The sequence below is a fragment of the Staurois parvus genome, unplaced genomic scaffold, assembly GCF_062004578.1.
Source record: "Staurois parvus isolate SC_StPar_1 unplaced genomic scaffold, SC_StPar_1.0 ptg000610l, whole genome shotgun sequence".
NCBI lineage: Eukaryota > Metazoa > Chordata > Amphibia > Anura > Ranidae > Staurois > Staurois parvus.
In genome coordinates, this window is record NW_028318406.1 from 610,112 (window position 1) to 682,200 (window position 72,089).

Genomic DNA, 72,089 nt, shown 5'->3' on the forward strand with positions numbered 1-72,089 from the left:
TGTTAATTGTTGACCTGAAAAGACTTTTAAAGCACTGCCTATATACAATTTTTGGTACTGTGTTTTTTTGCCATTTCACAGTCAGGTACAATTTTAACGATATGTTTGGCATCTGTTTACTCAACAAAACCCCATCTTTTATATTTTACAAAAAAATTGGTATTATATTGTGTTTGTGTGCAGTAATATCTATTTTAGTGTATTTTTACTGAAAATATGATCTTGATAAACATTTGCCCAAATATCATGCAGCTGCCAGCATTTTATTGTATAGCCCCTCAAAAATACAATTTTTGCTTTTTTTTTATTTTTATTGAAAATTTTCAACAAATAGAAAGGAGACAGTAAAAAGTAAGACAGTCAATCAAAAAATCAATAAGAATAAACAGTATAGAAAAAGTGCTATTACAAGTCCTGGTTCCAGTCCCATAATATACAATAATATACAGCATTTTAACCATTATTTCTAGCAAAAAAATGCATATTTTAAATTGTAAGTGAAAAATGAAAACAAATGCCCTGGTTGTGAAGAGGTTAATTCTCATGACAAGGAAATAGGTTCTAATGAATAGACTGATGAGTCCTAGCATTAGCACAAAGCATGGCTGAGACTGATAAAAGCTACAATCAGCTAATGGTATATATAGATACTTTAATAAAAATATGACTAATTCAGTCACTAAGTGCGTTAGACACAAGCAGAGCCTCTCGCTTTCCCTGGTACATGTCAAGCCACGTCTCTTTCTTCATAAACAGTGTTCTCACAGACTGGTTTGGCGAGCTCTAGTGAGTATCAGGCCTGTTATGCTGAGTCATTAGTGCCAGTGTCACAGAGACAAAAACATTCATTATTTAGAGCCATGACGTATGTAGCCAGGTATGAACATTCCCTGTGTATGGACTCACTTCATTTAGATGTGCTTTGTCCCACTTTGTTTGATGGATGAATACTATGGAGGTTTGTTGGATAAACTAAGTAACTTGCCATTCACTAGATCTTATCCTGTGCCAGCAGAAATCAGACATTTCCTGTACAAGACGTCCGATTCTCAGGAGGGAAGGATATTACTTATTGCTCAGGAATTACATTTTGATTATAAACAATGTTATGGCAACAACATTTCCTAAAGTTGCAATTTTTTGTTTAATTTTTGCTTTGGAAAAGTGTCAGATTTTTATTGCTCTTTCTTGGGAAATTTACTCTCGCTTTCTGTGTGGTCACCAGGAGGGATGAGCTTGGGCATATTCGGATCTTAATCAGAACCCATATCCCGCCTAGAAGCTATCACTGTACTGGGCCAATCTTAAGCGATATAGTCGTGCGCTGGAGCGAATGTGGCGTAAAACCAAATCACACCAAGCATTCACCCTATATAAATCTACTTTCTTAACATACAATTCCTCCCTCCATGCTGCCAAACAAGCCTACTTTGTCACTCTCATCAATAGCTTGTCATTCAGTCCTCGTCGTCTCTTCTCTACTTTTAACTCTCTACTTTCTCCACCACCTCCCAGTACCTCACTCACTGCTTATGAGATTGCAAATCATTTAAAAAACAAGATTGATGCAATTCGTAGGGGCATCTCCACTGCACAGACATCCATCCCACTTAGCATACCTTATACTAAACCTCCCTCAACACTTTCCATTTTTGACCTTGCTACTCCTGAAGAGGTCACTAAGGTTTTCTCAGAAGCCCATCTAACTACCTGCCCCCTGGATCCTGTCCCCTCACAACTACTACGGTCACCCTCTTCTTCTATCCTATGCTCCCTCACTCACATCTTCAATCTCTTCCTCTCTAATGGTGTCTTCCCCACCCCTCTAAAGCATGCACACATCACTCCCATACTTAAAAAGCCCTCCCTGGACCCCACCAACCTGAACAACTTAAGACCCATCTCCTTGCTCCCGTTTACCTCTAAACGCTTAGTCTACAATCTCCTGAGCTCCTACCTCACTGATAACAACCTTCTTGGCCGTTTACAGTCTGGCTTTTGCTCACCCCACTCCACTGAACCTTCCCTACTAAAACTCACTAATGATCTACTAACTGCTAAAACCAATGGCCACTACTCCCTACTCTTTATTACTTGACCTCTCTGCGGCTTTTGATACTTTTGACTATCCCCTCCTCCTCAAAAACCTCCACTCTCTTGGCCTCCGAGACTCTGCTCTCTCCTGGCTCTCCTCCTACCTATCACAGCACTCCTTCAGCATTACCTATAACTCTGGCTCCTCCTCTCCACTCCCTCTTTCTGTAGGGGTCCCTCAAGGTTCTTTTCTTGGACCCCTACTCTTCTCCATCTACATCTCTTCCCTTGGTCACTTGATAAACTCCCATGGCCCCCTTTAAGTACCATCTCTATGCTGATGACACACAAATCTATCTTTCTACTCCTCTCCTCACCCCTTCAGTCTCCTCTCGCATGACTAACCTACTAAGTGACATATCGGCATGGATGTCACTCCACTTCCTCAAACTCAATCTTTCCAAAACTGAGCTCTTAGTATTCCCTCCAGCCCGTGCCCCCTCCCCTGACTTCTCCATCAAGATCAATAATACAATCATCAGTTCCTCCCCTCATGCCAGGGTGCTAGGTGTAATCCTAGACTCCCATCTGTCCTTTCAGCCCCAAATCCAATCACTGTCCAAATCTTGTAGACTTCACCTCCACAATATCTCCAAGATATGGCCGTTCCTAACCACGGAAACCACTAAACAACTTATTCACTCCCTGGTTATCTCTCGCCTTGACTATTGTAACTCCCTCCTCATTGGCCTACCTCATCGTAGGCTATCCCCTCATCAGTCTATCATGAATGCTGCTGCCAGACTCATCCACCTTACTTAACGTTCCATATCTGCCATCCCTCTCTGCCAATCCCTCCACTGGATTCCACTTGCCCAACGAATAAAATTCAAAAGATTAACAATAACATATAAAGCCATTTATAACTCTGCCCCAAATTACATCATCAATCTTGTCTCCAAATATCACCCAAACTGTACTCTCCGCTCCTCGCATGACCTCCTGCTCTCTAGCTCCCTTGTCTCCTCCTCCCATGCTAGTCTCCAGGACTTCTCCAGAGCTTCCCCCATGCTCTGGAATTCTGTACCCCAATTTATCAGACTATCGCCTACTCTGATCACTTTTAGGCGATCTCTGAAAACCTATCTCTTCAGGGAAGCCTATCCTGCCCTCAGCTAATAATGGAATCTTCTACTCCTCCTACCAGTCCATCCCTCACTGTTACTACCTTTTGTACCATTAGCCCCTCCCTCTTAGATTGTAAGCTCCAAGGAGCAGGGCCCTCCTAACCCTCTTGAAATGAACTGTATTGTTGCTGTATTGTCTCCTGTTATATTGTAAAATGCTGAGCAAACTGTTGGCACTATATAAATAATATAATAATAATAATCAGCTGAGGCATGCCCATCCACGAGGTGCATGTGTACATGCCCCTTGTATAAGTGTGGCTGTGGGCAGGAAATACCCCAGCCACAGATGATTGGTCCAATACAGATGGCAGCTTCCTGGTAGCCTCTTTTAGGTGGATTTGGACAAGGATCTTTACAAGCAGGAGCTCATCACTAATCATGAGAACAGGAAGTGAACAGAAACTCTTTTCCCAAACTACAGAAAACAACTTGGTAAATATTTTTGGAAAGGGTCAGAACCTCTGAAAGGTTTATATGGCTGCCTGTTGTATCCCCAGCTGGGAAATGTACTTCACTTGCTGTTCACTGTTGGTACCCTTACTTTTTAATATATTTATAAACGATATAGGGTCTGAGATTAAGAATCCCATTTCAGTCTTTGCAGATGAGACCAAGCTGTGCAGTGGAATAACGTCCTTACAGGATGACTTCAATTAACAAGCCAACCTCAATGCACTGCTTAATTGGGCAACTATGTGGCAAATGAGGGGGGGGGGGGTACATCTGGGGGAATCAATGGTGGAGAAGGATCTGGGAGTTCTGGTAGATTACAAGCTTAATAATGGCATGCAATGCCAAGCTGCGGCTTCTAAAGCGAGCAAAATCCTCTCTTGTATTAAAAGAGGTATAGACTCCAGAGAGAGATATCATATTACCTCAGTACAAATCATTAGTAAGACCTCATCTGGAATATGCAGTTCAGTTTTGGGCACCAATTCACAAAAAGAACATTGGGGAACTTGAGAAAGTACAGAGAAGGGCAACTAAACTGATACGAGGCATGGAGGAGCTCAGATATGAGGAAAGATTAGAGGAACTGAATTTATTCTCTCTTGAGAAGAGGAGATTAAGGGGGATATGATCAACATGTATAAATACATCAGTGGTTCATATAGTGAACTCGGTGTAGAGCTATTCACCCTGAGGTCATCACAGAGGACAAGGGGGCACGCTTTACGTCTGGAGGAAAAGAACTTTAATCTCCAAACACGGAAAGGTTTCTTCACAGTGAAAGCTGGGAAAATGTGGAATAGACTCCCTCAAGAGTTGGTTCTGGCCAGCTCAGTGGATTGCTTCAAAAAAGGCCTGGATTATTTCTTAGATACACAGAATATAACTGGATACTAACATTTATAGGTAAAGTTGATCCAGAGAATATCCGATTGCCTTTCAGGGGATAAGGAAGGAACTTTTTTCCCTGCAGGAGCAAATTGGATCATGCTTTGCTGGGGTTTTTTTGCCTTCCTCTGGATCAACTGTGGATATAGGATTATAACTTTTTTTTTTTTAATGGTTGAACTGCATGGACTTTTGTCTTTTCTCAGCCAGACTATGTAACTATGTATGGTCACTGGGACAGTAAAGCCATGTGTACACTTGCATTGACTAGTAACGCACATTAAAGCTCCAACACTTTAACATGCACTTGTTATGTGTTTTTGATGCTTTTGTGATGCTTTATAAAGCTTGGCAAATGCCCTGTGTGTTTGTTTTCTACCGCTACAGGGTGTCAGGGCTGCGCAAATTCACGTATATATATATATATATATATATATATATATATATATATGCGATTTGCATTTCCGGGTAGGGGCCGCCACCGGCACCCGGCGATCACAGAGAAACACACACAGCGCAAGTTGTAAAACAGCACACATTTAACACTGATCGCCCCAGATGTTAACCCCTTCCTGCCCAGTGTCATTAGTACAGTGTCAGTGCTTTTCACTAGCACTGGTTACTGTATTAGTGTCATTGGGATGGCAGTTAGTTCCCACCTAGTGTCAAAATGCCCGCCACAGTCCGCCAGTCCTGCTATAAGTCTCTGATCACCGCCATCACTAGTATAAAAAAAAATTAAAATTCCAGTATATATCCCATCATTTGAAGACGCTATAGCAGGGGTGGGCAAACTTTTTGACTTGAGGGCCGCAATGGGTTCATATATTGGACCCGGGGGCCGGACCAAGAGTAGATGAATGATGTGTATGTGTCATCCATAGTAAGTATAGTAATATTCCCCCATAGTAAGCATAGTAATTAATCCCCCATATAGTAATTCATCCCCCATAGTAATTCATCCCCCCATAGTAATTCATCCCCCATAGTAATTCATCCCCCATATAGTAATTCATCCCCCATAGTAATTCATCCCCCATATAGTAATTCATCTCCCATAGTAATTCATCCCCCATATAGTAATTCATCCCCCATAGTAATTCATCCCCCATATAGTAATTCATCCCCCATAGTAATTCATCCCCCATATAGTAATTAATCCCCCATATAGTAATTCATCCCCCATAGTAATTCATCCCCCATATAGTAATTCATCCCATATAGTAATTCATCCCCCATATAGTAATTCATCCCCCATAGTAATTCATCCCCCATAGTAATTCATCCCCCCTATAGTAATTCATCCCCCATAGTAATTCATCCCCCATATAGTAATGCATCCCCCATATAGTAATTCATCCCCCATAGTAATTCATCCCCCATATAGTAATTCATCCCCCATAGTAATTCATCCCCCATATAGTAATTCATCCCCCATATTAAGTCCCCAAGTCCCCCCTGTGTCAGTTCACTTACCTTTGCTCCGCGCGTTCCTCTCGCCGTGTCCCGCGCCGTTCCGGTGTAGCATGAAAATCTGTCTCCTATGAGGATCTGTCTCCCTCGACGTATCTGCGCATGTGCCAGTTTCAGGCATTAGCAGCCGATCGGCGATCTCCGGCACATGCGCAGATACGTCGAGGGGGACAGATCCTCATAGGAGACAGATTTTCATGCTACACCGGTCTTCAGGGCGGACTGTGAGAGGAGCCTAGCTCTGCGGGCCGGATTAAAAGGTCCGCCGGGCTGTATACGGCCCGCGGGCCATAGTTTGCCCATTGCTGCGCTATAGCTTTCACATAAGGCAATTAATTTACACATATTGGGATTTTTTTTTTTTTTTTAGAAAAGACGTAGCAGAATACATTTTGGCCTAAATTTATGAAGAAATTTATTTTTTTTATTTTTTTACTGGATATGTTTTTTTTCAAAGTTGTCTTTTTTTGTTTATAGTGCAAAAAAATAAAAAATTCAGAGGTGACCAAATACCACCGAACGAAAGCTCTATTTGTGGGGAAAAATAGGACATAAATGTAATTTTGGTGCAGCATTGCATGATCATGCAATTGTCAGTTAAAGTAATGCAGCGCAGTATCACAAAAAATGGCCGGGTCAGGAAGGGGGGTAAATCCTCTGGAGGGCAAGTGGTTAAAGAGGAAATTATGTTAACTGGGAAGTGATTATGAGATTTAAAGTGTTCCTAGGTGTTGTTATGGTATCTTTATGATTAATATTATACAGGATTTACAGTGGGGCAAAAAAGTATTTAGTCAGCCACCAATTGTGCAAGTTCTCCCACTTAAAAAGATGAGAGAGGCCTGTAATTGGCATCATAGGTAGACCTCAACTATGAGAGACAAAATGAGAAAAAAAATCCAGACAATCACATTGGCTGATTTGGAAAGAATTTATTTGCAAATGATGGTGGAAAATAAGTATTTGGTCAAAATCAAAAGTTCATCTCAATACTTTGTTACATATCCTTTGTTGGCAATAACAGAGGTCAAACGTTTCCTGTAAGTCTTCACAAGGTTGGCACACACTGTTGCTGGTATGTTGGCCCATTCCTCCATACAGATCTCCTCTAGAGCAGTGATGTTTTGAGGCTGTCGCTGGGCAACATGGACTTTCAACTCCCTCCAAAGGTTTTCTATGGGGTTGAGATCTGGAGACTGGCTAGGCCACTCCAGGACCTTGAAATGTTTCTTACTAAGCCACTCCTTCATGATGCCAATTACAGACCTCTCTCATCTTATTAAGTGGGAGAACTTGCACAATTGCTGGCTGACTAAATACTTTTTTGCCCCACTGTATATATCGCCAACAGTTTGTGTAGCACTTTACAAAATGACATTACAGTTACAATACAATTTGGTACAAGAGGAAACAGAGGGCCCTGCTCTTTAGAGCTTACAATCTAGGAGGAAGGGTTGAGTGATACAAAAGGTAATATCTGTGCGGGTGAGCTGATGGAGGAAATAAAAGGCAGTTTAATAGTCAGAAGCAGGATAGTCTTCTTTAAAGAGAGAGGTTTTCAGGGATCATCTAAAGGTGGCTAAATTAGGAGATAGCTGGACAGATTGGGGTAGGGAGTTCCATAGGATGGGAGAAGCTCCAGGGAAGTCCTGGAGGCGAGCATGGGAGGAAGTGACACAGGTACTAGAGAGCAGAAGGTCTTGGGAGGATTGAAGAGAGTGGTTCGGTTGATATTTTGAGACCAGTTTGGTGATGTAGCTGGGGGCAGAGTTGTGGATGGCTTTGTAAGTTGTTGTTGTTAGTATTTTGAAAGTGGAAGCCAGTGGAGGGATTGGCAGAGAGGGGTAGCAGACACTGAACGTTTCATAAGGTAGATGAGCCTGGCAGCACTATTCATGATGGACTGGAGGGGGGATAGCCTATGTAAAGTTAAGCCAATGAAGAGGGAGTTGCAGTAGTTGGGGCGAGCGATAACCAGGGAGTGAATTAGGAGCTTTGTGGTATCAATGGTTAAAAAGGGGTGTGTTCTGGAGATGTTGTGGAGGTTGAGGTGGCATGATTTGGACATGGATTGGATGTGGGCCTGAAAGCATAGTTCAGAATCCAGGGTCACCCCTAGCACCCTGGCATGCGGGGATGGGTTGATAATGGTGCTATTGATGCTGACCTCAGGGGAAGAGGCACGTGGGGGAGGAAATATTATGAGCTCAGTTTTGGATAGATTGAGTTTTAGGAAGTGGTGTGACATCCAATCTGATATGTCTGTTAGTAAATTGGTGATACGTAAGGAAACTGATGTGGGGAGCTGAGTAGTAGAGAGATAGATTTATGTGTCATCTGCATAGAAATGGTATTGGAAACCATGGGAAGCTATCAGCTGACCCAAGGAAGAAGGGTAGATCAAGAATAGGAGAGGTCCAAGGACAGAAGCTTGAGGAACCCAGACAGTAAGAGGAGTAGGAGAGGAGGAAGTAGAGTTGTAAGTGACACTGAAGGTATGGTTAGATAGGCAAGATTCGAACCAACAGAGAGTACAGTCACGGAGACCAAGTAGATAGGTCCAAGAGTAGGAGTTTTGAATAGTGACCATTGGTTTTAGTGGATAGTAAGTCGTTTGTGATTTTTAGGAGAGCAGTTTCTGTGGAGTGGGCGAAATCCAGACTGAAGTGGATCGAGGTTATTCTCGGAGTAAGGAGATGGGTCTTATGTTGCTAAGATTGGTGGGGTCCAGTGAGGCCTTTTTAAGTATGGGGATGGCTAGCACATGTTTTAGAGAGTTGGGGAAGATGCCAGTAGAAAGGGAGAGATTGAAGATGTGAGTTAAAAAGTGAAGGATAGAGCCAGAGTGTGACCGTAGTATTTGCTAGGGAACAGGGTCCAGGTGACAGGTGGTTAGGTGGGCTTTAGAAAAACGTTCACCAACCTCCTCTATAGTAGCTGGGTTAAACAAGGGAAGTATAGATTGTGCAGGTGGACAAAGAGTGTAGGGTGAGGGAGATATCTGTACAGTGGAGATCTTGTCACGAATTGTATCAATCTTATTTTTGAAGTGATTAGCGATCTCCTGGGCAGTGAGTGAGTTAGTGGGTGGAGGTAAAGAAGAACAAAGTAGAGAGTTAAAAGTAGAAAAAAGTTGATGGGGCCTGCATGAGAGTGTGTTAATGAGGGTGATAAAATAGGTCTGTTTGGCAGTGTGGAGACAGGAATTGTATTTTTGAAGGGCAGATTTATATTGGTCGAACTCTTGCTGGGTCTTAGTCTTACGCCATAAATGCTCAAGCTACGTTTTTTGAGGAATTTGCTATTGTCTGTTTGCCAGGGTTGTAGCAGTCAGGGCCTAATTCTGGTTGTAGTGAGGGGGGCTAATGTGTCCACGGTAGATGACAGTGAACTGCTGTATACAGAAGTGGCCAGGTTGGGACAGGATAGGGCTGAGATTTTGTCATAGAGACAATCTGTTGCAGAAAAAAGAAGAGAGGGGTTAAGATAGCGAAGGTTTCTACGGGTAACTGTTCGGTAGTTGGAAGACAAGGAGGAGGAAGCCAAGGTGAGAGTGAAGCTAATAAGGGAGTGGTCAGAGAGAGGAAAAGGAAAGTGAGGTTGCAAGAAGTGCACAGGTAGGAGAATACAAGGTCGAGGCAGTTACTATTAGAGACACGTGAGAAAAAGCACGTGTCCATTGTTTTAGGTCAAAAGAAGTGGTTAGGCTCAGAAGTTTAGAGGTAGGAGGAGTATTAAGATTAACAGGGATGTTGAAGTCACCAAGAATGATTGTGGGAATTTCAGAAGAGAGAGAGTAAGGCAGCCAGGCAGAGAAGTCATCAAGGAAGCTTGATACCGTTCCAGGAGGACGATAGATCACAGCAGTTCTTAAAGAAACTGGAGAGAATAGACGAATACAGTGAACTTCAAATGAGGAGAGGGACAGAGAGGGAGATGAATGAAGGACCTGAAAAGTGCTTTGTGGGGATAGGAGGCTTCCAACTCCACCTCCTTTCCGTCCTCTAGGCCTGGGAGAGTGAGTCCAGAGGAGACCACTATGGGAGAGGGCAGCAGGAGAGGGAAAGTCAGATTCATGAAGCCAGGTTTCTGTAATTGTAAGTAGGCTAAAGGAGTTTGTGATAAAAAGGTCATGGACAGAGGTGAGTTTGTTACAGATAGAGAGGGCATTCCAAAGGGCACAGGAAAAGGGGAGGCTGGTTCTAGGAAGAAGAGGAATAGTAACCAGATTGTGTGGATTGCGACCACTGTTAGAGGATAGGGGGTGCCGGGTGTGTTGGTCAAAAGAAAAAGATGGCGGCCAAGGATTTTGGGAAATGTCTCCAGATGCTAGAAGAAGCAGAAGGGTGAGAGAGGTAATATAGGAGTATGACTTATGTGGAGAGACAGGACCCAGTATCCTGGAGATTTTACTAATACAGTTGCAAGAAAAAGTATGTGAACCCCTTGGGATTACGTGGAGTTTTGCATGAATTGGGCATAAAATGTGCTCTGAACGTCATCTAAGTCACAACAATAGAAGAACACAGTCTGCTGAACATAATACTACACAAACATTAGATGTTGCCATGGTTTAATTGCACATAACATGTAAACATTCACAGTGCAGGTAGGAAAAAGTATGTGAGGCCCTAGCTTAATGACTTCTCTCAGAGCTAACTGAAGCCAGGAGTGAGCCAACCTTGACACCAATCAGTGTGATGATATTGGATGTGTTGCTGACAGCTGTCCTGCCCTTAAAAAACACACACCTGTTTTGGGTTTACTGGTTTCAAGAAGCACTGTCTGATGTGAACCATGCCTCGCAGAAAAGAGCTCTCCGAAGACCTACGATCAAGAATTGTTGACTTGCATGAAGCTGGAAAGGGTTACAAAAGTATCTCCAAAAGCCTTGATGTTCATGTGTCCACGGTAAGACAGACTGTCTACAAATGGAGAAAGTTTAGCACTGTTGCTACTCTCCCTAGGCGTGGTCGTCCTGTAAAAATGACTGCAAGAGCACAGCGCAGAATGCTGCATGATATAAAGAAGAATCCCAGAGTGTCAGCTAAAGACCTACAGAAATCTCTTGCACATGCTAACATTTTTGTTGACACATCTACAATAAGGAAAACATTAAACAAGAATGGAGTATATGGGAGGACACCACGGAGGAAGCCATTGCTGTCCAAAAAGAATATTGCAGCACGTTTGAAGTTTGCAAAAGAGCACCTGGATGTTCCACAGCACTACTGGCAAAATATACTGTGGACAGATGAAACCAAGATTGAGTTGTTTGGGAAGAACACACAACACTATGTGTGGAGAAAAAAAGGCACAGCACACCAACATCAAAACCTCATCCCCACTGTAAAACATGGCGGAGGGAGCATATTGGTTTGGGGCTGCTTTGCTGCCTCAGGGCCTGGACGGATTGTTGTCATTGATGGGAAAATAAATTCAAGAGTTTATCAAGACATTTTGCAGGAAAACGTACGACCATCTGTCCGCCAACTGAAGCTCCGCAGAGGATGGGTGATGCAACAGGACAATGACCCAAAGCATACAAGTAATTCAACAAAACAATGGCTGCAACAGCACAGAATACACCTTCTGGAGTGGCCCAGTCAGAGTCCTGACCTCAACCCGATTGAAATGCTGTGGCATGACCTTAAGAGAGCGATTCACACCAGACATCCCAAGAATATTGCTACACTGAAACAGTTTTGTGAAGAGGAGTGGTCCAAAATTACTCCAGATCGTTGTGCAGGTCTGATCTGCAACTACAGGAAACGTTTGGTTGAGGTTATTGCTGCCAAAGGAAGGTCAACCAGTTATTAAGTCAAAGGTTCACATACTTTTTCCTCCCTGCACTGTGAATGTTTACATGTTATGTGCAATTAAACCATGGCAACATCTAATGTTTGTGTAGTATTATGTTCAGCAGACTGTGTTCTTCTATTGTTGTGACTTAGATGACGTTCAGAGCACATTTTATGCCCAATTCATGCAAAACTCCACGTAATCCCAAGGGGTTCACATACTTTTTCTTGCAACTGTATGTGAGTTCAGAATTAGCATGAGTTGATGAGTACAGTAATAAGGTGAAGACAGGAGTGAGAGTGATATATATAAGTTGTGGGGTGGAGAAGAGGGGTGACGAAGAAAGAGTTTGAAGAGAGAGGATCCAACTGTGAGAAAGAGGAGCAGGGAGTGCATGTCACAGAGTGGTGAGATGAAGAAGCAGACTTGGTAATAGATGAAAGAGCTGGATGGGGAAACAGGTCACTAGTAGTCTGATTAGTATTTGAAGTTGTCTGTTGTGGTTTCGTGCTTTGTGCTTTTGCTCAAGTTCAGAGCTGAAGTGCAATGCTCAATACTTAATCCAAGATCAATATATTAACCAGTTGCCCTCCTGAGGATTTACCCCCCTTCCTGACCAGGCCTCTTTTGGCTATACAGCGCTGCACTATTTCAACTGGTAATTGCGCCATACAATGCTGTACCCAAATGAATGTTATATCCTTTTTTTTCACACAAATAGAGCTTTCTTTTGGTGGTATTTGATCACCTGTGCACTTTTTATTTTTTGACCGACAATTTTGAAAAAAAAAAAGATTTTTTTACTTTCTGCTATAAAAAAAATATAGTAAACTCAAAGTTAGTCAGAAATGTAGGCCAAAATGTATTCTGCTACATGTTTTTGGTAAAAAAAATCCCAATAAGTATATATTGATTGCTTTGTGTGAAAGTTATAGCGTCTACAAACTATGATATAGATACTGCAATTTACGCCATTTTTTGCTATACAGCGCTTCACTAGTTTAACTGACAATTGCGCAGTCATGCAATACTGTACAAATGAAATATATGTACTTTTTTCATACAAATAGAGCTTTCTTTTGGTGGTATTTGATCACCTGTGTGCTTTTTATTTTTCATGTTATAATTTTGGAAAAAAAACTATATTTTCTCATTTCTGTTATAAAAAATATCCAAAAAACTAAATTTTGTCAAAAAATTAGACCAAAATGTATTCTGCTACATGTTTTTGGTACAAAAATCCAAATAAGTGTATATTGATTGCTTTGTGTGAAAGTTATAGCATCTGGTAAACTATGGTATAGACAATGGAATTTACACAGCTTTTACTTTCTGACTGCCTATCACATTTCTTGACGTGCTAAAATACCAGAACAGTACAAACACTCCCAATATATAAAACAAAGTGAGCGCTCCTGTTAAAAAAGTAAGCAGCTAATAGCACTAAAGGAGATCACAACCGCCTCAAGTATAAATAAAGTGCAGCGCTAAAAATCAACAAGCAGAAAGTTCGATCTAAAAAGTTTGATCTTTAAAATTTGTTATCAAATGTTCGGAAATTATTTTATTCGATACAGTAATATAGTAGACACAGCTATGAGGAATCCAGAAGAAATGGCAGAAATGCGCACTCACTGACCGCGCATAGGAAATGCGCATGTGTGTATTAAATTCCGCAGATGTCGTTCTCCCTCGGGAAGGGGTGTCATCAAACGATGGTCTGCTGGACTCACAGGGCCTCCTTAGGATCGGGATGGATCGACCGGGTAAAGACTCCCTCCAGGTGAAGGCTTCCCTCTTCTGGATGTAGTATGTATTGGAAGCTGTGTCTGCTAACCCCTCAATGAGGGGCAAAAAGTGGGAGAGTACCCATAGTGTAGTATGTCAAAATTTTTATTAGTAACAAACTCAGTGCAGGGCAGGTCAGTATCCCCTCTGATGATGTGCCTTAGCACGAAAGGCCTCAGGAGGAACTGACAGCCTGTGACGCCTCATTGCCGCCCAGACCACGAGGAGGTCTGGCGGCCACTCTACCTTTAGGGTCAGTAATACATTTTCCCGATCCTAAGGAGGCCCTGTGAGTCCAGCAGACCATCGTTTGATGACACCCCTTCCCGAGGGAGAACGACATCTGCGGAATTTAATACACACATGCGCATTTCCTATGCACGGTCGGTGAGTGCGCATTTCTGCCATTTCTTCCGGATTTCTCATAGCTGTGTCTACTATATTACTGTATCGAATGAAATAATTTACGAACATTTGATAACGAATTTTAAAGATCGAACTTTTTAGATCGAACTTTCTGTTTGTTGATTTTTAGTGCTGCACTTTATTTATTTATTAGTACAAACACTCCCAAATGACCCCTTTTCAGAAAGTAGACACCCTACGCTATATCCTGAGAGGCATATTGAGTCCACGGAAATTTTTTTTCCACTGCATTCACAGTCTTTGGAAAATGACAAAAACATTTTTTTTTTACACAAACTTGTCACTTAAATTATTTATTTCTTACACAAGCCATGGGTATATGTGGAATTACACCCCAAAATACATTCTGCTACTTCTACCAAGTATGGGGATACCACATGTGTGAGACTTTTTGGGAGCCTAGCCACATACAGGAGCCTGAAATCTAATGACCACTTTGAAAGCCTGAAGGTGCGTAACTTCCTCATTTCACTTCCTCAGTACCTATCACAGTTTCGGAGGCTCTGAAATGCCAGAATAGCACCAAATCCCCCCCCCAAGTGACCCTTTTTTGGAAAGTACACACCCCAAGAAATTTAAAAAGAGGCATTGAGAGTATTTTTCAGATCTAATTTTTTCTCACAAGGTTTTGAATTATGAAAAAAAGAAAAGAAAAAATATGTTTTTGTTTTCTTTCCAAAAACTTGTGGCAACAAACGAGATCTGCAAAATACTCACCATGCTTCTTATCAAATTCTGTGGGGTGTTTACTTTCCTAAAAGGGGTAATTTGGGGGGTTTGGTACTATTCTGGCATTTCAGGGCCTCCGAAACTGTGATAGGTAGTCACAATGTGTAATGAGGAAATAAAGCCCTTTAAAAGCCTGAAGGTGCTTATTGGATTTTAGGGTCCTGTACTTGGCTAGACTGCCAAAAAGTCTCTCATCTGCAGTATCCTCATACTCGGGAGAAGTAGCAGAATGTATTTTGGGGAGTAATTCCACATATACCCATGGCATGTGTGAGCAGTAAATCATTTCAATAACAATTTTGTGTAAAAAAAAAAGTAATTTTTTGTCATTTTCCAAAAACTTGTGGTAAAAAAATAAATTCTTCTTTTGACTCAATATGCCTTTCAGCAAATAATTTGGGGTGTCTACTTTCCAAAAAGGGGTCATTTTGGGGGGTGGGGGCATTTTATGCCCAGCATTAGAAGTTCACTCACTCTTCTAACCACCTGAAGACCAAGCCTTTTCTGACACTTTTTGTTCACATGAAAAAAATCAGTATTTTTTGCTAGGAAATTACTTTGAACCCCCAAACATTATATATGATTTTTTAAAGCAGACACCCTAGTGAATAAAATGGTGGATGCTGCAATTTTTTATGTCACATAGTACTCATGCAGTGATTTTTCAAACACAAATGTTTTGAAAAAAACACACTTTTTTTTTTTTTAATGCACAATAACACAATATATTGGACAATTATTTGGTAAAATCTAAAATATGATGGTATGCCAAGTAAATAGATACCAAACATGACATGCTTTAAAACTGTGCATGCCCCTTGCAATGGCAACAAACTGCATACATTTTTAATATCCATAGGCAAAGCTTTAAAAGCCTTTAAAAGTCTAGTGCTAGAATTACTGCCCTTGATCTGACGTTCACGGCTATACCTCACATGCATCGTGCAACCGCTGTTTACATACTGGCACAGGGTCAACGCTCACACTCGAAGGTGAGCGGGGGTGGGGGGGGGTGGTCGAGATTGTTTTTTCTTTTTTTTAAGTTAATTTGATTTTTTTAATTATTTTTACACTGTACCTTTCATTTTTTTAATCACTTTTAATGCTATCACAAGGAATGCAAATATACCCTATAGCTTCAATGGGCATTGTCATATTTTCTTTTTTGAGAAAGCTTCTGATTTCTTAGACTATAGAGATGATTGGTACCATTCTAGTCTCCAATCAGCTCTATGGTCAGCTGGCAGAAACACAGTCTGCATTCTCAGGATCCCCTGATGGCACAGGACTGCTCAAAAAGGCCTTGGAAGGCATCGGGGGAGGGGGGAGTTTTCTCCCGCTACTTGTAAAAGCAATCCTGCAGCTAATTAGCCACTAGGATTGCTTTTACAATCAGGCATCATCCTGGTATAACCACTCAAAGTCCAGTGATATACCAGTACATCGCTAGTCCTTGTTGGGTGTATATGCTATATTCTTTTTGTATGCAGCCTGTGGGCTGAATGAAAAAAAGAGAAGAAATCTCTGCCAGAAAAAGTGTGTGGTATTCCCACCATTAGAATATATTGCCCTGCATCCAACCACTTCTAATGGTGGGCACACATGAAATGTGCCAAAAAATATTATACAATATATATGCCGAAGCATAGGGGCCATCCACCCACTGGCCACTCCAAGGCCCCATGCTTCGTCATATATGCTCTTTTTTTAATTGCGGATGAAAAATCTCATCCAACAGCACTGCACACATCTAGTTATGTATATTCTGAGAGCAAGACCCTGTTGCTGTCAGAATAATCAAGGCTGAATGACATTCTTGCAAAGAAAACAGCAATGGTTAACAATAAAACAGTAACTCAAAATAAATTTTTTATGGAAATATGTGCCAAGAAATATAAAATATATATGTCGAAGCATAGGGCCATATGCTATGTTCTTTTTTTTATGCAGCCTGTGGGAGGAGGAACAAAAAAAGCGGGTGTCGCATCTTATTCCGTGTCTGCTACAGACACAACATCTTCTTTGGGGTGACCTTTGGGTTGGGGTACCAGAGAGGACATCCAGAAAATGCCTCTCATGCAGCCAGGTAACTCCATCTGGATTTGAGGATTGGGCCACAGCACCTTCTGGATACAAAAGGGCCGTGATGATCTCTTCCTGGAATTTTAAGAAGGATCCACTTCGTCCAGTTGCTTTGTAAATTACAAAAGCGTTATATTGAAATTGAAAATAAATAAATAGACACCTTTTTGTACCAGTCTTGAGCTTTCAGGGAAACTAAGTAGGGATTCATCATTTGGTCGTTGAAGTCCATCCCTCCCATGTTAAGGTTATAGTCGTGGACACAGAGGGGTTTCTCAACAGATTAACAGATAACGTGTTAATTAGGACTGTCTCGTCTGCGTGAATGGAAGACAATATGAAAACATCCCGTTTTCCTTCCACTTTGCTGCAAGCAATTCATCATTCCTCAAGCAGGCTTTCTCCCCCTTTCTAAGTTGGGCATTTAGAAGCCGTTGGGGGAAGCCCCGGCGATTTGGTCGCTTGGTGCCACATGAGCCAATTCCAAGATTGTGCAAATGTAACACGTACCTGGTGACAGAGGCCAATGGAGAGAGGGCTTCCCTTGTGGCTAAGTTCCAGACTCCCCTGAAGGTGGGACAGCAGGAGTCAGGCTCAGAGTAGCACAGGTCGCCTATGGGAGTGCTTGTTTGGTGGTCCACCCAGGAGCACATCTGATGCGCTGAGATGGGGTCTGCAGGCAAGGAGCACCTGTGCAAGGTATGCAGGTCTTCCAGAGAACAGAGGATCACAGGATAACCAGTTCAAGCCAAGGTCGGGTGCCAGGGGGGGATCGGAGCAGACGTAGTCAAAAGGGATAGCCGAGGTCATACACAGAGAGCAGGAGAGAAGATCCGTTAGATAAGCCGGTGTTACGTCCGGGTTAAACAGAGCAGACAGGTCCAGGAGCAAGCTGAGTCGTTAACAGGAAATCACAAGCCAGGATAGCAAGGGAACGAAGGTACTAGAGAGCCAGAGATCAACCAGCACCTGAGAGTAGTGCAGGGCTTCCTTATAAAGGCCGTTTAGCGCCAAATTTGAGCCGATGTGAACTTCTGCGGCCATGCAAGGTACTGGCAGGGGTGCCAGGTCTCCTAACACCTCTGCCGAGGACAGAGCCTTGACATGTCTACATAGTGGCATGCTTGTATAAAAATTTTCCACGTATAAGAGGTACCCCTTACAGCACAAACACAACACCAAGTCCCAAACTATCTTGCCACTGCTCCCTATATAGTCTGGGCAGTCGGGGGGGTTCTACTTCACTGTCTCTTCCCTCATAAACCCTAAATTTGTACATATATCCTGTGGCCCTCTCACAGAGCTTGTACAATTTGACCCCATATCTGGCACGCTTGCTGGGGATGTACTGTTTGAATGCAAGGCGTCCCTTAAAGTGAATGAGGGACACATCCACGCAGATGTTTTGCTGGGGCGTATACACATCTGCAAATTTCTCAGTGAGGTGGTTTATGAAGGGCTGCATTTTGTAGAGCCTGTCATGTTCAGGGTCACCCCGAGGATGACAGAGTGTGTTATCACTGAAATGCATGAAGCAAATTATCTCATATCTATGCCTGGTCATGGCAGCAGAGAACACGGGAATATAACGAATTGGGTCTGTGAACCAATATGACCGCAACGCATTATTTTTTGTAATGCCCATGTTGAGGGTTAGCCCCAAAAAAGTTTTACGTTCGGAAACCGTAATGGGTTTCCATGCGAATGGTCTGGCAAGGTTTGAATTTATGTTTGCGGCGATATATTGTTAAGCATATAAATTGGCCCACATTCAAATTGTACAAATGTTCTGTGCCGGTACACGGCTTACAACTAGCTCCATAAAGTCAAGGGGAGTTAAATTTGTTTTAAAGTTTCCACCTGAATTCCGGGTTGGGCAGTGAATGGGGGAAGTACAGGTGCTGCAGAATCTGTGGGCTGCCAATCAGGAAGGATACTAGGGGCTCTACGTTCCTGTGTGCGAATTCTTGGTGGCTGCGGGACACTACTTGTGCTCGCCACCGCACCAGCTTGTACTGCACTTATGGGACTCGCCACGTCACCAAGTGATACTGCAGTGCTGGAATAAAAAAACCCACGATGTACTAGGCCACTGGTGCTCGCCAGTTCACCAAAAGGTAGAGTGGCACTAGTATTAGCACTCTGCTGCATATGAGACAAGTCATGCGATGCTAGCACTCCAGCTTCATGGGGTCGGGTACGCCTGGTCCTAACAGGGACCTCTTCTCCATCATCCAAGCTACCTGTCAGGGTGCCGCTGTAAATCGCACTGCAAAGAATGGCATGCAATTTGAACAGGAATGCAGTGTCATTCCTGTCTGAATCCCATGTGGTTTCCCCATCGCTCCTTTGTGAACCCAAGCTTGTCATAGTGATTTCAGCCTGGGTTCATACAGGAGCGGTGCAGAAAACCTCCCTGCACCGATCCCATGCTGCCACACAATTAAAAGCCGCTTCACAGGTCTGGGGATTTGCAATCCGGCTTTCTCTCCTCTTCTTGCTGGGATGACAGTACTTCTGATTGGTTAGCACTGTCATGGTGCTGACCAATCAGATTCCATCTAGCCCATACTGTTATCCCTGCAAGTAGAAGAGAGAAAGTCGCTGGGATTTAAAATCCTCTGATCTTTGAAGTGGCTTTCTCTCCTCTCATTGCAGGGATGACAGTATGGGCTAGATGGTTTCTGATTGGTCAGCACTATAACAGTGCTGACCAATCAGAAGTACTGTCATCCCTGCAAGGAGAGGATAGGATTTCAAATCCCCAAACTCCTGAAGCGGCTTTTAGTTGTGTGACAGCATGAGATCAGTGCGGGGAGGTTTCCTGCACCGCTCCTGTGTGAACCCAGGCTATGACAAACCTGGGCTGGCACCGGAGCAGTGGGGAAACCGCATGTGATTCAGACAAGAATGGCACCACATTCCTGGTACCTTGCATATACATGAAAATGGAAAGCGCAAACAAAGACACAGTTCACTCCTACTTTAAAACAATTTTATTATTATGCTAACACAATGACAGTAACAGAGGAGGTAGGGCATTAGAAGAGCAATGCAATTCTTCCGGGGAGAAATTTCACATTATGTAACCGCTATGTTGCAATGTTATGCACCAATACGATAAAAACTGAATCAGCATTTTAGTAGTAATGTGTTTTCTTTGGTAACCCTGCAATTATTCGTCACCAAAGTGTGAATTTCAGCATCACAAAAAAAAAATCTTAGAAACCAATCATACTAACATCTATTGAAACATAGGCTCTGATGAAAAGGAGATCGCTCCTCGAAAAAAAACTGCAGCCATTCTCAAGCGTCCTTTTGCTGGTGGGACTCGTGCACCATTTCAGACCATGGACTATTGTCGGTCATGATATGCCTGTGTACATTTGTTGTTTGTGAGTATATATCTGCTACTTTTTATGATTAAAGTGAGTATTGAGGTATTGCGCAAGGCTTGTGCGCCCCTTTTCTTTTCTTATTTTGTAGTGCCGTATTGGGCTACCCAGCTCATAGGGAGCTGCACAGCACTGCTTTATTGGTTTGAATGCAAAGGTCTATGAAGATCCTTCCACATATGCCATATCCGGTCCTTTGAGAGCAGGAGGTTTATTTTCTCTTCTTGGAGACATATATCTTAACTTGTGCAAAATAATTTTCTGCGCAAACTATGAGCCCTCAAATTGTAAGTAAGCCAGCACTTATCTAGTGATTATCACCAATTTTAAAATAGTAACCATACAAAATGCAGCACTCTATAGCAATTTAACCCCTCCAAAAGATAAGTCTGTGGTATAAATGCCACACCCCCATAAAGGCCAAAAAAAATATAAAGAATGTATATAAACTATAAATAAGCAATAAAAAATATAATATGTGCCTCAAATGTGTGAAAAAATAATTACATAAATACATATGAAAAATACATGTAAATAAAGCAGTGTCCAATCAAAAATTGTGAAGCAGTCCATATTTATATAAGTCCAAACTCTTCAGTCCACATCCACCACTGTGCAATTGTTTTATGCAACGTTTGTGATAAATCCACTGTATATGAATCCCCACTGTCTTCACCCAGTGATTACAGGTGTGCACTCTCCTCAACTCACTCTTTAAATTACAGGAAGTCTATAATGCCAGTGTCCCCTATGGGGTTAAACATTCTTTGCCATCACCTTTTTATCACAGTTCAGGCCCAGGAGACAAAAAAAAAGCATAGTGCTCACTGAAGAGTATTAAAATTGCTCAAAAGTATCCAGAACACTCATATATAAAAGGGTTAAAACCAGCATATAATATTCCATCTGAATCAATAAACGTTGTCCTATAGATATACTTGGCTCTTCTCTGCTCTGGTGATATCATCCGGAAACTCCACCTACAGGATGTGGTTTCTTTATATATTCTTTATATTCTGTATTTTTTTACTTTTTTGATTTTGTCACTTACATCAATTACTTATTTGTGAGGGGTTTTGGACCGATATACAGCCATGGCCAAAAATATTGGCACCCCTGCATTTCTGTCAGATAAAGCACCACTTTGCTCAGAAATTGTTGCAATTACAAATGTGTAGGCATTCTCATGTTTATTTCTTTTGTTTGTATTGGTATGACACAAAAAGGTGGAGAAACAAAAATCCAAATCTGACACATTCCACGCAAAACTCCAGAGATGGACTAGATAAAATGATTGCCCCCCCCCCCTAAATTTAATATTTGGTAGCAAACTTCTTGGAAAAAAATTGCTGAAATCAATCGCTTCCTGTAACCATCAATGAGTTTCTTACACCTCTCTACTGAAATTTTGAACCACTCTTCATTTACAGACTGCTCCAGGTCTCTCAGATTGGAAGGGTTCCTCTTCCTAACTGCTGTTTTGAGATCTCTCCACAGGTTTTGAGATCTGGATTCATTGCTGGTCAGTTCAGTACTCTCCAGCGCTTTGTCTGAAACCATTTCTGGGAGCTTTTTGACATGCGTTTTGGGTTATTGTCCTACTGTAAGACCCATGACCTCTGATGGAGACCCAACTTTCTGACACTGGGCCCTATATTGCACCCCAGAATTCTTTGGTAGTCCTCAGATTTCATAATGCCATGCACATGGTCAAGACATCCAGTCATTAAAGTAGCAAACCAACCCCAAAACATCAGTGAACCTGCACCATGTTTGACTGTAGGGACTTTTTCTGAAACCAATAGAATGATGGGCTTTCCCAAGAAACTGTAATTTTGTTTCGTCTGTCCACACCACATTCTCCCAAAAGGATTTTGGCTTCCTCAAGTAAGGTTTGGCAAACCCCAACCTAGCTTTTTATGTTTCTGTGTCAGTAGTGAGTTCCGCCTGGGTCTCCTACCATAACATCCCTTTTCATTCAGATGGCAACTTACAGTGAGAGCTGACAGAGTTGTACCCTGTGCCTGAAGGTCAGCTTGAATTTGTCTGGAAGCTGATCGAGGTTCTTTAGCCTCCATTCAAACAATTCTTCGTTGCAATCTTTGATCAATTTTTCTCTTTAATCCATGTCCAGGGAGATTAGCTACAGTGCCATGGGCTATAAACCTCTTGACAATTTTGCGCACAGTGGACACAGGAACATTAAGATCTCTGGAGATGTTCTTGTAACCTTGAGATTGTCCATGCTTTTCCACAATTTTTGTTCTCAAATCCTCAGACAAATCTTTGCTGCTCTTTCTCTTCTCCATGCATCAGTGTGACACACAGACACACAACAGAAATGTTGAGTAAAATTTTCACCATTTTACTTGCTTGCCATTGTGATTTCTATATTGTCAGCACCTGTTAATTGATACAGGTGAGTTTAATTACAATTTACAGAATCATCACAAACTTGGAATGCAAGATTTCTTAAAATTGTGAGAAAGTGCCAGTGTCCAGTCCATTTCTGGGGTTTTGCATTGAATGTGTCAGTTTGGCTGTTTGTTTCTCCACTTTTTTGTGTCATACCAATACAAACAAAAGAAATAAACATGAAAATGCCTAAACATTTGTGATGGCAACAATTTTTTGGGCAAAGTGGTGCATTATCTGACAGAAACACAGGGGTGCCAGTATTTTTGGCCATGACTGTATAGTGCTGCACTTTGTATGGTTGTTCTTTAAATACCATAATTTGTTTATCTTCACTGGAAGAGATGTCACTACCTGACTCCATACTCCTGACTGGAAGAGATGTCACTACCTGACTCCTGACTAGCAGCCATAGCCGTGGACAGTAATCGCATGCTAAAAATCCGACAGGCAGGTTGTACTCAAGTTGATTGATGGATCTGCTTGTATAAAATCAGCCTGCCAATAGATGGATCAAATTTTGGCTGGTCCCTGCTGAACTGGCTGAGATTCAATCCACCTATCACTGGCTTTAGATGTGCTGGCTGTATTAACTTCCTTTTCTATTTTTTATTGATTTTCACCTGTTGATCCGGACAGTACGCCTATTATTTTTCAACTTCCCTTAAAAGACCAGGTTGTTCAGCAAAGGTAGCAGTTAGAGGTTTTAACATTGATAGGGATACTTGCAATGGTCAGGTGTTATTCATTTAAGCAGGGCCAGTGCTTCCACTAAGCAACTAGGCAGCCGCCTAGGGCCCACTGCCACCTAGGGGGGCCTTGGCACAGTACAGGCCGTCACCCTCTCTGTTTGGGATGCCGCCATGTCAAGAATTATATTTCAGCTGAGGGGAGGGACGGCAGAGGGGAAGAAGAAAGGACAGAGGAAGATGCCTGGGCCAGTGTAGCAACTGAGCTGCCACTCCTTCCAGTGTTCCTCTCAAACTCAGTCCCTTACTGCAAGCCGGCTGGTGGCTGCTGATCACTGTGGAGTTCCAGCCCCTCTCTTCCCATTAATCAGCGGAGGTGGAGCTGCACCTGTGGAGGACGCTAATGTCTGACTCTGATGTCTTGTGTCTGTGTGAGTGTGCAGTATCACATGTGCAGTATGGCAGTGAGTGATGACATCATCACGACCCCACAGCCTGCTCTCCAAATGCCTGCTGATCTGTGTCAGTGTTGGTGGTGGTATGTTGTGTCAGATCTGTCATCACGTGGGATCGCTCAGTTCAGGTGTTCTTTGCATGTGTGTGGGCTGGGCTGCCTGCTGTCACAGTGTTTTATCTACCCCATTGTGTGGGGAATACAGCATGGGATCTGTCAGAGTGTGGATCCATCATCCTCCACTCACTGCAACTGTCACCCTGCCACTGCTGCCAGCCACAGATACAGTCCGCCCGTGACACTGATTTTGTCTTTATTATTGGTGCTGGTGGCACTTATTTCTGCAAATGAAAATAAATTTAGCAGGGTGTGTGTGTGTGTGGGGGGGGGGGGGGGGGGAGCGCAAGTAGCTGGGCTTGCCCTAGGTTGCAAAATAATCTAGCACCTGCCCTGCATTTAAGTAAAACCTTTTTCCCAAAAGAAAAGAAAATATTGCTGTAACTGTTTAAAAAACATTAGCTGGAGTCCAACTTTGATTTGTTAGTCAAGTCCAGCTAAATCTGCTAGTGCATCTAACACTTTTTTCTTTTAGCGGAGCAGAGACACCCTAAAACAGGAAAGTTTGCACTGGCCAGATCACGAGGTAAAAATAAGGAAAATAAATTAAAAATGAAAACTACGACAGTCACCAAATGTAAAGATTGGTAAGCTGCAATATATTACATTTTTGTGTTCAATATTGCGTTAAAGGCTAAGTTTACCTTTTTTTCTAGAAAACCGCTCATGCAGTCAAGGGGATTCAGTTGATATTTAAAAACTGTGCATCATTGTAAAAAGTTGCTTAATTTTATATTCATACCTCAAGAGACCCCTCAAGAAGAATGTCTGAAAAACTCAGAGTTGGCAGCCCCACTGTCCTGATTTGTTGCTAGGATGTGAAAACAGTTGGAGGCTCATTCCCAGCATTACAGAAGCAAAGACCAATAGTTTTCAGCACTAGCAGCAAGGCTAGACATGGAGGGTTTTTGGCCAGACTTCCAGGTTTAATGAACATTTTACAAAGCTGCACAGTCTTTTTAAAACCCCTTGGGACCGCTTGAGTGCATAGGCTATTTTCTGAAAAAGGTAAATGTAGCCTTTAGGGGGAGATGGAAGCACAGCATTCGTCATCAGAGACATCATGGTGGATACATTGGAGGAAAAGAATAGGACTGGTCAGCTTCTTTTACAGCTTCTACTACAGTCATCTTCACTCTCTTTTGGATCTGCAGTGCTGCCTAGGACGGTCTATCTGTTAAATAGCCACCAGGCTCACTGAAGTACAAAAAGGGCAATCCATGTTAAAAAAAAGTCAGTATCTTCTCATTTCTTTTTTTTCCCCATTTACTGAGTTAGAACTGCTATATTAAAACTGACTGTGGAAGGTGGGTCCAAGAATCCAGTATCTCTGATTTGTCTTGGCAGTATCACAATGTGTTTCTAAAGAATTAAAACTTAAGAATAATTCTCGGGATCATCATTTGCGTTGCAAGGCTGAAATTTTCCGCAATCCTTTCAATCGCTCTATCAGTTCCATTGTGAATTCCTGAAATACAAAACTAAGAATCTAGGAAACAAATTTAAATATAAAACATTTTTGAGGTACAGTAAGCAGCAAGGGTATTATTTTCAATAGAAAACTCCCACACTTTACTTCATGTCTGTTTGGTGTATTTTAATATAATTAGAGAATCTATTGTGTGGTGAATCTCACTGATTTGTTACAGCCACTCATTGGTACAAATCAGTATACTCTACCATAGCATACACATTAAACATTAATAGCAACTCCACCCAGATTTCCTAATTTTGGGTAGAATGTCATTGGTTTGGTCCACTGCTGGGCCATACCATTGTCTAGCACAGGGGTCTTCAAACTTTCTAAGCAAAGGACCAGATTACTGTCCTTCAGACTTTAGGAGGGCTGGACTGTGGCCAGTGGGAATAAATAATGCTCCAGTGTCAGTAGGATTTAAAAAAAATGCCTCAGGCTTGGTTGTCAAGATAATTACATTGAACCTGTGATTAAAAGGAGGAGGAATAGTGCCCTATTCTTTGTTTTGGCGGGAGGAATAGAGCACCATCCCAGTTGTCAGTGGGAGCAGTAGTGCCCCATTGTTGGTGTCAGTGGGAAGAATAGTGCTTCATGGTCGGTGTCAGTGGAAGGAGTAGTGCTCCATCCTTGGTGTCAGTGGGAATAATAGTGCCGCTTTGTTGGTGTCAGTGAAAGATATAGTGCCCCTTCATTGGTGCCAATGGAAAGAATAGTGTCCTTTTGTTGGTGTCAGTGAAAGATATAGTGCCCCATCATTGGTGTCAGTGGGAGGAATAGTGCACCATTGTTGTTGGCAGTGGGAAGAATAGTTATCCATCATTGGTGTTAGTGTGAGGAATAGTATTCTAAGTTTGGAGACCACTGGTCTAGAACCTTTAGTATAATTTTTCCCTCCACAGTTGGACAGACTATGATCATTGTCACCAGCCTAATATCAACAAAAGTGCAGCGCTGCACTTTTGTTGATATTACTGTTTAAGTATTTTTTGGTTACTTAGAGTGCTTAGCTGCTTTTTTGGATTAGCGCTCACTCTTTTATTATTATATACATATTGTCACCAGCCTATTTTCAAAATATTCTTGAGGAGAATCAATTAAGGATGCAGAACACAAAAATACTGTAGGTATATATGGAGAACCCAAACAGTAGTTGGTTGTCCAAAAAGCTGATATCAATTTGTCCTATTTGAGCTGGTGCTGGTGTGAAAACTCATGGACACCAGAAAAAGATCTGTTAGTGGTCTGCTCAACATGAAAAGGAGATATCTGTGTTGCATGGAGCTTTAATTAAAAAAAGAGCTGAAGAGATCCACTTTAAAATTCACAGGAACAGTCATTTAGGCATTCCCATCAGTGTATTTTAGTATTGTCACACGAGCTATATTTATATGATATATTTATGTATTTGCTATCGGCAGAATAAAGCCAATCTGGAGCTCCTTTAAAGGGAAATGATTGTGGTTTTTGATCAATTTTACACTTCTGTTAAGGTTATACACTAATATTGTATATTATTTTAGTGTTTATTAATATTCTTATTTGACATATAGGCATTTAAATCAGGCTGCCTCAGTGTTTTAATGTGTGCAGTGAAAGCTTGGCTGTCAAACAAGAAAGCCCAGAATTTAATGGTTTACTTGTTGACTGCATCTGCAAGTAAGACAGTCCATAGTCCCTTGTTTACTGCACTTTTAATGTCTTTCTGATGATTAGAGGATTAGTTTAATGCAAAGTATTCAAAAGGCACCTTTTCTTGAAAATGTACATGTATAAATCAGTGTAACTTACTTCTGTAGATCTTGTACATTCTTGAAAGATATCCTGGGAAAACAAATATAAAGTATAATCTTTGTGTCATGGACCTTTTTATGCTTTTTTATCATACATATCAGTTCATGTATCAATTCCATCTAATGTCCAGTCTGCGTCACTATACAATTTCATCCATAATAAAGGGAGCACAAAAATGTCACTGCACACCTTTCTCTTCATGAATAAAGTTCCTTTATTTTGAAGGTACAACTAAAAAAAACGAAAAAGCATTTTTTCAGTTTTAGATTGAATTGAGAGGATTAGGACACTTGTCACTCACTTTGTTATCACTAAGAGTGAAAGTGAAAGAAAACCACAAATTTGAAGTGGCAACCAGAACAGGAATAGAGAGGAAATCTCCCTCTGGGGACAAAAGTTCTGGTGACCCTGATGACTACCAGGGAGTTCACTCAAAAAGAATTAATTTCATCTTTTTGTTCTAGCTATAGGACAGGAAGTGAAGGGAAATCTCCCCAATGGGATGCATATGGCAAAAAACTGTCATGAAGTTATAACCCTCCCTAAAAAAAATGTTTTGTCTTTAAAGTGGTTCTAAAGACCCAAGGTTTTTCTTACCGTCATGCATTCTATGTGTGTAGCAACCACCCAGCCCATCCTAACACTTACCTGAGTCCCATCCTGATCCAGTGATGTCCACAAGAGCCTCGGTTCTCCGGGGACTCTCACTGATTGGCTATTGGCTCGCAATGCTGTCAATCACAACCAGTGAGCCAATCAGGAGAGGGAGGGGGCAGGCCAAACCGTGGCTCTGTGTGTGAATGGACACACAGAGCCGCTGCTCCGGAGTGTGCCTGCTCAGGTGCCCCCATAGCAAGCTGCTTGCTGTGGGGGCACCCGACAGGGGGCAGGGGCCAGGAGCACCAGCATGGGAGCCAAGAAAAGGAGGATCCGGGCTGCTCTGTGCAAAACCATTGCACAGAGCAGGTAAAGCATTTGATTTGTGGTTTCTACTATGCACACGTGGGGATCTGTGGCTCTCTGATGTCTATATTTGTAAATAGCTTTTGCTTAATAATTACCACAGAGTTAGGATGTAGACAAGAGAAATGAGCCACATGATCTTATATGCTGCCATATTTTCACCTAGACCAGAAGCAGACACTATTAGGCAAGTATTCCTATGTTCTAATAGGAAACTTCAGCTGTCCATAGCTCATTGAGTGTGTATCTAAATTCTTGTGACAGACTTATCTCTGTCATATTGTTATTGTCCCACATGTACAGTGCCAGATAGCTATGTCTGTGCAACTGTATGTGTGTAGAGGTCACCATCCTGTATATTAGTAGGGGAACCTGTTTATTGCAATAGAGTTTTTATGCAGGTCCTGGTAATTTAGTTAACCCTGTCCCTTCTGGTCTGGGATTCTATGGCTACTTTTATCTCAGGGCTCAATAACCAGCATAGGCCAGAGCCAGTTTAGGCATCTGATGACCACTTCTAGTAGTAGTAGAGGTCCAGTTGCATGACAGATTATAAACTACTAGGGACTAAGATGCAAACTAGATAGGCTGACTGTGAGTTCTAGTGGTTTCTGCTGGTGAGAATCTCTATTCCAGGCTGGTTGGACAACAGTTGAAGGCTCTCCCCATCACCACTGATCTTGTCTTCAGGTCTCCAAGATAAAGACGGACACAGTGTCATGATCTTCCTCAGGGGTCCCTGAGACTGAACTTTGCTGCAACATTCATCTGGATGCATCTTTATTAAAGCAGAGCACTACCCAAAAGTTGAAGCTCCACTTGTTACCTCCTCCCCCCCATCACTGCCATATTTGGCACTTTTTTGCCAGACCAGTCAGGATGCGCAGCACGACTTGCGCATGTGCAGTGGGCACCCGGCTGTGAAGCCACAAGCTGTCACAGCCTGGTGCCCACAGCTGAAATATTGGTGCCAGGGAGAGAAGGGGACATGGGATGGCGCGGTTGAGCACATTGCTGGACCCTGGGACAGGTAAGTGTGTGTTTATTAAAAGTCAGCAGCTACAGTTTTTTGCAGCTGCTGACTTTTACTAAACAAAAAATGACTGGAACTCCACGTTAATAACTATATATACCCGGGTTTACATGCACAAATCCACCAGGACTCTTGTCGGGCCCTTTGCTGATAACACCTGTTTGTACATTGGATGTATGTACTATTAATAATATTTTCCTATATAAAGCTTGATAAATTTCCATGCTGCCATTTATCTACTGTATATACTTATAGTTATTGTTATATACTGGTTGCAGGTGTTCCTCTGATCCTAATTACTTTGATTCGATTTCTGGTTAATTCCCAGGAATGGAATCCCCTCTGTTCACAGTCCTGGATGAAGGCACTGCTAACTTGGTTATAAAACCTACTCTACCACTTAGTGAAGGTTTCTCCTTTTTACCTACAGGTTTAGTGAACTATCCAGTTTGGAGAGGATAATTTTTCATGACCATTCCCCAAAAGAGGGCTACATACAGATAAAAGAATTTTAATAATGAAGAGAAAGTTGTGCTGGCAAAGTATTTTATAGTTGGGTACTACCTATAAGTGCTACAGTACCCTACATGCAAGGTTAGCTACTGTTACATTGTATGAGGGAAATAACTCAATGTTCTAGCAAGCAGCTGCTCTTTGTTACTTATTCATACAGACTAACCAAACACTTGCCCTGCTCTATGTGCATTTATCCCACAGTAGTCTGTCTTTTCTGTGCTGTGAAATGCCTAATTACATGTGTAGTACATTTGCACCCTTTACCTTGGAATAAAGCATACCTACTACACTATGGGCATTCCCTCTTTGTTTTAACCCTTTATAGAGGGTTTCAGAGCCACAGCAATACTTTGACCCAGAGGGAGGAATCCATCCATCCGTTCATCTGGCACCCTGGGGACCTCTGAGCCTTGCTGTATACCACTCCATCTTAATTGGATGATCCATACCTTGAAGGGATGTCCTGATGCATACCCGGTGCAATCCATCTCAGCGGATGATTATTCACATGCGCATATTAATGCGCGGTCGGTGAGTGCGCATTTCTGCTATATTCTTTGCCAGTCACGTATATTACAGCAGAGGGAGCCTTTCCTGGTGTCGCATATTTGGATTTACTATATGAACTTTCATACCTTCAGCGATTAATTTTATGCTGCTTCTGGGATTAATCATATGAACCTTCATGCATTTAACCTAATATATTGTTAGCGCTGCACTGTGATCTTATACATTATGTGATGAGGATTGTGTGATTCCTTTTAGTGTTCTAGTCGCTGTTTGTATGAGCGCTCGCTATATATTTTTACATGTGTTTTTTATTACGTTTCTTAATTTTATTATAAATCTTTAAGACACCTTCATAAAGTTTTACTTATTGGACAATAAGTGGGTTTAGCTGCATGCTAAGGTGCACATAGACCATAGAATACGTTTTTACTACAGGCTCACCTCCTCACCAATCTTCCAACTCAAAGAGTTGGCTCCCTGCAGGTGTTGGTCGCAAAGAGAAAGGGAAGCCTCTCACTGTTTAAAAGCCTATTTAGAGTTTATTAAGCTCTCTGACATACAGACTGTTCCACTTGGTTCACAGAGCTACCCTTATATCAGGGATCCCACACCTGTGACCATCAAAACAGATCAATTACATAGGCATGCTCAGAACTGTAAGTGTAGATGTCAGGGCTGCTGTTAGAAACCATGGTGCCCCATTCAGCCAACCTGAAAGGGTCCCGCCCTAAATAAAAAAAATATATAAACAAACACAGTTATGAATGAACACAGTGAGTGATTGGTACCGATCACTCATTGTGTTCTTTCAAGAAAGGGAGGAGCTGGTCAATTTACCTGCCCCCCCCCCCCCAGTTTCCATCCTGAGGGATCCTATTGTGTGCTTGCAGTTGCCAGTGGAAAGGAGAGGAGGGAAGCCAGCAGCACTGTGAGGGTGGGGGCACATGGGGGGGGGGGGGCTGGGCAGCAGGGGGAAATGTATGGTGCACAGGGAGGGTAATAGGTGCAGCAGGAGGGGAAATTACTGGGACCAATCACCTGTCTGACTCTCTCTGCTTCAGCTGAAAGTCAGTGGGCGGAAGAAGAGAAGAAGCCAACTTTCAGAAATTGCCCTCCCCCCAGCTGTGCTAATCACCATTCCTGCCCACATCCAATTCACCCAGCTGCCTGGGCCCCATACAGGATAACTGGTAGTACCCCCTTATCCGCAGCCCTGGTAGATGTTTCCAGAAGCAAGATTGGATGGCTAATCAGAAAAAGCCAAGCATGTCTAGAGAAATTTCAAGAAAGACCACAGGTATACAACCCAGATTGCTGGAGCATTTTTTCTGCAAGGGTATTTTTCTCTAATCCCTCATCATACCTCACCCTCTCCTCAGCAACACTGCTCATGATGGGGAAGGATGAGAGAAGAGAACCATCCTCAATACCCTCCAGATCCAGTTTGGGAAGCTGTGGTGCTGGATTCAGTTTTCTTCCCATCCTTCCCAATTGCTTCACGTGGCACAGATCATGGTGGATGCAGGAACCACATTGGAATCCTTCTTTGCAGTATCAGGCAGGGACAGCCCTAAAACCCCCACTATCCTCTCAGAGTCAGAAAGCATATCCCAGTCCTCTATGAGAGACAGTGGATATATAGTAGTCTGGGAAGTACAAGTAACTTAATAATAAAATAAGCAATTTTTTGGGATTGATTTCTGTGCCCCATTCTAAATCTTGAGTTCAGTTGAAGTTAAGAACTTTGACATACCTGTTCCTTTCTGGAATTCACAACAAGTTCCTTTATATAGCTTCTACTGCCCAACCTTAAAGTGTTTGTAAACCCTCAGATATGAAATATGATACGTCAAATGTCGCAGTCGCGCACTGGAGAGACTGTGGCGCAAAACCAGGTCCCCTCACGCATTCTCCCTCTACAAATCTGCCTTCCTCACTTATACTTCCTCCCTCCACGCCGCCAAGCAGGCCTACTTTGTTAACCTAATCAACACCCTCTCCTCCTGCCCTCGCCGACTCTTCTCCACCTTCAACTCCCTGCTCTCTCCCCCCCTCCTCCACTCAGTACCTCACTCACCGCCCACGAGATTGCCACCCATTTCCGTAACAAGATTGACACTATCCGTAAGGACATTGTCAACTCGCAATCTACCTCCCCACCCCCGTCACCCCTTCTTCTCCCCCCTCCTCTGCCCTCACAACCGCACTGCCCTCCACCGCTCCCAAGGCCCCACCCACCGTAACCCCCCCTGCACTGCACTCCCTCAGCCCTGTCACTACTGAGGAAATCGTCAAGGTCCTCTCAGAAGTCCGCCTCACTACCTGCCCCCTGGACCCTATCCCCTCTCAACTCCTCCGGTCACCCCCCTCTTCCCTCATCCGCTCCCTCACCCACATCTTCAATCTCTCCCTCTCTACTGGCGCATTCCCCTCCCCCTAAAGCACGCACATATCACCCCCATTCTCAAAAAGCCCTCCCTGGATCCCGCGGACCCCAACAACCTCAGACCCATCTCCCTGCTGCCACTCACCTCCAAGCTCCTTGAGCGCATAGTCTACGATCGCCTAAGCGCCCACCTTATTGACAATAACCTCCTTGACCCATTACAGTCCGGCTTCCGTCCCCTACACTCCACTGAAACTGCCCTCCTCAAAATCACTAACGACCTACTAAACGCCAAAGCCAAGGGCGACTACTCTGTCCTCCTTCTCCTGGACCTCTCTGCGGCCTTTGACACAGTCGACCACCCCCTCCTCCTTAATAAACTACTCTCCCTTGGCATCAGAGATACCGCTCTCTCCTGGTTCTCATCCTACCTATCCCAACGCTCCTTCAGCGTCACCTACAATGGTACCACCTCCCCCTCCCTCCCCCTCTCTGTTGGGGTCCCCCAAGGCTCTGTCCTTGGACCCCTTCTCTTCTCCATCTACACCTTCTCCTTGGGCACACTCATATACTCCCATGGCTTCAATTATCACCTCTATGCTGATGACACCCAAATCTACCTCTCCACCCCTCTCCTCACCCCCACTATCTCCGCCTGCATCACTCACCTCCTAAACGACATCTCAGACTGGATGTCGCTCCATTTCCTCAAGCTTAACCTCTCCAAAACCGAACTCCTCGTCTTTCCCCCTTCCCACACCCCCCCCCCCCAGCCTATCCATCACCACCACCAACACCACTATCATTCCCGCCCCGCAAGCCAAAGTCCTTGGCGTCATTCTTGACTCGAACCTCTCCTTCCTCCCTCACGTCAAATCACTTGCAAACACATGCAGGCTCCATCTCCGCAATATTGCCAAGATACGTGCCTTCCTCACCCCAGACACCACCAAACTTCTTGTACACTCCCTCATGATCTCACGCCTTGACTACTGCAACTCTCTTCTCATTGGCCTACCCAAGTGCAGGCTCTCCCCGCTCCAGACCATCCTGAACTCAGCGGCCAGACTCATCCACCTCACCACCCGCTCCACCTCTGCCACCCTCCTCTGCCTCTCCCTCCACTGGCTCCCGATTGCCCAACGCATCAAATTTAAACTTCTAACCCTGACCTACAAAGCCGTTCACAACACTGCCCCTGACTACCTCACCAACCTGATCCCCAAGTACCACCCTACCCGTACCCTTCGCTCCTCACAGGACCTCCTTCTATCCTGCTCCCTGGTCTCCTCCTCCCATGCACGACTGCAGGACTTCTCCGGGTCCTCCCCTATCCTCTGGAACTCACTGCCCCAATCCATCCGACTGTTGCCTTCCCTCCCCACATTCAGGCGCTCCCTCAAAACCCATCGCTTCAGGGAAGCCTACCCCACCCTCACCTAATGGCCATCCTCCCTCATTCCTCCCACCACTTCATCCCCCTCAGCCACTTCATTCCCCTCAGCCACTTCCTATTGTTTCACTACCCCCTCCCTCCTAGATTGTAAGCTTGAAAGAGTAGGGCCCTCTTACCCCTCGTACGCTGTCTGTTTTTGTTGTACTGTGCCATGTATTGTCCCCCCTATTGTACAGCGCTGAGCAAACCCTTTGGCGCTATATAAACTCGATGTAATAAATAATAAATAAATAATAAATAAATATGAGCAAAGCATATCCCTCTATAGTGTGTACTTGTCTCAATCCAGAGCACTAAGTGTCATTTCTGTCTGCTGTCTTATTCCTTTGATATAACCATGGATAACTTCTGACAACTTTTCCGGACAGCAAGAGAAAAATGGTGACAGATGAGGAAGCTCAAGCACACACAGCCTGTGATTAACAGCCTTAGCTCTGTTCTTGTGTGCTGTGTGAAGGGGGGTTTGTCCCTTCCCTGTAATCAGCTCTCAGAGCTCTCCTCACTGATGTAACTTCAGCTCTCCGCCCCCCTTCTTTTCAGAGCTGAGAGATCTTATGTAAATGCTGCACTTTGAATAGATATAGGGGAAAGACTGCAATAGATAAGCAGGTACAATGTTTGTAAGAGGATTTGTTTCATCTCCAGGGGCGGACTGACAAGTCATGGGGCCCCTGGGCAATAGGGGATCATGGGGCCCCTGTGTCCTTGCCCAAACTCAAAAAAGCCTATGAAAAAGGTACCAGGGGCATCTCATGGGGCCCCCTACTGACCCAGGGCCCTCGGGCAGTGCCCGAGTGTTCAAATGGTCAGTCCGCCCCTGTTCATCTCTGTGTATCACCTGAAGCCAGTCACTTTACTAGGTATATATAAGGGTTTACCACCACTTTCAGTGACTAATATCAAGGGAATAACAAGGATTTTTACAATAAATTTGGTAACAGGTTTACTTTAAATATAACATTTAGTATACTTCAATACTATTACCATAAATCAACGTAAGTCATTTTTCACTTATTTTACAAATAGAAATTAATGGTCTGTACCTGTAGGTTACATTTTTGCTCCTCTATTGAAAGATCCAAAAGATCATCAATATCAATTTCTGGCTCAGCAACTTCATCCCTCAGCCCCTCCTGTTGTAAAAAATACAAAATATTGGAATATAATATACCATTTTGGAAATAAACATTGATTATGAATGTCATGAGAGGCCAAATACTAGAGCAAAGATTACAATTAGTGACCATGCAGTGGCAAATAAATGCATGAGATAGATTAATAAATTACACTGATATAAGAGATTTTTCAAATGTGTTAGTTTTTCTGACACTGCAATGGATTTTTTGATTTTTCAGATACATGCCATTAAATTATGTTTTTGTTTTTTTTTATTCCAGCTGGTTTCCACTTTTCCTTTTTGTTTGGGATAGCATGGGAAGGTTTAGACTAGGCATGCAAGACCAATTGAGTACTGTCTTTGATACCTTTTTTATTTGCACTAACATCCAAATGTTCAAGGCAAACTTTCAGGGTGTGTCCCCTTCTTCAAGGTCCAAGCAGTACTCAATTGTTCTTGCTGCAAAAGCAATAATATGGCAACAATCACCTCAAGCTAGACATTCCAAACTCAAGTGGAAAAAATATTTAAGGGACCACATTATGTCTTCTGAGGGCCAAACCTACAATCAAAAAGACTGGAAGACTTTGGTAATTAACATTATTATAGTCCCATAGAAAGAAACCATAAATCATTCATCAATCAAGTATCAACTGTAACATTATATAAAGGATTATAGCCTATATGCATTGAAGAATCCACAGTCAATAAAACTCCTTAAGCCAGCTGAGGGCTGTACATAAGACTTAAGAGGCATGCATATGCCCAAAAACACAGTTAGACATGCTTGGGTTAGACCCTCTGTTGGGATTTTGGACCTGTGTCCCAAACTGAGGGATTTTCCTGACTATCATGCCAGTTTTGTGGAAATAAAGTAAAGCAAAATGTCTCCAACAGAAACATACAGTATACAATAACCCTTTCACATTGTATGAGAGTAGGTTTAATAGTGTCCCCACTAAGAAGATACAGCCAATGGATTTTGGGGACCACATATCACTCCCTTCATTTGGGCTTAATATATACACTATCCATTGGTATGGACTCAAAACCGTTATTTAAACTCTGTATCGTGAGCCCTTAGCAATGCTCAACGGTTGTACATTGCCGAGTGCTTGTAACACAAAGTATAAATAACTGTTTTGAGTCAATATCAGCGGGTATTGTATATTTTAAGCCCCGATGAAGGGAAATATGTGTGGTCCATGAAAAACATTGCCGTACAACACCTACTGTCCATTTTAATACATCATTTTGGACTCTTAACTCTTTGGTGTTGCATTTTGACTTTCAGATTCAAATATTACTCCTACATTTTTAGGCTACTGTTCAAGTTCCTCGTTTCATAAGATGAACCCACTTGTCACCTAGGCGGCCGGCCCATTGCACTAAGTACTGTATATTTACCTAAGGCTCTAACACCATCAATCTACCACTTCAAGTGCCCACTTGGAAGATTCACTTATTGCTCTGAGGATAGGTGTAATAGAACAGGAAGAGAAGGGACATTTCTCTAAAGGTGACACGGGCAGTATAAACTTTTTTTTAGGTTTTGGATACAGTGGAGAGGGGTTAGTGGTTTAGTTCCATAGCTTCAGCACAGAAATATTATAGTTGCCAAAAACTGGATATAAACATGTGTACATGCAAAGCTACAAGAAATGTGTGCTGTGCATACTTTATGATCAGCAAACAATTCTTATTACTATCTACAAAATCTTTTTGCTTTTTGTACAAACATAGCTGCTTAACAGGTTCCCGTCCGGCCTATAGCCAGATGGCGGCCTGCAAAACCCCTAGTCTGTCCGGGTGGATGCCATATGGTGTCCTTTCAGGCATGCGCAGTTTGCATGCCCGCAGAGGCGCAGCGGCACGATCTGTCACCGGCCGTGTACCTTGGACACGGCCGAAGACAGATCTGAGTACCGGCCCTGTTGCCAGTACCATATAACCTGCTGTGACCAATCACAGCAGGTCACATGACAGTTGTATACAATGGATGGCTTCCTTTCATGCCATCCATTGTATACTAGTGTGTCTAGCTGTGAATGGTCACAGCGATCACATGCACAAGCTGGGCCAATCACAGCCCAGCTGTGTCGTGATTAGCTGTGGCCAAATCACAGCTATGCACAAAAAAAAACCCTGAATGAATCGATTTCATTCAGGTAAATGCTTGATTATAGCAAAGTAATTCTTTGCTATAAGCAAATTGTGAAAAAAAAAAAAAAACACTGATCACTTCCCCAAAATAGTACAATGTTACTATGCTAACATTGTACTACTTTGGTGATAGTGAAATATGAAAAACAAATCTTAAAAAAAGAAAAAAATTTAATAAAAAATTAAAACTAATAAAAAAAAAAATTAAAAATTTTTTTTTCATACTGTCACCAGTCAGTGTCCCTGATCACCGCCATGCCAGTTATATGATGACGCTGTACTGCACTGGTGACAGTATGTAAAAAAAAAAAGTTAATTATTTTTTACATTTTTTAATTTTCTGAAAAATTATGACAAAAAAATTACAACTTCAAAAAACTTGCCATGCCTCTTATGAAATACATCAGACTGTCTACTTTGCAAAAAGTGGTCAGTTGGGAGATATCTGTACTCTTTTGACATTCTTGGACCTCAAGAAATTAGATTGGCTGTCATTACTTCAGGATTGATCAATTTTCAGATATATACCATAGTTTGTGAACTCTATAACTTTCCTACAAACTAAATAATACATCCTAATTTGGGTTATTTCACCAAAGACATGTAGCAGAATACATCTTGGCCTAAATTTATGAAGAACAATTATTTATTTGCAAACTTTTATAACAGAAACAAAGAAAAACGTAGGGTTTTTTTTCAAAATTTTTAGTCTTTTTTTTGTTAATTTAGCAAAAAATTAAAACCCCAGTGTTGATTAATTACCACCAAAAGAAAGCTCTAGTTGTGTGAAGAAAATTATAAAATTTTAGTTTGGGTACCGCACAATTGTCATTCAAAGTGTGAGAGTGCTGAAACCTGAAAAATGGCCTGGGCAGGAAGGGGGTAAAAGTGCCCGGTATGGAAGCAAAAACTTGTGGGATTAAACAAAAGCTGGTAGTTACAGTAAATGTCAGCCATTGACAAGCAGCTAAATTGTGTACATCCTAAAAATGCACATTTTTTATTTGCTCCCCTTATCATAATCTAGTAATGTTAATTGTGCCTAAGCACCCTATAAATTGGACCTTTAGTCTGAAATTCCTTCATTTGTGTATGTGTCTCTCAGCATATGGACCATGAACTCAAGCATTATTTATTCATTTCAGGTACTTATATAGCGTCGTCAATTTACGCAGCGCTTTACATATATATTATACATTCACATCAGTCCCTAACCCTCAAGGGGCGTACAATCTAAGGTCCCTAACTTACATTCATACATTCACATACTAGGGACAATTTAGACAGGAGCCAATTAACCTACCAGCATGTCTTTGGAGTGTGGGAGGAAACCGGAGTACCCGAAGGAAACCCACGCAGGCACAGGAAGAACATGCAAACTCCAGGCAGGTGGTGCCGTGGCTGTGATTCACACCAATGACCCTAGTACTGCCAGGCAGAAGTGCTAACCATTTAGCCACTGTGCTGCCCAAGCATAAATGTTTTTGTCAAAGAAGATTAGTTTCCCTGAGCATAAGGCACTTAATTTTATGATACAAAACATAGTAAAGAAGAGGTTTGTCAAATAAAAATGTGTGCGAGTTATGGATTTTGGCAAACTAATATTGTGGCAGTTCCCCTTAAGTTTTCACATTTCTAACAGCATCCATTTGAAAAGCAAGGTCATCAGCTCACTTCCCTCCTCCCTTATTTCCTGTGAAATGTGTTCCAGTCTGTAGCTGGCACCTTTATTTTCAACTGAAGATAATTTATCTAGCAAGGCCATATTCTGCACTGCTTAGAAAGTCTTTTTAATGTACAGAAAGTGAAAGAGGAAATATATGCATTGTGACAGTCCTGTGCATCACTTCCTGTTCATGTTTAGTGACCTGAAGTGATGTGGTGCTGTATATCTGGTTTGCTGTGAACCCAGGTCAGTGGGCATTGCCTTCGAATACCATTGCTGGTGTTCTAGAGGTATATGAATTGAATGAATTTGCCGTGTTATTGCTGGCTTAATTGGCGCAGGAAACGGTTCTACTTCTTCAAGCCCAAACATAGGTGTCTTGGGAATTACTAAAATATGTGTGGGAGATCCCTCTGTTGGAATTTGTTCTGAAGCAGTGAGAATCCCTATTATGGAGGATATGTAATATCTACAAAGCTTGTTTGATTCTTGATTTTAGAGAGTCCACTATATCTGGTGAGTGCAGTATATGTTTAATGTCACAGGTGGTGTGAACACACTGAAATTTCTGCATACAGCACTGTTGTGTTGGGATTGGAGACTTTTTACTTTTCATTTTGGCACATTCAGTTGCGTTCAAAATAATAGCAGTGTGTTCAAAAAAGTGAATAAAGCTCAAAATCCTTCTAATAGCTTTTATTTCCATACACACAAATGCATTGGGAACACTACACATTCTATTCCAAATCAAAACATGAAGAAAAATATATCAAATTTGTGTTGTTCCTCTAAAACAATTGAAGAAAAGTGAATATTAGACTGTTCAAAAAAATAGCAGTGTTTGTATTCTTCTTTACAAACTCAAACATTCACTATATAAACTGAAAAATGTTTGAAGATTTTGCTTTCCTTTGAATCACTTAATTAATATTTAGTTGTATAAGCACTGTTTCTGAGATCTGCTGTACATCTGTGTTGCATGGAGTCAACCAACTTCTGGCACCTGTGAACAGGTATTCCAGCCCAGGATGATTGGACTACATTCCACAGTTCTTCTCTATTTCTTGGTTTTGTCTCAGAAACTGCATTTTTGATGTCACCCCATAAGTATTCTATTGGATTAAGATCCGGGGATTGGGCTGGCCACTCCATAACGTCAATCTTGTTGGTCTGGAACCAAGATGTTGCACGTTTACTGGTAAGTTTGGGGTCGTTGTCTTGTTGGAACACCCATTTCAAGGGCATTTCATCTTCAGCATAAGGCAGCATGACCTCTTCAAGTATTCTGATGTATTCAAACTGATCCATGATCCCTGGTATGCGATAAATAGGCCCAACACTGTAGTATGAGAAACATCCCCATATCATGATGCTTGCACAACCATGCTTCACTGTCTTCACAGTGTACTGTGGCTTGAATTCAGTGTTTGGGGGTCGTCTGACAAACTGTCTTTGGCCACTAGACCCAAAAAGAACAATCTTACTTTCATCAGTCCACAAAATGTTGCGCCATTTCTCTTTAGGCCAGTCAATGTGCTCTTTCGCAAATTGTAACCTCTTCAGCACGTCTTTTTTTCAACAGTGGGACTTTGCGGGGGCTTCTTGCAGATAGCTTGGCTTCACATAGGCGTCTTCTAATTGTAACAGTACTCACAGGTAACTTTAGACCTTCCTGGAGCTGATTGTTGGCCATTTCCTTGCCATTTTGGCTATTCTATCCATTTGAATGGTAGTTTTTCGCTTTCCTCCACATCTTTTAGGTTTTGGTTTCCATTTTAAAGCATTTGCGATCATTTTAGCTGAGCAGCCTATCATTTTCTGCACTCTTTATATGTTTTCCGCTCTCCAATCAACTTTTTAATCAAGGTGCACTGTTCTTCTGAACAATGTCATTGCCATTTTCCTCAGAATTTCAGAGAGAAATGCACTGTAACCAGAATGTTCAACATTTGCTGCCTTCCTTCCTTAAATAAGGGCAATAATTAAGACCTGTTTTTCAAAGAATGAATGACCTCACTAATAGAATTCCACACTGCTATTATTTTGAACATGCCCCTTTCAATTAGTGATTCAATTACACAGAATCAGCAGCATGCATGTCATGACTGTTGGGTCTGTTGGATTTCTATTACTCTACTACACCTGCTAGTAAATTATTTGCCATGTAGAAATATAATTTCTACCAAACACAGTGATTGATCAGGTTAGTGATGTCTGACTGCTATTATTTTGAACACAACTGTATATTGATTTGGACAATTTTTATATAATTTCTTATATTTATTTAATTTGTATTATTTGTTTAAAAAATTTTTTGCGCTGTGTTTTGTATTTCACGATTATTGTTTGATGGTTTATCAACAAAGAGCAGCAGTATTGAATAAGGGTTTAAATATATTTTTCTTGGCCCAGCTTTTTTTACTAATAGATGTTAACATAGATTGCTCTGGAGGAAAAACAGGAGGAAACGGATTTTTGGCTGATGTATGTCCCTTTAAATGCAAACCAGCACTTGAGCTGCTAATTTCTTTCTTGGCTCAAGTGGGGTGGGTGTACAATTCCTGCCTAACAGGGAAGCAAAGAGGTGAATCCTGGTATTCTGTAGGCAGTGTTGATAAAAGCAGTAAGTAGGTTAGACTGCAGCACTGGATGGTTGATAGTGTCTATGCCGAAAGATATAGGCCTGTGCATTAACTGTTCTAGACTCTAGCACCTGAATGAAACATAAAGCTTGAAAGCAATGGCAGCATTGTGTGTGTTAAGAACCCTCTCACCCAGTCTCACAGTGCAGCAGGGAAAAATGAGGACCTTTCGTTCGAAGGGGGGCCCCCTTTTTCAGTCCTCTGGTAGGGCTGAGATGATGATGACCCAGTCTGCCTGCCCTCAGGTTTCACTAAACCTCCCTCCTCAGGGAGGATCAGCTCTCTAGGCTCGGCCCGATCTGGCCTGGGCCCACGTGGATCCATTCTGCTCTCCCTTTCATGTCAGGCCTCCAACACAGTCTCTCCTATCTAGACCCTGGTTCTAGGGCTTTTTCCTTTGAATTGCTCCTGCTCCTTTGTCAGTCCTCTTGAGTGGTGTAGTTCAGCTAATCTGGATGAAAGAATCCTGCTTACAGCATACAAGTCCCAATGTCCCCAGCATTCCTGTATGCGTTGTACAGTGCATGTCCTCCTGCTGGATATGCCACTGCAGCCCCTTCAAAAACGTAAATGTACGTAAACGTGTGCACAACCTCATCCTACAATAGGGTGCCCAGTGCCTGAGCTACCAGATGCCAAGGATTGTCACATGGTCAGGATGGGGAGCATGTGTTGCCTTATTCATATAGCTTTGGGATGCTATATAGGAGTGTTTTGTAGGGTGCAGAGCATACCTTGTCCTATACATTTAACTTTCATAAGGAAGATATTTGCAGGTTGGAGAGAATGTCTTGTCCTAATCATATAACTTTCATAAAGATGATATTTGTAAGAGGGAGGGCACGCCTTGTCCTACTCATATTACGTTCATAAGGATGATATTTGATAGATGGGGAACATTCCATGTCCTATTTATATACAGTAACTTTCATAAGAATGATATTTACAGGATGAGGAGCATGTCTTGTCCTATTCATAATTTTCATAAGGATGGTATATGAAAGATGAGGAGCAAGACTTGTCCCATTCATATAACTTTCATAAGTATGGCATTTGCAGAACAGGGAGCATGTAGTGTCCTATACATATACCTTTTAATATTATGGCATTTGCAGATCGAGGGGGTGTTATAATAGATTAAAGTATGATTATACAGGCTCACGTTACACTATTTTTCAGTACTAAACATAATGAATACTGATCATACAGAGAATACATGATATTTAAAAAATATAGATACTGTTTACAGATGACTTCACAGTGCTAGAAAAAAACCTTGCTGTTCTTAAATGAACGGTCCACTTTACCTAGCTGAGAGATTAAACTGTCTGACAAAAGCAACCATCTTATCTATAAAATCTATCTCAAGCCCCTTCTTTTATCATTAGTGTATTAGCTTATCTTGCTAACATAATCAACTATTTAAACCTTCAATCCTCCAAGTATGGCCATTTTCAGCATTTGAGCCCTGTAAATATAAGGCTTTTTATGAAAAGAAGCCAAGAAAATACTTGAAAACATATGAAAAGGGAGTAGAAAGTTCCACTGGCTGGATAGATAAATACATGATATTTGTTTTCAATATTCCCTTTTACCTGAATTAAAAATATTTTTAAAAATGTATTTTTGCCCTTAGTTTACTTCCCAGTTTATAGTAACGGAACAGCCTTATCTTTCTAGTATTCTATGATCATATCTTATGGCACATTTATAATTTTCAGATTACTCTGGATACGTCACTTTCTGATTGTGCTTTCATTTTTCTATTTAATGCTGTCTATAGATCGTTCTATTTAAAATGGATTCTTTTGTTACTGGTTTACTTAATGCGAGCGTTATTTTATTTATTTCAGATACTTATATAGTGTTGTCAATTTACGCAGCGCCTTACATATATATTGTACATTCACATCAGTCCCTAACCCTCAAGGGGTGTACAAGCTAAGGTCCCTAACTTACATTCATACATACTAGGGCCAGTTTGGACAGGAGCCAATTAACCTACCAGCATGTCTTTGAAGTGTGTGAGGAAACCAGAGTACCCAGAGGAAACCCGGCACAGGGAGAACATGCAAACTCCAGGCACAGGGTGCCTGGGTGGGGATGTAATAAAATATAGAATTTGGCTATTGAACAGCAAGATTCTAGATGGTTTACTCTAGCAGAACATCATATGCTATAACCTCACCTTAGTCTGGTAAAGTTCCTGTATTTGAGCGTCAATCCACTCTTCTAGTTTAATCCTGCGCTGCAGTTCCTTGCGGTTATATTTCACTGTGAGTTTCCCCAGGTTCTTGGGCGTCTTGTCTTCGTCTTGTTTTTCTACGTCTAAGAAGGTGACCCGAGGAGCAGTGCTGTCACTCTCAGTAGCCATTGTCACTCTTGGGAACACTGACCTGTGCGTTGCTCTGTTTGATCTAATTTTTTCCTGAATGAAGTAGATCTGCAGGTGTGCAGAGGATCAGAATACATGCCATCAGGAGACAGGGAAAGACTGTGACGAAGGTACAGATACAAGGAAGTGAAGTCTCTGCCAGCTTCTTGTGTTTCACTGTTCCAGGCCAGATAGAGATCAAATGTTCACATATTATCTTATATCACTCTAAAGGGATACGCTGCAAGATAACACCAACACTTTTATGGTTCACTAACATTACTATCATTCACATACGGCTAACGTGGAATTTGTCCGATAGAAATAACTACAAGCCTCTATTGAGAAAAAAAACCCGAATCATAGTCCACTTCCTTTTAATAATAAAACTAAAAACATTCAGGCGCTAGATTGTGATATTATGCAACATGTCCTTATATAGTCTATAAAACAAAACCAGCCAAACGGCAGGTGACAATCAGTAAATCACTGTTGTGCTGTGCAGCAGTCTAGCAGCTCCATGAGGAATAACACCAGGAGTGGTGTAGTGCAATATGTGATCCAATAGTCCACAGTAAGCACTTAGGAAAGCGGATGACCATGTAAGACCACAGCACACAAAGTACAAATAGAAAAAAAAAATTATTGACAAAGGGCCATGCCTGAAACACGTAATCATGATGACAGCCCAAGCCTCAGTTTCAGCCTCTGCTTAGTTTGTGGTCCATCACATCCACTTCTGGTCAGCGGCATACTCCTGGGTTGCTGATGTCACTTCCAGTGCAACAGCCTTGAAGATCGGCCATACACCAACAGTCTGTCTGCACTGGTATCCACATTTACATCCACATATGTGGCTGGCCATCCGGCCATTCATCCACATGATCCCGCAGCTTATACCAGTCCAGCATCCAGTTTCTGCCATCCTCATCTGATGGAGGTAATCTCTTTCTGAGACCCACAACCACATGTCGTCACTGTCTTGTCCCTATCTACTCTCAGTGGCATCTTGGGTTCTATGTGCATGGAATAATCGCTATAATAACAGCTTGTAGCAGAGGCCTCATGTCTTTTTATGCCCAGATATGGGCTTTCTATACATTTGTTTTAATATGAGGATCTATTATCAATTACCTTTTTAAAGACCTGGCTTTCCGTGTGTCAATAAATGTTTTTATGATTTGTACATAGTGTGATGTGGTTTTACATGGTCATCAGCTTTCTTAAGTGGACTGTGGACTATTGGATCACATATTCCTTTTAATAATGTTTGTTGCCTGGTTATCTCTGTCCTTATGATTCTGAATCACAAACCTGAGACAAGCATGCAGCTAGTGAAGTCAGTTTTGTGTCAAGTGTCTTCATCTCCATAACCAGAAGGGTCAGTGACTGGGAAAGTGCTGAAGCCTTTGAATCTACATAATAGCCAGACAACAGGTATTTATAAATGGAAGGTTCAGCATTGGAAGGCTCCCTCCCTTGCAGGTTTTCTTTCTTCTTTTTAATATTGTAGTGCAACAGAAAGACTTCAGTCTTACTCACCCGGACTCAGGTGGACAGGAAGCTACGACTTCAATTTCAAGTTATTTAATATTAATGTTGAACTCCAGCCTTACCTTCAGTCTTGCACAGTTGTAGAGGATCCTCTCCTGTATAGAAATTGCTTACTGTGAGCATCTCAGAATCTGCAGCAAGTCATTTACTAGCTGTGGAACGTCCAGCATCATCTAGTCTTTTCTCCCCAGCCTGTGTGGTCTGCCCCTTTTATGCATTGGATTTTAGTTCTTTCAATTACAGAGGCTCTGCATGCTATGTGGGCAGCACCCAGGGTGGTCTGCATGTATATACAGTCCTAGGGTGGCCCACTTCTTCAGACTGATATCACCAAGGCACTTTGATAATTACATACTTTCTCCAAAAAGTCAGCCTACCATTGCAACAGGGCTGAGGGATCCTGAGAGGAGTACCAACTTGGGGTGCTGTGATTTTTTTAGGAAGAGATGTACAGCTCCCTTCTGGCCCCTCCCACCGGCCATGATCTGCCTGCATTGCATAGAGAAACAGAGAAGCAAAGTGATGACATCACTAAGTCTAAAATAAGGTACAATATGTATTGAAAAAAAAAATAGTAGCATGCTGATGGGGGTGGGAGGGTTAAATGTAAGAAGATTACATTTCAGCTTTAAAACAGGTCACTAACCATTTTGAACAAATTAAGTAAAGAGCAGATGAGCCCTTACATTTTTTTTTTCGCTTGTGAGAATTTGAGAATAATGAATATATGAAGCTAATTTCGAAAACAAATAATTCTAATATAAAGAATATGATGAAACAAAATGATTAACTTAGCAAAGGAATCAGAAACTAAACAAATTTTTCCTTTTTGGAAAATCCAGAATGGCACCACAGAAAGAGAAAAAAAATTCTACTCCATCTGAAACTACAAATAAAATTTTTGTCTGCAGATACAGCTTAGTTATAAAGACAGTTAAAGCAGAGTTCCAGCCGTTTTAGAGTTTATTGAAAGTCAGCAGCTATAAAAACTGTAGCTGCTGACTGTTAATAAACACACACTCACCTGTCCCGGGGTCCAGCGCTGTCCCTTCTCCTCTTCTCTCCTCCACGCACCAACATCTCAGCTGTGGGCACCAGGCTGTGACAGCTTGCGGCTTCACAGCCTGGTGTCCACTGCGCATGCGGGAGTCGTGCTGCACCTCCTAATTGGTCCAGCAGTCTCCTGGGACTTGTGAAAGTTCCCAGAAGACTGTGGGAGGGTGGAATGGGCCTAACTGAGCCAGAAGTGGGAGCGGGTACATATCAAAACCAGGTATCCGCTCCCCCCTCCCTCTAATAAAGTACCAAATACGGCAGTGGGGGGGGAGGTAAATAAGTGGAGCTCCACTTTAAAGCTACCCTTTGGGCACAAACTAATCATACCAACAAATCTTTATTTGCCTTTTTTTTAACAGTTTATAATCTGCAAGATAGAGGAACAGATTGAGATGTAACGGTATATAAAAAAACCCCATGGCAATAAAAAAAAAGCAATGTACAAAAATGGTAACTTGCAGCAAGCTGCCAGAGAATAAACAGTATTAGACGAGAGATGTAAAATCAGGAAAATGAGTAAATTGATGTATAGAATGAAGAGTAACCAGGATAAAGATTATTCAGGTTGTCAGATGGACAGCTCCCAATGTGTTTGTAGAATTTTAAAACAAAATAAAGTGAAAAATGATGCTGAATATACAGTCAGGGCAAGGGAGGTATTCTGATAGGATGATTGACTTTGGACATTATCCAGTCACAGGTTGGGGGCAGGTCAATGATGGCCTGGGCTTCAAGGAAGTGGGTTGAATAATGCTGTCATTCAATGTAGAAGACTGAGAACATCTAGGGGCAGAAAAGATGTACTGCAGAATACAGATCTGGATTGAACAAGTACATTGCAGCAAAAGCTGTCTATTTATTGCATCATTATATTCATGTTTTGTTGTATGTTTAACTGTGATTTAGTTGAGGACTAAATTGTCCAGTGCTTATCTGTTCCTGTCCTAATTTATCATTCTAGCTTTGGAATGTGCGCACACTGGAAGAGACTCACGCTGACACACAAGTTCAGTCTATGAACACTTCTAGTTTATTATAATGAGAAAGTGAGCTTATACATGCAAAATGATGCGAGAGTCATGTGAGAACAGCATAAGCATTATTTTAGTCTTTGATTGGTCATTTCCACACGAAAACAATCTCCATCATGGTATAGGTGTGATCTCCTTCCAAGTCTTATCTTATAGAAAGAAAAACATTCCTTTGTCTCAAGCTGGCACAATGGGAGGGGGGGGTCGGTGCGTGTGAGCAAACATTTCTTAAGCAAGGATTTCTTAAAGTACCACAAGGCACAGCAGGCAGAAAATATTCACACAACATATGTATTCATACTAAACATTTATAAATATGAAGAAAGAAATAGTATTAAAGTATAAAAGTAAATATGTATAAAAATGTGTAGAAAAACGTGTATATATATATATATATATATATATATATATATATATATATTCAGTAGGAAACCAAATAGGCATTTTACCATATCCATCACAACTGGAGTTCTTCTTTCATCTTTAAGTGATCTGCCAGTAGCACACAATGCTAATAGATTTCTCTAGGTTATTGGACTTTCCTAACTATTATTGAAGTTTGAAATTACTGCACTAATGAATTGGCAGCCATTTCATTGCTCTACACACCCTACCTCAGCCAGCATTCTGTAATACAACAGAGACTGAATGCTGTTAAAAAGTTTATGACCTTCTGGAATTGTATGTCGTGAGTTGACCATATGGTATTAACAGACACACCTTGGTTTAATAATTCCTGTAAAGATAGCAAAACTTCGAGCAAGGTACAGTTGTGAAAGACACATAAACAAAGATAAAAATGTTAAGCCTATGCACAATGGTGTAAGGAAATATGAAAATACTGCCATAATTGGTTCTCTCTGGCCCCCCAAGCATTGTTTTTTCTGCATCTACAGGGGTTTGACACTTGCCTACTCCATCTAAAACAAAAAAAAGTTTGGGTTTTAAATATACTTTAACTACCTTCCGCCCGCCCTATAGTACAATGACGGGCGCAAAGTGGTTCTCTCGTTCTGATAGGACGTCCTACCATTCTCACTGCGCATGCGCGGCTCAGGGAGCGCGCAGCGCGGCGATCGCCAGTCCGCTGTGTCCCTCGGATACAGCGGATCATGGAAAGAGCCGAAGATGTCGGCTTGGTCATGTGATTAGCTGTGTCCAATCACAGCTGATCACATGTAAACACGGAAATGGCGGTTATCAGCATTCATCTCCTCTAGAGCTGTCATGCTGACAGATCGAGAGGAGAGGAGAGCCGGTAATCGGCTTTCCGCGGAGGGGACATGTACACTGATCATCAGGGCACTGATGATCAGTGTGCCCTGATGATCAGTGTGGCCCCAGAAGTGCCACCTGTCAGTACTCATCAGTGCCAGTGCCCAGTGCCACGTGCCAGTGGCCATCAGTGCCGCATCAATGCCACATATCAGTGCATACCAGTGCCCATCTGAGCTGCCTTTCAGTGTCACCCATCAGTGCCACCTATCAATGCCAATCAGTGCCACCTATCAGTGCTGCCAATCAGTGCCACCTATCAGTGCCAGCCAGTGCCGCCTAACAGTGCCAGCCAGTGCCACCTAACAGTGCCAGCCAGTGCCGCCTAACAGTGCTGCCTATCAGTGCCATATATTAGTGTCATGTATCAGTGCTGCCTTTCAGTGCCCATCAGTGATGCCTGTCAATGCCCATCAGTGCCACCTACCAGTGCCTCCTCATCAGTGCCCATCACTGCAGCCTCATTAGCACACATCAGTGAAGGAGAAAAATCACTTATTTACAAAATTGTATAACAAAAACTAAGAAAAAACTTTTTTTTTCAAAATTTTCAGTGTTTTTTGGTTTGTTTAAAAAAAAAAAAAAGAAAAATCTCAGAGGTGATTAAATACCACCAAAAGAAAGCTCTATCTGTCTAAAAAAAAATATGATAAAAATTTCATATGGGTACAATGTTGCATGACCGCGCAATTGTCATTCAAATGTGACAGTGCTGAAAGCTGGAAATTGGCCTGGGCAGGAAGGGGGGATAAGTGCCCTGTAGGCTAGTGGTTAAATTCTAACATCTGATGCAGTTTCTGGATGTTCAGACATTGTACAATTTGGCAAAATTTTGTTTGTGGTTAATAAATTCTGATCAAATCTCGCTCTGGCAAATCTAAACAAATCCAAATAGAAGAGTAATTTTACTGTAGCAATGACCCCCTAACAAGATGCTGGATTTTTGGGCCCTCACAGCTATTCAACCAGTGCTCTGACCCATAGCTGCTCCCGAACACTCCCCGACCCACCAGCAGCGACATAATGACAGACATCCACTCATTCTCCTGATGCAAAATGTATAGATTCATTGCCCAGGGAAGAGAGGTATATTGTAGGATACCTTAAATGGCGACAAGACCCACTCAGTAATACTTTGTAGTATCCTTGCCTCTGCCACAGGTTAATGTAGAACTATGTAGGCAAGACATCTACCTGGAAACTCTTCAGCCCCTCTCCTAAGATAGTGGTGGACCTTTAAGCTGGGACTGTCCATAGACTGAGCCACACTGTTATAAATGTGCTTCCCTTAATTGTCACCTAATTCTTGTACTTCCAGACCCCAACCTATGCAAGCCTAAAGAGGAACTTCACTACCTCTTCTCTGTTGTTTTTTTTTTTTTTAATTCTTGCCTTTTGTGAAGCTCTTCACCTAATCCACATACCCAGTGCCAAGTGAATCCAGCATTGTCTCGCTCTGATCTGCAGTTCTGTTGACTCAGCTTGAGTCTTGTTCTGTCATCTTGGTCCTCCTCAGTTATCAGGAGCTGACTGTCTCTTGTGAGTTCAGGCAGCCAGCATCCAATGATGCGTGCAATTCCTGCTACTGCCCTACTCCTGTAGCCTCCTGGGACATGTCAGGGGCTATACAAGGAGGATGCAGAGGCAAAGACACGTCAACCTCACCAAGGTGAAAATAGCAGTGGGTTAGAATGAAAAATAAGAAGGCAAACAAACAAAAACGCACTTTTCAAATAGCAGAGGCGGTTGCTGCTGGTTACAGTATGATTGTAGGGTGAAAATCTTAAAGCCTTGGCTCTAAAACTGTAAACCCCCCAAGCAGCAGGTCTAGACTCTTCTCCCTTTCCCTGAACCAACAAGCCTGATCTTTCAATCACTCACCCATCCTCTCCAGGCAAAGCATGGGAGGGAAGGCCCTCTAAAGCAGGCCATACATGGGTCGAATTCCGAACGATTTATCAATCGAAAATTTAAAACATTGTTCATTCTGTGCCACCAATGATTTAGAAAATCGGTCGTTTTTCACGAATTTTCCAGCATGCCCGATAAACGAAATGGGGAGGGACCACAAAAATCGGCCAGTGCCATTGCCCCACTGAATAAAAATTGGCCGATTATTCTTAGGTCTGATTTTCAAACAAAATATCGTTTGAAAATTGATCCATGTATGGCCATCCTTAGGCCTATTGTACAAAAACATTTTTTACTGATCTGAACACAGATGCATTGTTATCTATGGAATAATGCACACAGCTGTGTAAAGATGAATGTATTGTTTGTTTTTTAATTTCAGTGCAATAGTTGCATGATGCATGTACTGTATACTTAAGGTTTGTACCTAACAATTTACTTTCTGCCAGCAAGATCCTACATATAAATATCAGTAAGTTTTTATGTCCGTATGCAAGGAGGCCTAACAGTACATCCTTTTCAGGCAAATCCCGGGAGGACCCTTCTGGACAGTCTCCCCAGTATGTATTTTCTTTCCCCACCTCACATAACTGGCCTAAGCCTCCTAATGATTGGCCAAGGTGAAATAAATATTCGTAATCCTAAATATTGTATCCTCTTTCTCTATCTACTAAGGACCATTCCCCAGCAACAGGCAATAGTAAACTTTATTCTGAACTTATAGGAAACCCAATAAATTTGAAAAAGGTGAACAGGGAAAGTCTAGGCTATCTACTGCCTACCTGTGACACTATATTTACCCATGGACAAATACCTAAAAGAAAATCACCTAGTGACACTCCAAGTTTTGGCAGGGTCACTGCCATACTATCTGCAGTATATGAAAATTGGATGTCAATATTTAGTGCATCATAGAAATGGGACTGTCACCAAAATGCTGGCTCTCATTTTATGCAACACATTTTATAAGGAGGCATTATTAACCCCTTGATACTGACGGCACACAAATATGTGGCCTCACGGAACTGGGCTTTTTTCCGTGGGGCCGCATATTTGCGTACCTGTCTTTGTGCTGGGAGCGCGCCGCTCAGCGTGCTCCCAGCACAGAGACCGTGGACAAAAACAAAATGCGCACTATTGTTTATGGGCTGTACTACGGGTACAAACAACAAATAACATACACATATATGGTATCGCTGCGATCGTCAAGAGCTGGAGAATTTATTTTGGGTTGTTCTATGGAGGTATGTTATGGTCGTAACAAGAAACACACAGCTAAATAAAAAAAAAAAAATTTTTTTACTATTTTGGCCCAGTTTTCCTTTGATAATAAAAAAAATTAGGAGCTATCCATTACCATTTAACACCAAATGAAAGCCCAATTTGTCCTGAAAAATCAAGGTATAATCCACCTGGATGTACAAAGTAGTTGTGGTGATATGTATGCTTTTACTAACATGTCAACGTTGAAAAATTGTGCTTAGGCATTTAGATTTGTTTTACCCTTAGGCGTGAAGGGGTTAATACTGATCTATTGAAATTTTACAGGGATTCAGCTCTCAGATGCATTGCTGGAGGTTCTGAGAGGTTCTTTCATCTGCCTTGACAATTACTAATTGCAAATAACATAATCCAAGAAAAATCCAGGCTTCAACTGAATATATAGTGGTTTTGTACTTTTTAATTTTTTTTTTGTAAAATGGTCATACAGTAAGTAAAATATCACATTTGATTTTTTTAGGCAAACATAAAATATTGCCTATAAATAATTTATGTTTTTTTTGAGACAGTAAATGGAGATTTAGGATAAATTTCACACTGTAATCTAATGCCGGCCATAGACGGTTCAAAAATCAGCCGATTTTTCATCCGAAAGATTAATCAGCTGATTTTTGCACTGTTAGTGGGTTAATTCGTCGGCCGATTTTCACGTTGTCTCCACTTTTGGATTATCGGTCTTGTTGGAAAATTTGTGGAAAACTACCGATTTTCGCGTCAATGATGGTCAAATCGTACGATAATTTTTAAGAAAAAAATATGCACATGAGCTGTGACCTGGAAGGAAAAGAAGTTTCGCCTGTACGAAATTTCTTATCCAGGACAAAGTTCAAAGCTGTTGAATGTCAACAAAACATTATTAGATGGCTTCCTGTGTGTGAATAAATGTACAGCTTTCTGTGTGTGATGTACAGAACATGCATTTGCTATGGTTATTGCTCTAATTTATGTCCATTCTCACCATATACTAACCATTATTAAAACATTTACGCCCAAAATAGTGAAATATACAAAAATATTTCATTCAGATATAAAAAAAAGTAAAATAGAGATCATTTTAAAGCAGCACTGCTTTATTGAGCTACTTTTTGACATTATCAAAAATAGTTTACTTTTGAAGTTATTTTTTAGCAAAAAATATTTTAATGTTTGAATAAATATTGTCTTTTTTTGTATAAATATTCAGTTTTTTTTTTTTTTTTAAATAGAACATTATTCAAACTGTACATTGTGTACATATATTTTTAGAAAACTATTCTGACAAAATGGTACAGACCTTCAATATAGAAGACATAATTGACCACACCATCCACAATGTGTACAATCACATTGTATAGTCAGGCCATACATTATACAATTTTCTTACAGATTTTGCTTAAGATTTCTATAAACCATATAATATGAGGTCACACCTGTACAACATTTTCAGTTGTATCCAAATAGGCAGGTCAATGCACTACATAGTTGATGGTAAATCTAAAAGGGCCTCATATTATATTTATTTTAGTAAATCAAAAGCAAAAATCTTAAGAAAAATTGTATAATGTATGGCCAGCCTTTAATGCAACATTTGTCTCAGACAAGCACATAGCATACCAAATAACTTAGAATAGTACATTCTACATAACATTTTTTACACACATGTTCAGAAAAATGCAACACATGACTCAAATCAGTTTGCAAAGGGTATCCAATACTGTATTGATCCTGACTTGTAAGGTGGTCAGAGTATCTCTTATATCCTAAATTTGTATGTTGCAAGCCATTAATTCTGCTGTCAGTTTTTGTGCAGTATAACTGTTAAGTCCAGTAGAATCTGGATTTCCTGTTAATAAAATTTTGCAATTATTAACATACATATATATTTACATAGATAAATGTATATATAGATGAATGTATATATATATATGAATACTTACCGGACCTTGTGCTATTGACTGGCTCCTCATCAGCAACTGGTAGAAGGTCAGTTATTATTTCCGGCCATTTTTACCAATATCAAGGTAGAGGAATTCATATTTAGCATTTACAATGGCCGACAGGATGATGCTGAAGAAGCCTTTGTAATTATAATAGTATGATCCAGAATGTGCAGGTGGTGTGATGCGCACATGTTTTCTATCTATGGCACCGCCACAGTTCGGAAAGTTCCAAAGGTCTTGAAATTCTTTGGCGGTCTGCAGCCATTCTTGAGCGCTACTTGGAAACTGTAAAAGATAAAAATGTTTTAATGTGTGTTTCTGGAACATTAATCATATTTTCACAACTTTTTTGTTATAGGAAAGTGAAGCTACACCAGAAAGACCCAGCCCAGCATTGCCGGTTAACAGAGGGAAAAAAAGAAGAGCTTCTGAATATGACACAGCAAATTTCTTGCGACAAGCATCTGCTGCCCTGGCTGAAAAGGAGGACGAGTGCGATGTATTCGCAAACATATTGCCCACAAACTGCGCAGGATGAGCCAACAACAAAGGGAAATCATTGACCCCCTAATTTATAATTTACTAACCATCGGCCAAAGGGAACAGGGTACATATGATACAAAAATTGTAATCCCCATCCTTCACAGAGTACTGAACAGCAATATAACTATATGCCCCATGTATCACAGAATAGGCCCACCCATACTCTAGCTAGGGACCCACAACCCCATATGTCTGCCACACAAAGCAATCCAAACTGGCAAATGCCAGAACAATTACACAGTTCATGGGATATAAACTATACTAATCTGTGAACAAATTGTTCAGTTTATAAATATCTTATCTGATCTTTAAAAAATTTTAAATGTATTACTTTTGTTCTGTTATTCGAACAATAAACTTGTAAATAGTTGTAACTTTTTTGAGTCTCTTTTTGCTAATTTGTGATCACTGGTGGGTTTTTTTTTTTTTTTTTTGGGGGGGGGTATGAAGGTGGGGGAATGGTTCTATAAATATAAATACACTTACATTTTTGATGTACTAATGGCAATGGGCAGGAAAGGGTTTAAAATGTGGGGTGATCAAATGGTTTACGGTGTGCTGTTTCACATTATATGCTGTGAGTGTTTTTCACTGTAAGCACACTGGTTTACATGGGTCAGATAAGCAAAGCCATACAAAGAAGTGTGCAGGAGCTGAAAGGGGAGAGAACTGTTTGTTTTAAAAAAAAAGTACCAAAAAAAGATCTAATCTTTCAGTCAAATATAGCTCTATATAATAAATACCTTCAAATAGTCAGCTTTCAGCACATTGGATATTGCTGCACACATTTCTGTGATTATTCTACCCAAGGACTGTGCTGATATACCCGTTGAAAACTTGAGCTCTTCATAGGATCTTCCCATTGCTAGGTAACGGAGGGTTGCTATGAGTCTTTCCTCAGCGCTGATGGATTTGCGTATGCAAGAGTCTGTCTTCTTGATGTGTGGTCCAACCATGTTTAGGAGGAGCTCAAACGACTGCTATGACATTCTTAAATAGTTTTTGTAATCGTCAGGATTGTTTTCTTTTAAATTTGAAAGCAGGTTCATGTGGGAAAACATGGCCCGTTGAAGAAGCCAGTGTTTGGACCATACTCTGCTCTTCCTTTTTTTATTCTTTTTTTGCTCCTCCAGTGCTACCAAGCCAAGCACCATTATGGCAATTTTTCTTTTTGACATGTTGCCGGGCATTTTCATACAAGATGTACAGATTTTTTGTGTGTACGATACGATAGTGATGTTTGTTCGTTTCGTCAGGCTCTCTGTATAGTGTGGGAGGGTCTGAAAGGTCAAAAATGACATCATTTCCTGTTATATGTCATGATTTTTATGACTTGGTCGGCCGATTTTCGTAATAATTGGTGGTTACGCCAGTTTAACGAACGACCGATGTTTTGTTTATCAGACGAAAAAACCGGTTTTCGAGCCGTCTATGGCCTGCATTAGTCTATCAGCCCTTTTGCACAGTAGCTGAAGGTAAACTTCACACATGGAACTGAATGAGTCAGTTTAGTGGTTCATCTCTTATAAGATGGTTCATTCCAAGGTTTACATTAGAGCAAGATGCTGGGAAGAAGATGATCAGTGCTGTACTATCTTTTTAGCTATCCCATAGTGCTCTGGGAAACCACAGTCTTGTACGTAAATTTTACTTGAAACAAGGACTGTATACAAATTTTGAAAAAATAAAAGTTTTAAAAAGGCTTACAAATGTAATAATACAACTAAAACAAAACTGTTTTGAAGCCATTACATTATTATTATATTTTATGAATTTTAAAACACACACAGATTAATGCAGATTTGTTTCTGAACACTTATGCAAAAAGCAGGCTAACTTATTGAAGCTAATGACTAGTATGTATCATCATGGAAGAGCACTCCATCAATCAGATTTCATTTTTTTAAGCTATAACATGAAAATTAGCTTTGTAATGTTCCACTCGAGCTGTCACGATGACAGCTCGAGAGTAGAGGAGAGCCGGTAATCGGCATTCCGCGGAGGGGATATCTACACTGATCATCAGAGCACTGATGATCAGTGTAGCCCCAGCAGTGCCACCTGTCAGTGTCCATCAGTGCCAGCAGTCAGTGCTCATCAGTGCCACGTGCCAGTGGCCATCAGTGCCACATCAATGCCACATATCAGTGCCTACCAGTCCACATCAATGCCACATACAGTTGCAAGAAAAAGTATGTGAACCCCTTGGGATTACGTGGAGTTTTGCATAAATTGGGCATAAAATGTGCTCTGAACGTCATCTAAGTCACAACAATAGAAGAACACAGTCTGCTGAACATAATACTACACAAACATTAGATGTTACCATGGTTTAATTGCACATAACATGTAAACATTCACAGTGCAGGGAGGAAAAAGTATGTGAGGCCCTAGCTTAATGACTTCTCCCAGAGCTAATTGGAGCCAGGAGTGAGCCTACCTTGACTCCAATCAGTGTGATGATATTGTATGTGTTGCTGACAGCTGTCCTGCCCTTAAAAAACACACACCTATTTTGGGTTTACTGGTTTCAAGAAGCACTGTCTGATGTGAATCATGCCTCGCAGAAAAGAGCTCTCAGAAGACCTACGATCAAGAATTGTTGACTTGCAAGAAGCTGGAAAGGGTTACAAATGTATCTCCAAAAGCCTTGATGTTCATGTGTCCAAGGTAACACAGACTGTCTACAAATGGAGAAAGTTTAGCACTGTTGCTACTCTCCCTAAGCGTGGTCGTCCTGTAAAAATGACTGCAAGAGCACAGCACAGAATGCTGCATGAGGTAAAGAAGAATCCCAGAGTGTCAGCTAAAGACCTACAGAAATCTCTGGCACATGCTAACATTTTTGTTGACACATCTACAATAAGGAAAACATTAAACAATAATGGAGTACATGGGAGGACACCACGGAGGAAGCCATTGCTGTCCAAAAAGAATATTGCAGCACGTTTGAAGTTTGCAAAAGAGCACCTGGATGTTCCACAGCACTACTGGCAAAATATACTGTGGACAGATGAAACCAAGATTGAGTTGTTTGGAGTGTGTGGAGAAAAAAAAGGCACAGCCCACCAACATCAAAACCTCATCCCCACTGTAAAACATGGCGGAGGGAGCATCATGATTTGGGGAGGCTTTGCTGCCTCAGGGCCTGGACGGATTGTTGTCATTGATGGGAAAATGAATTCCAGAGTTTATCAAGACATTTTTCAGGAAAACGTATGACCATCTGTCCGTCAACTGAAGCTCCGCAGAGGATGGGTGATGCAACAGGACAATGACCCAAAGCATACAAGTAATTCAACAAAACAATGGCTGTGGGGCGGGGGGGGGGGGGGCGCTCGTGCGCAGCCTGAGGAATGGCTGCTATTTAAACTTGGCTGCTTGACCACTGGCATATCGGCCGATTTTAAGCTCTCAGGGGGGGTTTATCGCCTCTCCTCCAACCTCTCCTGGCCCCTCGTCCCCTGGTGCCACGATGGGGAAAAAAATCAGCTGTCTCCCGCGCTTCCAGCGCCCGGCAGCCCATTTTGAATCTTGCGGCCTACCCGCCGGAGATCACGGGTGAAGCCGCGGCCTCGATTTTTGGCCTGCCGCCGGAGAGTTCCAGAGCCCGGGATTGAGTCTTCCCCCGGAGACCGCAGTTGAAGCCCCGGTCTTGATTTGGGGTCCCCCGCTGCCCCTACCCGCGGGTGGGCTGTGTGAGGAACTGTCCCTGTGTGATAACATTTTGCCCTTTCTGTTCTGGTTTTATCCCTTTTTGCAAAGCTGGACATGTTTCACAGACATTCTACACTGTTTGTGTAGGGAAATGTGACCTTGTAGTCTTTCACTTCTAATAGAGTTCATACTGTATTGTTAGTCCTAGGGTTTGTTGTGGGTGGGGAAAACCCGGTGCCAGGCTGTCTGGTGGGGGTGGGGTTGAAGCTGTATATACTGAGCTGTGTTTAATAAAGATTCAGTCATTTTTCACCCTACACGAAGTTCCGACTCGTGGTTTTGGGTAGAGCAAAAGGGAGGGTTTTTAGCTATAATATCTGCCTTGGAAGACTGGCTGGAAAAGAGGACCATTGGGTGGGACATATTGCTCCGCACGAGGAAGCCCAGGCGGAACGGTTCCGCTACAATTGGTTGGCAGCGGTGGGATCTTTCCTCATTGCGGAGAAAGTCCAAACCACAACCGGGACCCCATCTTTTTCACGGAGACGTCCCTGCTCAGCCAGATGGATATACGGGACCTCCGGAAGCCAGCCCTCCAAAGCCTGCTTGTTGCTCGGGGAGGTATCACTGGCTCCAAGACCAGAGAGGAACTGTTGGGCGAGATTATGGCCTTAGACCAAGAGGATGCACATCCCACTTTACCTGATGCACTCTCTGCTACGCTTGAAGCGAACACTGCTCTGCCAAAAGTGAACTCCGCTTCACAGGAGTTGGAGGAACAGAGCAGCTCATCGGCCCCTGAAACGCCAGGCCCGCTTAGCACCACACGGAGACCCCTATACCAATCGGATTTACAACAAGAGGTGGAGTGGCGTTTGGCTCTGTTCGGCAGCTCTCCCACCTCCGAACAGATTTCCAAGACCCTAGACGATGCAACCCAACTGCGGCTTAGTCACACCCGGTCATCAACTGAGGACTCGGTCTGGGAGAGGATTACCTCTGGCCTTCTCCAGACTGCAACCAGACCAACGAAAATTCCATATGCTGCTTTTAAAACTTTCTCAGAGGTGGATGGGGACATTAACAGCTTTCTTCAGGACTTTGAATGGTTGTGCACCATCCATGGTGTGGCAGCCCAAGACCGGGTTCCCATTTTGAGCAGCAAGCTAACCGGTCGGGCTGCAGACACATTCAGGACTGTACCCGACAGCTACTGCTTGGATTATGATTTTGTTAAGGAACACTTGTTGGCCCGCTATGCTCTCACCCCAGAAGCGTACCGCTTAAAGTTCCGGTCACTCAAAAAGAAACCCCAGGACACCTTCACTGAATGGGGACATCAGTTACAACACGCTGCCCGCAGCTGGGTCCGAGGGTGTCAGATCACCAAGCTAGAGGAACTGTTACAACTGTTGTTACTAGAGCAGTTTTACATTGGACTTTCAGGGGATGTTAGACATTGGGTCCAGGACAAACACCCCCTAACTTTAGCCGATGCTAGTCACTGGGCAGATGAGTACCTGGACAACAGGAGGCTAACCGAGCCTGCTATTCCCCCTGCACCTCGTCCACAACCAGTGGTGCCCACTCCGGTCACCTGAGAATGCCTCAGACCATTCACACATTCTAACCCAAAGCGGTCTGGCCCACGCTGTTATGGCTGCAACCAAAAAGGGCACATCCGCATTCATTGCCCCCGGAATTCACCAAGGCCCCAGAGCAGCCAACCACCTCGGGCCACTTCCAACCGACCCACCACTCCCTATGGCCGAGCCTCTGCCTGCTCCCTACAGGACCACCCGAGTGTCACCGCCTCTTCATGGAGGAATTTTACCATCGAGAATGAGGACATTGGGGTCTTTCATGTGGCTAACCCTCTCCAGGCTGCCACCCCGGACAATCGTAGACATCACCAACAGGTTGTCCATGTTAACGGCCGTCAGGCCCAAGGATTACGGGACACTGGAGCCACACTCACCCTAGTCCAACCCCAATTGGTACCAGACTGGGCCAAGACCGGGCAGTCTGTGGCCGTACGGGTAGCGGGAGGCCATGTCTACCGGATTCCTACTGCAAGGCTTCATCTGGATTGGGGGGCCGGGGCCAGGAACGTTGAAATTGGAGTAATGCAGAACTTGCCAGCTGAGGTTCTCCTTGGAAATGATCTGGGAGTCCTGGTCTCCACTTTTGGCACTGAGACCCCTGCTAAAGCTCATCCAGTCACCACTCACCACCAAGCTAGAGAGCATGCTGCCGCTCCACCTGCCAAGATTCCGGTAAGAATCGAATACCCACCCCCTCCTGAGCTTGTCCCTGCCCTGACCTGGGATTCCCCCGCTGATTTTGCTAAAGAAACAGCCAGTGACCGGACCTTAGACCCCTATAGACAGAGGGCTGGAAGTGATCCTGGGAGATTGGGAGATGTGAGGTATGAGTGGGACCAGGGCAAGTTGTACAGGGTCCACGGGGGAGCAGGGGTGGGCGCTGCCCAAATACCTCACCGGCAGATGGTAGTACCGAGGAAGTATCAGCGTGACCTCCTCCAGATTGCGCATGATATTCATCTTGCTGGGCATTTGGGCAAGCAACGGACCCTGCATCGCTTAACCCAGAGTTTCTTCTGGCCAGGAGTATCGGGGGACGTTCGGGACTACTGTCGATCTTGTGAGGTCTGCCAGAAGGTAGGGAAGCAGGGAGACAGGCCCAGGGCCACTCTGAGGCCCCTACCCATAGTCGGGGAACCTTTCAGTCGTATCGCCGTGGACCTAGTGGGGCCCCTGAAACGGCCTAGTCCCACAGGCAAGAAGTATATCTTGACCGTTGTCGACTACGCCACTTGGTACCCGGAGGCCATAGCGCTGAGAAATGCGCAGGCAGAAACAGTTGCGCAAGCCCTGCTGCAGATCTTTACTCGGGTAGGATTTCCTCGTGAGATCCTGACCGACCAAGGCACGCAGTTCACGGCCGAGCTTACCCAACAACTTTGGAAGTTGTGTGGGATCAGACCGCTGTACAGCTCTCCCTACCACCCCCAGACCAATGGGCTCTGCGAACGGTTTAACGGTACACTGAAACAGCTCCTCCGAACATTCACTATGTCTCATAAGGACTGGGAGCGGCATCTTCCCCACCTCCTGTTCGCCTACCGAGAGGTACCGCAGGAGTCCACAGGGTTCTCTCCCTTCGAGCTGCTGTACGGCCGAAGGGTTCGGGGACCCCTGGATCTCCTACGCGAACACTGGGAGGGAGCAGTTGCCGAGGAAGGGACCTCGGTGGTGGCCTATGTGCTGGAGCTCAGGGAGAGGCTACAACGGTTGACGACCCTAGTACGAGAAAACCTTGAGGCCGCCCAGAGCAGACAGAAACGGTGGAACGACCGGTCTGCTCGAGACTGAACATTTCACTTAGGACAGAAAGTGTTGGCCTTGAAACCAGTCAGGCATGACAAATTACAGGCTGCCTGGCAGGGCCCGTACCGAGTGGTGGAGCAACTCTGTGATACCACATACATTGTAGCTCGCTGTTCGGATGGAAGGATCCGGCGAACCTTCCATGTGAATATGCTGAAACCGTTAATCGAACGACAGGAGGACAGTGTAGCTGCTATTGCGCTCCGGCTACCGATGACTCAGAAACGCTTCTTCTGCCGGGGCTGCCAGGGGACGAACAGTCCCAGCGGAGTGTAGCGGATGTAGATATCAGCACACGGCTGCCTCCCAAGGCCCAGGAACAGGCCCGTCAACTGCTCCAAGAACACAGAGAGCTGTTCTCGTCTCTGCCCGGTTACACCACCACAACTATCCACCGGGTAGAGACGCAGGGTCAGGCCCCTCTGAAGCAGGCGGCCTACCGAGTGCCTGAGTCCATCAGAGAAGGGATGAGAAGAGAGATTAAGGAAATGTTAGATTTAGGTGTGATAGAACCCTCTGGGCCTCCCCAGTAGTCCTGGTACCCAAGAAAGATGGAACTGTCCGTTTCTGTGTGGACTACCGCAGGCTCAATGACTGGACCATGACTGATGCATACCCCATGCCCCGGATAGACGCGCTGCTGGACCGGATGGCCAGAGGTAATTATCTTATCACTATCGATCTCTGCAAGGGGTACTGGCAGATTCCGCTGGATGCTGACGCGGTACCAAAGTCAGTATTCATCACCCCGTTCGGCTTGTACCAGTCCAGGGTCATGCCGTTTGGGATGAAGAATGCCCCGGCTACCTTTCAGAGAATGGTAGATAAGCTGCTGGATGGACTGCAGGACTTCTCCTGCGCCTATCTAGACGATATAGCTATCTACAGTGATAATTGGGAGGATCATCTCCGACATCTCAGGGAAGTGCTTGATCGCATTGGGCAAGCAGGGCTGACCATCCGACCTGACAAATGCCACGTTGGGGTGTCCGAAGTCCAATATCTAGGACATCGGGTAGGATGTGGGAAGCAACGACCAGCACCTGCAAAGGTGGAAGCGGTAGCAAATTGGTCCACTCCCCAAACCAAGACCCAGGTCCTTGCCTTCCTAGGCACTGCAGGGTACTATCATAAATTCATCCCCAACTACAGCGCCATTGCTAAACCCCTAACGGATCTGACCCGGAAGAATCTGCCCCGACAGGTTGTGTGGTCCCCAGAGTGTGAAACGGCTTTCCAAAAGCTCAAGCATGATCTAATCCATGCTCCCGTTTTGGCTGCTCCTGACCCTTCCAAACTGTTTTGTGTTCACACAGATGCCTCCACCTTTGGATTGGGCGCTGTTCTGAGCCAAATCGGGGACGACGGGAACGACCATCCAGTGGCCTACTTAAGTAGAAAGTTGTTACCCCGGGAGGTGGCCTACACTGCTGTGGAGAAAGAGTGCCTTGCCTTAGTATGGGCCCTCAAGAAATTGCAGCCCTACCTGTACGGGCACTCCTTCACTGTACTCACCGATCATAACCCCCTGGTATGGCTAAATCGGGTCTCCGGGGACAATGGTCGTCTGCTTCGGTGGAGCTTGGCTATAAAAGTTATAGGGTTGGAGGCAACCCTATAACTTTACAATCGAGTACCGACCGGGGAAGCAAAACGCCAACGCGGATGGGTTGTCCCGGCAAGCCGAGTTGGAGAAGTAACCCTCTGAACCGACCAGCCCCAAGCGGACCCGTTTGAAGGTCTCGCCGGGTCTGGCGGGTGTTACACAACGGGGGAGCTTTGTGAGGAACTGTCCCTGTGTGATATCATTTTGCCCTTTCTGTTCTGGTTTTATCCCCTTTTGCAAAGCTGGACATGTTTCACAGACATTCTACACTGTTTGTTTAGGGAAATGTGACCTTGTAGTCTTTCACTTCTAATAGAGTTCATACTGTATTGTTAGTCCTAGGGTTTGTTGTGGGTGGGGAAAACCCGGTGCCAGGCTGTCTGGTGGGGGTGGGGTTGAAGCTGTATATACTGAGCTGTGTTTAATAAAGATTCAGTCATTTTTCACCCTACACGAAGTTCCGACTCGTGGTTTTGGGTAGAGCAAAAGGGAGGGTTTTTAGCTATAATATCTGCCTTGGAAGACTGGCTGGAAAAGGAGGACCATTGGGTGGGACATATCGCTCCGCACGAGGAAGCCCAGGCGGAACAGTTCCGCTACAGGCTGGATCCCAGGGGTGAAGATGACCTGGCATCAGCAGCTTCCCTGTGGTCTTCCCCTCCAGGTCTAAGGGATTCTGAGCTTCTGCACCGTTTCAAGGCGATGCTACAGTCGGAACTATCCTCCGCTACCACCAAGCTTGCTGACCGACTTTCACGTAAAATCCGAGAATTGGGCAATCGAATGAATGATCTTGAAGATAAAATGGATGTGGCGGCCACGGTCATTGAGGGTCACGAACAGGACTTGTGTGACCTCAAGAAAGAATTAGCGGACGCGCTGCTCCGACTTGAGGATTTCGAGAACCGTTCCCATCGCGGCAATTTGTGGTTAAGGGGTATACCTGAAACGATCACAGATCTCACCTCCACCGCTACTGCTCTGTTTCAGGAGCTGACGCCTGCAATTCCCATCGACCGGCTTGAATTTGACCGCATTCATCGTGCATTGGGCCCCAGATGACCGGATGGGCCCCCGAGGGACCCTCAATGATCAAGTCCATCCTGCTCTTCTCCGGGCTGAAGATGCATCTTGGATCTCCCGCGTTGTGTTTCGCCGTTGGACTCTCCTGATGGGACTGTGAGTTTGGCCCCTAGGGCTCTTCCAGTTTGTTAGCATTCCAGGTTAGGCCTGATCCAGCCTACTCTCTTGGGTTCCACCACTGAATGGGGGGTAGGGTCTCCTCTTGGACTTGTGGATTATGACTTTTTGCTGTCCTGGCCTATCTTGGGTCCGGGTGCCGTTGTTCGGGTTCCCGTTTGGGTATGGGGTGATGGTTCCCTCGGACTCCGGTGGGAGGTTAGCCTGGTGGGCCTGCTCGGGTGTTGGCCTTTTTGGAAGATGGGTGGGGGACCACTTGGGCTGTGTAGTGGTTCTATGGCGGCCTGTGGCCATCCTCCTGGAGGAGGTTGGCCCCTAATTTAGCTGGGTTTTCTATCGGGAGGTTGCTGCTGTGCTCACTTCTGGGACTCTTAGTTATTACTTTGGTGTTCTGTTCTACTGTGTTAATTGCCTTTTTGCCCCCTGGGGGCTTATGTTTTTGATGTTTTCATTTGCAGCCATGTGTCCGGTGGTAGAGCCACCCCCAACCGGTATCCTTCAGGTGTAGGAGGATGCATGTCACCATTGACGTGACATGTTTGTACTGCTATATATATTTCTTGTTTCTTCTTTTTTTTCTCCCTTCTTTTCTTTTCCTGTTTTTTTTGTTTTAACCTCATGCAGGGTTTCGGGATGCCATGGTCCGAAGGCCATTGGGAGTGGTAACTGGTGGCCGACCTATGCTTTTTCTGCTGAGCGTGCTGTGCTGATACCACCATGACCTCACCCCTTCTGAAAGTATACTCACAGAATGTTCAAGGTTTCAATTCGCCTCAGAAGCGGGCTAAAGTTTTTCATCACCTCAAATCGCAACAAATTGACGTGATATGTTTACAGGAGACCAGGTTTTCTCAGTCCCCTGCTCCGTGGTATCTTTCGCCTCACTTTCCCACTGCCTCGGCCCCTGAGAAACGCCAGGGTGTACTAATAGCTTTCAAGCGCAATCTTCCTTTTGTCTGTGCTTGGAATATAGCGGACCCCACGGGTAGGTACTTGCTTCTGCAGGGCACCCTCTGGGATCAGGAGGTTACCTTTGTCTCTTACTATGCACCCAATCGCTTTCAACATAAATTCTTCTCATCTTTGCACCATTGTCTCCCGACACTCCAAGGGTCTTCTTTTTCTTTTGGGAGATTCTAATGTTACCTGCCCCCTCTCACGACTTAGTGCTAGAGGAACGTATGTGCTCTCTCTTGAGGACGGCGGGACTGGCGGACGTCTGGAGAGAACTTCACCCAACTGAGCTCGACATTACATTCTACTCCAACCCTCATGACAGTTTTTGTAGAATTGACCATATATTCATGCATGTTCAGCAGCTTCCTTTGGTCAGGCGGATAATTATTCCCTCCTCGCCCTGGTCGGACCATGATCCCCTGGTACTCCTCCTGGCCCTTTCTTCGGCAGTTCCCCTGTGGGAGGCGCATAAAGCCATGGTGCGGGGTCAGGTTATACAGCTGGTGGTGGTTCGGAAGCGGGAACGGGGGCGCCGACTTTTGGAGCTTCATTTTCTGTTGGCCTCTGCGGATGATCGTTGGAAGTCATTCCCATCCATGGCCCATAAACGTGCTCGGGACACCCTGGTGGCAGAGTTGGATCTACTTGCCTCTTCAGAGGCGGAACGGGCCCTGCGTTGGACCAAACACAAATTTTATTCCTGTGCGAATAGGCCCGGTCCGATGCTGGCCAGGAAACTCAATTCTGTGGGGAAACCCCACAAACCGATCCGATTGCGACTTCCCGTGGGTGGCTGTACTTCTAATCCTCAGCAGATTGTCTCCCGTTTTGCGGACTTTCTCTAGCGCCTTTACGCTAAACCAGATCCCTTCCCTGTGGCTCAGGCAGAGGCATTTTTTCAAGACCTCCACCTTCCTGGACTATCTGAGGCAGTGCAGAAGGCCCTCAATGCCGGTGTCACCGTACCAGAAGTGCTACAAGCTACTAAATCTCTGAGGTCCACCGCGGCCCCGGGTCCAGATGGCTTTTCCGGCCTCTACTATAAGAAATTTGCAACCCTGTTAGCACCTTTCTTGGTTGATTTTAATGAGTTACGACAGGGCTCCTTGCCCTCTCCAGACGCGCTTAGAGCTCATATCTCTATGATTCCTAAGACGACCGATGATCTGCAGGAACCGCAAGCCTTTTGGCCCATTTCTCTTCTTAATGAAGACCTGAAGATATTAGGCAAAATTCTTAGCTGTCGTATCAATAAATATTTGCATAGCCTGATTCACAGGGACCAAGTGGGTTTTGTCCCTGGGAGACAGGCGGGTGATAACGTTCGTAAGGTGGTCCATCTTATACATTTTCTACAACAGCGGAAAATACCGGGATTCTTACTGTCCTTAGACATATATAAAGCCTTTGATTCTCTATCCTGGGACTATCTGCGGTTTGTGCTGTCTCGCTGGGGTTTTGGGGACTCTATTCTTTCTTGGATTCAAGCCTTGTATTCTTCCCCTTCGGCTTCCGTTAAATACGCTGGGTATTTCTCAGATTCCTTTCCTATTTGGCGAGGTACGAGACAGGGATGCCCCCTGTCCCCAGCACTCTTTGTCCTGGCGCTTGAGCCGTTGGCTATGGCGATCCGGACTGATTGTAATGTATCGGGGGTTCCATGCGCTGGACAGGAGTTCAAGTTGAACCTTTTTGCAGACGATGCCCTCTTGACTCTCATTAACCCCTTGACGACGCTTCCAAATTTTCAACAGGTTCTTGAGCGCTTCTCCTTGATTTCGGGTCTCTGTATCAAGTTGGATAAGACTGTGTGCTTAATATTACTTTGGCCTCAGATTTGGTTTTGCGCCTACAGTCCCACTTCCCTTATAAATGGGCTTTTTCTTCTATTGAATACCTAGGCATCCGCTTAACCCCCACCTATGACTCACTGTTTGCTGCAAATTACTATCCATTGCTTCGCTCTGTGTCCTCTCTTATGCATTCTTGGCAATTTCCGCACCTGTCATGGATAGGACGGATTAATTCAGTAAAAATGACCATCTTTCCGAAATTGTTATACTATTTTCGCACCCTCCCAGTGCGGGTTCCTCCTCATTTCCTTCGGTTGCTTCAGGTAAAGATTATGCGTTTTACCTGGGCCGATAAACACCCCAGAGTTTCCAGAACTACGCTTTTTGTCCATAGACTCCAGGGTGGCCTTGGGGTTCCCAATGTTACTAAATATTATCAGGCGAGCCAGATCGCCCCGCTATCTATGTTGCATGCTTTCTCAGACATACCTCTCTGGGTCCTCCTGGAATTACCTAATTGTGCTCCTATTGCGATATCGACACTTCTACGGCTTCCCCCTGCCCTGCGCCCCACGGCACTGAGTCCAATTTTGCTCCATGGCTTACAAATGTGGGACTCGGTACGTTACTCCAGTGCCCTAATGTCACCTTTTTTGCCTTTGCTCCCAATCACTAACAACCCCCTCTTCCCACCAGGTTTAGATCAACCAAGGGCATTTTCTTGGTGGGTGACCAATGGTTTTTCACAGGTACGACACTTTTTGATCTCTCGGTCCTTCCCTACCTGGAATTCTCTTCGGGAGTCACGGGATGTCCTTCCGGCGGAATTTTTTCGTTACCTTCAATTGCAGCATTGGCTGCTCTCATAGCGGGGCACTTCTGTCTTCCCGTACCAGAAATCTGCCTTTGAACTGCTTTGCCAACAGCGGCCGGGCGCCCCAGGCCTTGTTTCCCTTCTTTATGCAGCTTTGAATAGACGCTCGTCGCATACTTCTCTTTCATATGTCGTTCAGTGGGAGCGTGACCTGGGAGTGGCTGTGGATCCGGGAGACTGGAATAAGGCCTGGTCACTCATAGCTAAATGCTCATTTAATACAACCACGCTGGAGGCGGCTTACAAGGTATTGTTTCGTTGGTATTGGGTTCCGGCTCGTTTGGCACAGGCAAATCCTGCCTGCAGTGATCGATGCTTTCGGGGTTGTGGCCATCGTGGTGATGTATTGCATATCTGGTGGTCATGCCCGAGGCTGCTTCGTTTTTGGTCACGTGTGTTTGGCCTCCATTTCACCTTGTTCCATCTCTCTATACGACGGGATGCTCAGTATGCTTTGCTTCATTGTCCCATACCAGGCCTCTTGGCTCATCAGCAGAAGTTGGCTTCCTATTTGTTTTTGTCGGCCTCTAGAACAATTGCTCAGGCCTGGAGGAGCCCGTTTGTCCCTCTTCAGGGGGTGTGGGACCGTATGACCACTATGATGCTCAATGAACAGATGTCGAGTATCTGCAACGACTCCCAATGTAAATTCTTGAAAATATGGGAGCCATGGTTGCAATATACCTTTTCCATGCTCCCCCCGGCTAGTCTGGGGATGTGATGTTGTTTGGCTTTGGCGTTCTTGGATCCTTGCTCTTGGTTTGGTTATCTTTTTTCTTTCGTACTTCTCCTTCCTCCCCCCCCCTTTTTTTTTTTCTGTTTGCTTTTGGTGTGGTAGTGGATAGCTGCCTTTAGTCTGAGTTATTATCAGTGTTATATTTATGTTTTGTTATTTAAGTGCCATTGAGAGCCCCTGCGTGGGCGATCTTTTGCGCTGTTGGTGTTAGAGCACTGATTTCTTTAATTTTCTACTTCTTTTATGTGCAATTGATAGCCCCTGCATGGGCGTGATTTGTTGCTCCTGTGTTAATTGTTATTAATAAAAACCATTGAAATATAAAACAATGGCTGCAACAGCACAGAATACGCCTTCTGGAGTGGCCCAGTCAGAGTCCTGACCTCAACCCGATTGAAATGCTGTGGCATGACCTTAAGAGAGCGATTCACACCAGACATCCCAAGAATATTGCTACACTGAAACAGTTTTGTGAAGAGGAGTGGTCCAAAATTACTCCAGATCGTTGTGCAGGTCTGATCTGCAACTACAGGAAACGTTTGGTTGAGGTTATTTCTGCCAAAGGAGGGTCAACCAGTTATTAAGTCCAAAGGTTCACATACTTTTTCCTCCCTGCACTGTAAATGTTTACATGTTATGTGCAATTAAACCATGGCAACATCTAATGTTTGTGTAGTATTATGTTCAGCAGACTGTGTTCTTCTATTGTTGTGACTTAGAGGACTTTCAGAGCACATTTTATGCCCAATTCATGCAAAACTCCACATAATCCCAAGGGGTTCACATACTTTTTCTTGCAACTGTATCAGTGCCCAGCTGAGCTGCCTTTCAGTGTCACCCATCAGTGCCACCTATCAATGCCAATCAGTGCCACCTATCAGTGCTGCCCTTACATTATCTAATCAAACCAAGATCGGTGTGATCAGATGCTTTCCCAATTTACAAATAGTGCTGCTTATATCCTGCGAAACTGAAGTGATGAAATGCTCATAGCTTCCGAATTCTTAGACTATAGAGATGATTGTCACCACTCTGGTCTCCAATCAGCTTTATGGTCAGCTGGCAGAAACACCGGCTGCATTCTCAGGTTCCCCTGATGGCACGGGACTGCCCGAGTAGGCCGTGGAAGGCAGCAGGGGGAGGGGGGAATCATCTCCCGCTGCTTGTAAAAGCAATCCTGCAGCTAATTAGCCACTAGGATTGCTTTTACATGAAAGCCGATCGCCGGCTGAAAAAAATGATACCAGGATGATGCCTGCAGCTGTAGGCATCATCCTGGTATACCCATTCAAAGTCCAGTGACATACCAGTATGTCACTGGTCCTCTTTGGGTATATATGCTATGTTCTTTTTTTTTTGTATGCAGTCTGCGGACTGAATGAAAAAAAGAGAAGAAATCTCTGCCAGAAAAAGTGTGTGATATGCCCACCATTAGAATATGCTGCCCTGCATTCACCCACTTCTAATGGTGGGCACACATTAGGTCACACTTTGCCACAAGCGCCAGTTCCAAGATTGTACAAATGTCTAAATAGTGGCACGCTTGAATAAAAAATGTCCACGTACAGTTGTGTTTTTAATAATAGCAGTCAGACATCACTAACCTGATCAATCACTGTTTTTGGTAGAAATGATATTTCTACATGCCAAATAATTTACTAGCAGGTGTAGCAGAGTAATAGAAATCCAACAGACCCAACAGTCATGACATGCATGCTGCTGATTCTGTGTAATTGAATCACTAATTGAAAGGGGCATGTTCAAAATAATAGCAGTGTGGAGTTCTATTAGTGAGGTCATTCATTCTTTGAAAAACAGGTGGCAATTATTGCCCTTATTTAAGGAAGGAAGGCAGCAAATGTTGTACATGCTGGTTTCAGTGCATTTCTCTCTGAAATTCTGAGGAAAATGGGACGTTCCAGACATTGTTCAGAAGAACAGCGTACCTTGATTAAAAAGTTGATTGGAGAGGGGAAACATATAAAGAAGTGCAGAAAATGATAGGCTGCTCAGCTAAAATGATCGCAAATGCTTTAAAATGGAAACCAAAACCTGAAAGACGTGAAAGAAAGCGAAAAACTACCATTCGAATGGATAGAAGAATAGCCAAAATGGCAAGGACTCTGAAAACAATCAGCTCCAGGAAGATCAAAGAAGGTCTAAAGTTACCTGTGAGTACTGTTACAATTAGAAGACGCCTATGTGAAGCCAAGCTATCTGCAAGAAGCCCCCGCAAAGTCCCACTGTTGAAAAAAAGACATGTGCTGAAGAGGTTACAATTTGCCAAAGAGCACATTGACTGGCCTAAAGAGAAATGGCGCAACATTTTGTGGACTGATGAAAGTAAGATTGTTCTTTTTGGGTCTAGTTGCCGGAGACAGTTTGTCAGACGACCCCCAAACACTGAATTCAAGCCACAGTACACTGTGACAACAGTGAAGCAAACATCATGATATGGGGATGTTTCTCATACTACAGTGTTGGGCCTATTTATCGCATACCAGGGATCATGGATCAGTTTGAATACATCAGAATACTTGAAGAGGTCATGCTGCCTTATGCTGAAGAGGAAATGCCCTTCAAATGGATGTTCCAACAAGACAACGACCCCAAACACACTAGTAAACGTGCAACATCTTGGTTCCAGACCAACAAGATTGACGTTATGGAGTGGCCAGCCCAATCCCCGGATCTTAATCCAATAGAATACTTGTGGGGTGACATCAAAAATGCAGTGTCTGAGGGAAAACCAAGAAATAGAGAAGAACTGTGGAATGTAGTCCAATCATCCTGGGCTGGAATACCTGTTCACAGGTGCCAGAAGTTGGTTGACTCCATGCAACACAGATGTACAGCAGTTCTCAGAAACAGTGCTTATACAACTAAATATTAATTAGTGATTCAAAGGAAAGCAAAATCTTCAAACATTTTTCAGTTTATATAGTGAATGTTTGAGTTTGTAAAGAAGAATAAAAACATTGCTATTTTTTTGAACAGTCTAATATTCACTTTTTCTTCATGTTTTGATTTGGAATAGAATGTGTAGTGTTCCCAATACATTTGTGTGTATGGAAATAAAAGCTATTAGAAGGATTTTGAGCTTTATTCACTTTTTTCAACACACTGCTATTATTTTGAAGACAACTGTATAAGTGGTACCCTATATGGAAAAAGGATGACACCAACTCCCAAACTATCCTGCCACTGCTCCCCATGTAGTCTGGGGGGCTCCACGTGACTATCTTTTCCCTCGTAAATCC

General features: G+C 43.2%; 1 protein-coding gene across 1 annotated transcript; it reads right to left on the bottom strand.

Moving 5' to 3' along the window:
* Positions 1 to 22,921: 22,921 nt before the first annotated feature.
* On the bottom strand, positions 22,922 to 44,112 carry PPP1R14D (protein phosphatase 1 regulatory inhibitor subunit 14D). Its single transcript, XM_089693016.1, has 4 exons — positions 43,841 to 44,112; positions 35,108 to 35,197; positions 27,198 to 27,230; positions 22,922 to 25,400 (listed from the first exon to the last, which is right to left on the bottom strand). Exons 1-4 carry the CDS (start codon positions 44,024 to 44,026, stop codon positions 25,332 to 25,334), a joined length of 378 nt encoding a protein of 125 aa, XP_089549142.1. The 5' UTR covers positions 44,027 to 44,112; the 3' UTR covers positions 22,922 to 25,331.
* Positions 44,113 to 72,089: the final 27,977 nt, after the last annotated feature.

Excerpts from the sequence above, each read along its gene's own strand:
- PPP1R14D (XM_089693016.1), bottom strand. The coding sequence starts at position 44,026 with ATGGCTACTGAGAGTGACAGCACTGCTCCTCGGGTCACCTTCTTAGAC. Across the intron at positions 35,198-43,840 it reads AGGAACTTTACCAGACTAAG|GAGGGGCTGAGGGATGAAGT; the intron begins GTGAGGTTATAG and ends TTTTTACAACAG. Across the intron at positions 25,401-27,197 it reads AATGTACAAGATCTACAGAA|GAATTCACAATGGAACTGAT; the intron begins GTAAGTTACACT and ends TTTGTATTTCAG.